This window comes from Mustelus asterias, chromosome 10 (assembly GCF_964213995.1).
Source record: "Mustelus asterias chromosome 10, sMusAst1.hap1.1, whole genome shotgun sequence".
NCBI classification, from domain to species: Eukaryota; Metazoa; Chordata; class Chondrichthyes; order Carcharhiniformes; family Triakidae; genus Mustelus; species Mustelus asterias.
Genome location: NC_135810.1, coordinates 104,911,581 through 104,981,535, shown reverse-complemented (window position 1 = coordinate 104,981,535; position 69,955 = coordinate 104,911,581). Strand labels below are relative to the sequence as shown.

Sequence of the window (69,955 nt, the reverse complement as noted above, 5' to 3'; positions counted from 1 at the left end):
CCTTCATCAGGCCAGTCACCTGATTTCTCTCTCCTGATTAACCTTTTTAGACATTCTCTGCCATTCTTTATATTATGATCAATCATCTGACCTGCCACACACATTTGCACAGTTACATTTTCTTTCCTTAAATTTGATACCTTGCTTAACTTCTTTAATTAACTACGATGGTGAGTCCACAGCTTAGAATTCTCCTTTATTGTAGGGATATATTTATTTTGAGTATTCTGAAGTATCTCCTTAAAAGTCTGCCACTGCTTCTCTATTCATCTGTCTTTTGGCCTTGTATTCCAGTTCACTACATCTAGTTCAGAGTTCATGCTCACATAGATGCCTTTATTTAATTTTAAAATACTAGTCGTAGACCCATTCTTATCCCTTTCAAACTGGATGTAAAATTCTATCGTATTGTGGTCGCTGCCAGCGAGGGGTACCTTTACTCTGAGGTCATTAATTAATCCTGTTACATTACACAACACCAAGTCTAATATAATCTGCTCTTTGGTTGGTTCCAGAACATGCTGCTCTGAGAAACTATCTTCAAAGTGTTCTGTGAATGCCTCATCCAGACTATTACAGCCAATCTGGTTTTTACAGTTTATGTATAGATTAAAATAATCCATGATTATTGCCACCACTTGATCACACATACCTTACATCTCTTCTTGTGCACTTTGTCCTACATTGTGGGGCCTGTAGCCCACTCCCACTCATGACTTCTATCCCCTACTATTCCTCACCTCCACCCAAACCAATTCCACATCCTAATCTCTGGAACCAAGGTCATCTCTAACTATTGCACCAATGCCATCTTTAATTAATGGTGCCACCCCTCCACCTTTACCCAACTTCCTATTCTTCTTGAATGTCATATTCCCCTCTACACAGAACGGTAGCACAGTGGTTAGCACTGCTGCTTCACAGCTCCAGGGTCCCAGGTTTGATTCCCGGCTCGGGTCACTGTCTGTGTGGAGTTTGCACATTCTCCTCGTGTCTGCGTGGGTTTCCTCCGGGTGCTCCGGTTTCCTCCCACAGTCCAAAGATGTGCGGGTTAGGTTGATTGGCCAGGTTAAAAAAATTGCCCCTTAGAGTCCTGGGATGCGTAGGTTAGAGGGATTAGTGGGTAAAATATGTGGGGGTGGGGCCTGGGTGGGATTGTGGTCGGTGCAGACTCGATGGGCCGAATGGCCTCCTTCTGCACTGTAGGGTTTCTATGATTCTATGATTTCTATGATCCCCTCAACATTCAGGACCCAATCCTTGTCATGCTGCAGCCATGTCTCCGTAATGGCTATCAGATCATATTTAGTTACTTCAATGTGCGCTATCAATTCATTTACTTTATTCTGTGTACATTCCGATACAGAGTCTTATGTTTTCTCTTCTTGTCAGCTTTGTAACATCTAATCTGGATCAGCTGGCTAGATGTATTTAGTGCAGAATGATGCCAACAGCACTGATTCAATCCCTGTACCAGCTAGGATAGCTCTTGGAGCCTTGCCTCCTCATCTTGCTGCACGTTTATTGGGGAGTGGTTCTCCAGGTTACACAAGAACATATCATTGTCTCTCTCTCTTTCTCTAATGAAACGAGATGTCCATAGTCTCTGGTGGTCATGTTCATCTGTCATTGATCCCACACTTGGACAGTATGTATTCAGTAAGCGCGACAGAGCACCTCAATTTATATTGATTCTCAGCATATTGGCATCACTGCTTAGTGTATCCCTGGTTACCCTGGAGAAGGTGATGATAAGTTGCCTTCTCACACCGCTGCAGTCTGTATGGTAAAGGTACTTCCGCAGTGCTGTTAAGTAGAGAGTTCCAAGGTTTTGACCTGGCAGTGATCTGCTGTTTGTGATTTATATAAATGACCTGGAAGAAGGAGTAACTGGGGTGATCAGTAAGTTTGCGGACGACACAAAACTGGCAGGACTTGCAGATAGTGAGGAACATTGTCAGAGGCTACAGAAGGATATAGATAGGCTGGAAATTTGGGCAAAGAAATGGCAGATGGAGTTCAATCCTGATAAATGCGAAGTGATGCATTTTGGTGGGAATAATGTAGGGAGGAGCTACACGATAAATGGAAGAACCATAAAGGGTGTAGAGACGCAGAGGGACCTGGGTGTGCAAGTCCACAGATCTTTGAAGGTGACGTCACAGGTGGAGAAGGTGGTGAAGAAGGCATATGGCATGCTTGCCTTTATAGGACGGGGCATAGAGTATAAAAGTTGGGGTCTGATGTTGCAGATGTATAGAACGTTGGTTCGGCCGCATTTGGAATACTGCGTCCAGTTCTGGTTGCCACACTACCAGAAGGACGTGGAGGCTTTGGAGAGAGTACAGAGGAGGTTTACCAGGATGTTGCCTGGTATGGAGGGGCTTGGTTATGAGGAGAGATTGGGGAAACTGGGGTTGTTCTCCTTGGAAAGACGGAGGATGAGGGGAGACTTAATAGAGGTGTATAAAATTATGAAAGGCATAGATAGGGTGAACGGTGGGAAGCTTTTCCCCGGGTCGGTGGTGACGTTCACGAGGTGTCATAGGTTCAAGGTGAAGGGGGGGAGGTTTAACACAGATATCAGAAGGACATATTTTACACAGAGGGTCGAGGGGGCCTGGAATGTGTTGCCGGGCAAGGTGGTGGAGGCGGACACACTGGGAACGTTTAAGACTTATCTAGACAGCTATATGAACGGAGTGGGAATGGAGGGATACAAAAGAGTGGTCTAGTTTGGACCAGGGAGCGGCGCGGGCTAATTGTTCTTTGTTTCTCGTTTCAAGGCTTCATTCTATGATCATCTTGCTGGTGCCAGTACAGAGCGAGACTGCGGATAGTTGGGAACCTGTCTCGGGGGCAGGGAATTCAGATGGTGTTCGTAAAGCAGAAGTGGAAATGAATAGGGTTGGGAAGCAGTTTCTGATCAGGGCCAGTGTGATCTCCTGGACTCGTTTCGATCGCCTCAGGGGGTCGGAGAGGAATTTCCCAGATTTTCTTTCCCCATATTGGCCCTGGGGTTTTCACTCTGGGTTTTTGCCTCTCCCTGGAGATCACATGGTCTGGAATGGGGGTGGGGGTGAGTTAATAGGTTGTGATGAACAAAGCATCGTAGCTGTGAGGGACAGCTCGGTGGATAGGATATTAGGATGTAGATAGGCTGGAAAATTGGGCGGGGATCCTGGATTCAGGTTTCAATCCTGGACCGGGGAGCGGCGCGGGCTTGGAGGGCCGAAGGGCCTGTTCCTGTGCAGTATTGTTCTTTGTTCTTTGTTCTTTGATGAGGGAACACTGATATTATTATTCGTCATTTATATAAATGACATAGATGACTGTGTGGAGGGTAAGATTAGTAAGTTTGCAGATGACACAGATTGGACAGATGGTTAACAATGAGGCGGAGTGTCTTGGGCTACAAGAAGATATAGATGAAATGGGCAGATAAGTGGCAGATGGAATTTAACCCTGAAAAGTGTGAGGTGATACAGTTTGGAAGGAGTAATTTGACAAGAAAGTATTCAATGAATGGTTGCACACTAGGAAGTTCTGTGGAACAGAGGGACCTTGGTGTGTTTGTCCACAGATCTCCGAAAGCAGGAGATCTTGTTAGCAGGGTGGTGAAAAAGGCTTTTTGGGACACTTGCCTTTATCAATCGAGGCATAGATTACAAAAGCAGAGGAGTCATGTTGGAGTTGTATAGAACTTTGGTGAGGCCACAGCTCACTGTGGCCTCACTGTGTGTTGTTCTGGTCACCACATAATTGGAAGGATGTGATTGCACTGGAGGAGGTGCAGAAGAGATTCACCAGGATGCTGCCTGAGATGGAATATTTAAGTTATGAAGAGAAGTTGGGTAGGTTTGGCATCATTGGAGCAGAGAAGACTGAGGGGCGACTTGATCGAGGTGTACAAGATTATGAGGGACACGGACAGAGTAGGTGGAGAACAGTTGTTCCTCTTAGTTAAAGGATCAGTCACGAGGGGACATAGGTTCAAGGTGGGGGGCAGGATGTTTAAGGGGCATGTAAGGAAAAATCCTTTACTCAGAGGGTGGTGACGGTCAGGAATGCGCTGCCTGGGAGGGTGGTAGAGGTGGGCTGCTTCACTTCCTTTAAAAAGTACCTGGATGAGCGCTTGGCACGTCATAACATTCAGGGCTACAGGCCAAGTGTTGGAAGATAGGATTAGGTTCAAGTGTTTCTAATGTGTCAGTGCAGACTCGATGGGCCGAAGGGTTCTTCTGTGCTCTATGATTCTATAAATATCTAAATTGGAATGGTGGTCTAAGTTGGTGATTTGGAAGGGAATTTGTAAGTGGCAGTGGGTTTTGGAGGTTCTATCAAAGAAGCCTTGGTGATTTGCTGTGGAATGTACACATCACAGCCACAGTGGTATGGGGAGTGAATGTTGAAGATGGTGGATGGGTTGCCAGTGGGGTCAACTGCTTTCTCCCCATAAGCTTTACAGCATAGGAAACCAATAATCCCACTGTGTCCCCTCTGCTCCAAATAGGAGTGAACACATCACCATGAAAGATTGTGCAGAAGTTTCTCGAAGAGCATGTGACTTGACAGATCTCAAAAAGGCCATTATTACAAGATATGTTGTGGACAATTAACAATGAGATGCTGAGGGTGGGCTGAAATGATTCTTTTGATGACCGACAAAGGCAGGAAATTGATTGGCAGAAACAATTCCCCAATTCAGTTTGAAAAATAATTAACATTGTGAGTATGGATACTGGGACAAAATCTTCTCTTGTTGTTTTAGCCATTGGCAATAATGAATTCCCCGATTTCCCCACACTTCATAGAATCACTACAGTACAGAAGGAGGCCATTCGGCCCATTGAGTCTGTACCGACCACAATCCCACCCAGGCCCTGTTCCCATAACCCCACACATTTACTCTGCTAATCCACCTGACACTAGGGTCAATTTAGCATGGCCAATCCACCTAACCTGCCCATCTTTGGGCTGTGGGAAGAAACTGGAGCACCCGGAGGAAACCCACGCAGACACGAGGAGAATGTGCAAGCTCCGCACAGATAGTGACCCGAGGCCGGAATTGAACCCGGGTCCCTGGTGTTGTGAGGCAGCAGTGCTAACCACTGTGTCACCGTGCCGCCCATACTTACATATCTTAACATTTAAACTATGTGACAGAGCAGTGGGCTGAATTGAGAAGGGGTGGTACCTCTCTATACACTTACTCTCGCTAGGACTACACAGCTGGAACAGGAAGCAGGGGTGGGTATAAAAAGAGGGCGCTTAGACAGAGGGCGAGAGCCTGCAGAGGCCTGGTGGAGTGCCTGCAGAGGAACATAAGTTGGGGCTGCCTGAGTGCCTGCAGAGGTAAACAACGTGGAGGAGGGGACTTGGTGAGCAACCCCAACACAAGACCGGAAAATCCTGCCCCAGATTAACAGAGCTTCCCATTGTTTGCCCCTCGCCCACTCCGATTCCAGTGGCGGCCGGGGCGGTAGAATTCCAGCAAATGTGTTTGATTACCTGGCTTTGAGCTATGTTTGGCGTGTGACCTCTGTCGTGAATCTACCTAGTAACAAGAATTCAACAAGGCACAATAGGATGCAACCTGCCCAGCAACAGGTGGAAATCTGCCTAGTGACAGCAGTGGGGCCAGCAATCAAAACATGTGATTTTTCCAGTAATGCGATTAGCAGGTGCCTGGACAGAACCCAGGTGTAAATCACCCTATTAGTAAGAAACAGCTTACCTAGCTGAGAGATCAGTGGAGCCATACAGATGCTAATTTCTTAGAGTGACGGAATTTGAGCAATGCAAACAGCCCAATACACAGAATGAAGAATCAAAGAGGAAAATTATATAGTTGCTAGCACCTTCAGAAGCAGGCAGGCCAGTTTACATCTAGCAGCCAAGAGGAGGGCTTAACTCTGAGCCTGAGAGGCCAGTCCATAACTCACAGACAGGAGGCTAGGCCCGCATCCAAGTCTTGGAGCCAAGGCAGTGTAGAAACCTTCGTAATGGCAGTTTAAATATCTTTGCTGGACTAGGAAATTACATTTCTCAGCCTGGATCCTCAGCTTTGTATTGTGTGGTAATTATAAACTGGATTTGACCCATAGATTTATTTAATTTGGTTGTTGTTTGGGAAAGGGGAAGTCTTAAGGAGTTCAGGGATTGTAGATATATTTGATTTGATTTGATTTATTATTGTCACATGTATTAGTATACAATGAAAAGTATTATTTCTTGCGCGCTATACAGACAAGCATACCGTTCATATATTTTGGAACAAGGGTAATTTCTGCATAAACTGTGTGTGCATTTAGTGATTCATATACTTAATTGTCTTAGAGTATTGTAGTCCTCCTGTGTGTGTGTGTGTATTTGTCTTTTCTTTAATTTAATAAATAGTCTTCAATAATTGTTACATGACGACTGGACTGACTATTCTCACTGAGGATTCATGCGAGTCATCACACCATTCCAAAAACAAAACTATACACCACCACAAACCGGTGTTTCAAGTTGGGACACCCTCATGGATAACATCAGGATGGTTTGTGATACCTCATATTGGAATACTAATGGAGGCTGGTTGAGAACTGGTAGGACCTGAATTTCCTGAACACAGACAAGAGAGTCTCTTTCTGTTTTGGTTTGATTGCTTTGGGAACTAGTATACGTGACTGGTTAAAGATATATAGGGAAAATAATTTGTGTCTGGATAGCGCTCAACAAGTGTATAGAGAGGTACCACCCCTTCTTTAGTCTTATTTACTTGTTATTTTGAAGAGCCTTGCTTATTATGAAACAGACTTTACAATAATAAAGATGCAAACATTGCGCTGTTTACCGGGCCGCCTGTGTTAAAGTGTGCACAGACTCCCCATTTACAAAGACCCCAGCACAATGCAACGGCCTTGCCTTTGTTATAACTGGGATTTGTCAAGGAGTTGATCAATACGGACAATACCAACAATGAATGTGGGCCACCCGTCATTGATCTGATAAATTATGTGTCAACCATTTCCAAATCACTTAGATCAACTGATTCTGCCAAAACAGTCCGAAGCTATTTTTCAAAATTATATTTACCTTGTCCAAAGTCAGATTTAAAAATATATCACCAAATTCACCTCAATTTGTGACACTAATACTGCTCTGAGTATGCCAACGACCTCTGCACTCTGGACCTGGTAATTCTGGAAGGACCAAAGGAAACTTCGTTAAAACGACAAGGAGAAAGTCCCAGATCACAAAATGAATTCCCTGGTTTAGCAAGTGAAAATCTACCCTGAATTTACCTGCTTTGGTTACTCAGCGGTGCCTGGCTGCGCTTGCCAGCCATGATATAAAGTAATGTTAAAGTTTATTTATAAGTGTCACAAGTAGGCTTACATTAACAATGCAGTGAAGTTACTGTGAAAAATCCCCTAGTCGCCACAGTCCGGCACCTGTTCGGGTACACTGAGGGAGAATTTAGCATGGCCAATGCACCTAACCAGCACGTCTTTCGGACTGTGGGAGGAAACCGGAGCACCCGGAGGAAACCCACGCAGATACGGGGAGAACGTGCAGACTCCGCACAGACAGTCACCCAAACTGGGAATCGAACCAGGGTCCCTGGCGCTGTGAGTGCTAGGCGCTGTGAGTGCTAGCCGCCGTGCTGCCATCTTACCAGTTTGCAGCTAGATAATTTGCCAGGAAGAGTCCAGAGTTCATCCCTGGTCTTTGCCGAGCTGATTAACACTAGGAGTTCTTCCATTGCTCTTGTTGCGCTCACAGGTTGGGTTCTTCATCAACATCCAGCTAGCTTCTCTAGAAAGTACATTTGAATTGGGTTGTTTTCTGATGTAATCTCAAGCACGCAGTGGTTAGGTCCGCAATATAATGAAATGATATATGAAGACTGATTCCAACCGTGAAACCAGGTTCTGGGATCATTCTCCATCTTTGAGGTAAGAGGAATAAAGTTTGGAAAATCAGTTTCGCTATTGTAGATTAAAAGAAAAGAAAGATTTCAAGGACTTTAAATAAAACATGACAAGATGGAATATTGTCAAGTAGAATGTATAAATTATAATTAGTTTAAAGTTTATTTATTATTGTCACAAGTGGACTTACATTAACACTGTAATGAAGTTACTGTGAAAATCCCCTAGTCGCCACACTCTGATGCCCGTTCAGGAGAATTTAACATGGCCAATGAACCTAACCAGCACGTCTTTCAGACTGTGGGAGGAAACTGGAGCACCCGGAGGAAACCCACGCAGACATGGGGAGAATGTGCAGACTCCACACAGACAGTGACCCAAGCTGGGAATCGAACCCAGGTCTCTGGCGCTGTGAGGCAGCAGCACTAATTGCTGTGCCACCCATAATATAATATAATTAATTAGAATTGTTTCACCATTGGAGACCATGCCTTCAGTTGCCTAGGGCTCAAACCCAAGAATTTCTTCCCTAAATCGCTTTCCCCTTTATGAACAACAAGAAACCCCGTTGACAGTGGCGGGACCAGAAGATCCAAGAGGAGGCCACTGCATCGCCACAAAAAAATGCCCAGGGTGAGGGTGGGTTGGGGGGGGGGGGGTGGGGGAGGGACGGAATATCCCACCCAGTATCTCTTTTTGCAGCTCAGTGTCATATTTTGTTCTATAACGTTCCTTGGGACAGTTTGTTACGTTAATGGTGCTATATAAATATAGATTGTTGTGGGTGTTGTAAATGTACATTTGAAAATTCTTTGCAAGAGAGACTCAAGGGAAGGGAATGTCCTCATGTTTTTCATAGAACAGAAGGTGCAGACTATTATATTGGGTGTTATCAGATATGACTAATGAGCAAAAATAGCACAAAAACAAAGCCTTAAAGTAATGCACAGCTATAAGACTTGAGGTGGAATGGTGGTGATTTTTCAGAGTATGTTTAAGGTTGGATATTTGAATCGTCGATAGTCACGGGTGAGGTGCCTGAAGATTGGAGAGTGGCAAATGTTGTGCCTTTGTTTAAAAAGGGCTGCAGGGAAAAGCCTGGGGACTACAGGCCAGTGAGCCTCACATCTGTGGTGGGTAAATTGTTGGAAGGTATTTTGAGAGACAGGATCTACAGGCATTTAGAGATGCAAGGACTGATTAGGGACAGTCAGCATGGCTTTGTGAGTGGAAAATCATGTCTCACAAATTTGATTGAGTTTTTTGAAGGGGTAACCAAGAAGGTAGATGAGGGCAGTGCAGTTGATGTTGTCTACATGGACTTTAGCAAGGTCTTTGACAAGGTATCGCATGGTAGGTTGTTGCATAAAGTTAAATCTCACGGGATCCAGGGTGAGGTATCTAAATGGATACAAAATTGGCTTCTTGACAGAAGCCAAAGGGTGGTTGTAGAGAATTGTTTTTCAAACTGGAGGCCTGTGACCAGCGGTGTGCCTCAGGGATCAGTGCTGGGCCCACTGTTATTTGTCATTTATGTTAATGATTTGGATGAGAATATAGGAGGCATGGTTAGTAAGTTTGCAGATGACACCAAGATTGGTGGCACAGTGAACAGTGAAGAAAGTTATCTCCAATTGCAACGGGATCTTGATCAATTGGGCCAGTGGGCTGACGAATGGCAGACGGAGTTTAATTTAGACAAATGCGAGGTGATGCATTTTGGTAGATTGAACCAGGGCAGGACTTACTCAGTTAATGGTAGGGCGTTGGGGAGAGTTACAGAACAAAGAGATCTAGGGGTACCTGTTCATAGCTCCTTGAAAGTGGAGTCACAGGTGGACAGAGTGGTGAAGAAGGCATTCGGCATGCTTGGTTTCATCAGTCAGAACATTGAATACAGGAGTTGGGACGTCTTGTTGAAGTTGTACAAGACATTGGTAAGGCCACACTTGGAATACTGTGTGCAATTCTGGTCACCCTATTATAGAAAGGATATTATTAAACTAGAAAGAGTGCAGAAAAGATTTACTGGGATGCTACCGGGACTTGATGGATTGAGTTATAAGGAGAGGCTGAATAGACTGAGACTTTTCTCTCTGGAGCGTAGGAGGCTGAGAGGTGACCTTATAGAGGTCTATAAAATAATGAGGGGCATAGACAAGGTAGATAGTCAATATCTTTTCCCAAAGGTAGGGGAGTCTAAAACTAGAGGTCATAGGTTTACGGTGAGAGGGGAGAAATACAAAAGTGTCCAGAGGGACAATTTTTTCACACAGAGGGTGGTGAGTGTCTGGAACAAGCTGCCAGAGGTAGCAGTAGAGGCGGGTACAATTTTATCTTTTAAAAATCATTTAGTTACATGGGTACGATGGGTATAGAGGGATATGGGCCAAATGCGGGCAATTGGGATTAGTTTAGGGATTTAAAAAAAGGCGGCATGGACAAGTTGGGCCGAAGGGCCTGTTTCCATGCTGTAAACCTCTGGATATGTGAAGAACACAGGTTGGTCTCATGCAAAGGGCTGAATACAATGGTCATTGTGAATTTCTAACTACGAATTTCTAACTGTGCTCTGAAAGGCCTGCAGATCTATGACCACTCCAACTAACTAGTGGTGATGTAGGTGTGGCTATACAACACTGCCAGAGGACAGCCTACGGGGTCTTTGCTATTTGTGTGATATCGTCAGGCTGCAGTTGGAGACAATAGTTTGTGTGTGTGTCATATTTTACCATGGTGATTCTGATAGCAGAGAACAACTTAGACACATTGGACCGAGGTTTCAACAGAAAACTTCACAGCAATTTCTGCTACATTCTAATAGCAAGTCAGTTCATAAAATCATGCAGCACAGGATTCCATTCTGCTTATTGCCTCTGTCCTGGTGCTTTGAAAGAAGTACCTGACTCACATCCAGCTGCTCCTTCCCTAAAAGGACCTGATGTGGAGGAATGAGCTGGTTCCCCTTTTTCCACGCCCCCCCCCCTCCCCCCTCCCCACCCCCCCCGCCCTCCCCTCCTGCCCGGTTGGTTGCAACAAAAGTCTGTTGAAGCTACCTTTTCCAGTCCAAATGTATCTGCTTTTTAACAAGGAGCCAATCAAACCAGGTGTTGTTTTTTAACTCATTCGTGGGACTGGTCACTGGCTGACCACAGTAAGAAGTCTCACAACACCAGGTTAAAGTCCAACAGGTTTATTTGGTAGCAAATACCATAAGCTTTCGGAGCGCTGCCCCTTCGTCAGCTGGAGTGGATATCTGTTCTCCAACAGTGCACAGAGACACAGAAATCAAGTTACAGAATACTAATTAGAATGCAAATCTCTACTGGCTGACCAGCATTTATTGCCTATCCCGAGTTGCCCTTGAGTCAAAGTTTGCTGGAGTCAAAGAAAGAGTAAGTTTATTAGTCACTAAAACCTGAGGAAAAATAATAAAAGACACAACACACGTTCACACAGATCAGGAAAGAAAGTTAAGAGTCTAAATAAAAGTTAAAAAGGAACATACAAATGAGTCCTCGGCTTGTCCGTAAGGCACAGGTGGCCATACGTTGTGGCTGTTCGGTAATTTTAGTAAAATTCTGGATCTGACTTTGGCAGCTTCGCTGTCTGTTAGAAACATTTGTTGGCTTGGTTCAGCTTTGCACTGTGCTGAGGAAAACACCCTTTCCATAGAGAGACAGAGAGAGGTGTCCTTCTTGCTTTTTTGTCATTGTTCTTTGGCTTTGTTCCAGAGCCCGTTATAAACTAAGTTTTCTGTGTATTCCCAGAAGGCAGTTGGCATTTTTTCCCAAAAATATACTTCATTCATAAGAAATCTGCAAGAACATTTCAAATATTCCAAAATAACCACCACAGAAAAAGCAGTAATATTCAGATTTTTTGCATACAGCAAGTAACATTCTGAGATGCTTCAATACAGTAAAAGAAACGTTTCGGACATTTTACAATGGTCTTACAAATATTGCAAAGTTATTTTAAAGGTTGTGTACACAGAACAAGTTGCACTCCAAGGTGCTTCAGTACAACTGAGATACATGTAATATTCACTGTATACATTCAGTGATGTGGAGATGCCGGCGTTGGACTGGGGTAAACACAGTTAAGAAGTTTAACAACAGATTCGGCCTCTGATATTCGGGTAAGCGTTCTCCAAGGCGGCCTTCGCGACACACGACAGCGCAGAGTCGCTGAGCAGAAACTGATAGCCAAGTTCCGCACACACGAGGACGGCCTCAACCGGGATATTGGGTTCATGTCACACTATTTGTAACCCCCACAGTTGCGTGGACCTGCAGAGTTTCACTGGCTGTCTTGTCTGGAGACAATACACATCTTTTTAGCCTGTCTTGATGCTCTCTCCACTCACATTGTTTCGTTTCTTAAAGACTTGATTAGTTGTAAGTATTCGCATTCCAACCATTATTCATGTAAATTGAGTCTGTGTCTTTATAAGCTCTGTTTGTGAACAGAATTCCCACTCACCTGAAGAAGGGGCTTAGAGCTCCGAAAGCTTGTGTGGCTTTTGCTACCAAATAAACCTGTTGGACTTTAACCTGGTGTTGTTAAACTTCTTACTACATTCAGTGAGTCATTCAGCCCGAGGGGGTTCTTCTCCCCTCAGTTCACTACAGTTGGAAGGTCTTAGACAGCGACCTCCCCCCATTGCGCCTCTGTGGCGGCTGCCCCAAGCTTTAGTGCATCCCTCAGCACGTAGTCCTGGGCTTTGGAATGCGCCAGTCTGCAACACTCAGTCAGGGACAACTCCTGATACTGGAAGACCAACAAGCGTCTTTCACCAAGTTGATGATCATAGAATCCTATAGTGCAGAAGGAGGCCATTTGGCCCATTGAGTCTGCACCGACAACAATCCCACCCAGGCCCTGTTCCCATAATCTCATGCATTTACCCTAGCTAAGGGGCAATTTCGCATGGGTAATCCACCTAACCCACACATCTTTGGACTGTGGGAGGAAACTGGAGCACCCGGAGGAAACCCACACAGACACGGGGAGAACGTGCAAACTCCACACAGACAGTGACCCAAGCCAGGAATCGAACCTGGGTTCCTGACGCTGTGAGGCAGCAGTGCTAACCACTGTGCTTGATCCTCCAGCAACATCTGATGTTTGTCTCGGAGTGCGTCCCTGGGAACAGGAACAGCCCGTAGAGCAGAGTCCTGTGTCATGGAGCAGCTCGGGATGAACCCCATCTCCTCATCTCTTTCCAGAGCTTTGCAAATTTAGGACTGCTAATATAAGAAGTAGTAGAGATTTTAGAGTTTGTAAAAGTGCCCTAAACATTAATTTAGTTAACAATTCATAATTATGATCTGACTTTGTTTAAATCTGCATTTATAATTGGATACTTGCAACTGAAGTCTGTAATTCTTATAACATAGAACATAGAACAATACAGCACAGAACAGGCCCTTCGGCCCATGATGTTGTGCCGAGCTTTATCTGAAACCAAGATCAAGCTATCCCACTCCCTATCATCCTGGTGTGCTCCATGTGCCTATCCAATAACAGCTTAAATGTTCCTAAAGTGTCTGACTCCACTATCACTGCAGGCAGTCCATTCCACACCCCAACCACTCTCTGCGTAAAGAATCTACCTCTGATATCCTTCCTATATCTCCCACCATGAACCCTATAGTTATGCCCCCTTGTAATAGCTCCATCCACCCGAGGAAATAGTCTTTGAATGTTCACTCTATCTATCCCCTTCATCATTTTATAAACCTCTATTAAGTCTCCCCTCAGCCTCCTCCGCTCCAGAGAGAACAGCCCTAGCTCCCTCAACCTTTCCTCATAAGACCTACCCTCCAAACCAGGCAGCATCCTGGTAAATCTCCTCTGCACTCTTTCCAGAGCTTCCACATCCTTCTTATAGTGAGGTGACCAGAACTGCACACAATATTCCAAATGTGGTCTCACCAAGGTCCTGTACAGTTGCAGCATAACCCCACGGCTCTTAAACTCCAACCCCCTGTTAATAAAAGCTAACACACTATAGGCCTTCTTCACAGCTCTATCCACTTGAGTGGCAACCTTTAGAGATCTGTGGATATGGATCCCAAGATCTCTCTGTTCCTCCACAGTCTTCAGAACCCTACCTTTGACCCTGTAATCCACATTTAAATTAGTCCTACCAAAATGAATCACCTCACATTTATCAGGGTTAAACTCCATTTGCCATTTTTCAGCCCAGCTTTGCATCCTATCTATGTCTCTTTGCAGCCTACAACAGCCCTCCACCTCATCCACTACTCCACCAATCTTGGTGTCATCAGCAAATTTACTGATCCACCCTTCAGCCCCCTCCTCTAAGTCATTAATAAAAATCACAAAGAGCAGAGGACCAAGCACTGATCCCTGTGGCACTCCGCTAGCAACCTGCCTCCAGTCTGAAAATTTTCCATCGACCACCACCCTCTGTCTTCGATCAGACAGCCAGTTACCTATCCAATCGGCCAACTTTCCCTCTATCCCACACCTCCTCACTTTCATCATAAGCCGACCATGGGGGCCCTTATCAAACGCCTTACTAAAATATTATAAGATATATAATAGCGTGTAGAAGTTCCAAAATGCTGTTTGCAAAATTATTGGCATCTGATCTGGAGAAGAGAAAATAATTGTGGATTAGCAATTTCATTTTTTTCAATTTCATTTTTTAAAAATTTGCAATAATTTAAACTTTACCTATTTCTGATTTAGAATTAAAATACACCGTGATCTTCAACAGAACCCCTCCTGCCAAGTTCTCACCACATTTCAGTTATTTTTTTTCTGTAAGGATTTATTTGATTTTCAGGAGTTCTGGAACATCATCACTTGTTGGAAATTCTCAGTATTTCTGAAATATTTAATCAAAAGGATGCAAAGGGGCCAAAATAGCAAGATCCAGCATTCCTTAAAGCTAGTTAAAAGCAGTAGAGATGTCCTGCATCCACAGGGGACTAGGAGACCCTCCAGACTCATAGTCGAAAGATGTGGTGGGAGCAGATAGCCGAGGAGTTTAATACCAGGTATCAACCCCGAGGGCTCGGATGCAGTTGTGCCAGAAGTTCCCTGTTTCCACTCTCCCTCCTTTCTTGAATAGCAGATTTTGGTTTGATGACTTCCAAACCATTGGAACCATCTAGATTCCAGGGAATTATGGAACATCATTACCAGTTCAGCTCTTCTCTCTGCAAATACCTCTTGGATGTTGGTCATCTGACCCTGGGGATTGGTCAGCTTTTTGGTCCCTTAAACTTTTCAAATATTTTTTCTCTGCTGCTATTAATTACTTTACAGAAACGCTTGGTCTATTTCTGGTATCTAATTGTGTCTTCTACTGTGAAGACAAATACAAACTATTAGTTCAACACCTCTACTATATTCTCATTCCACATGATAATTCAAAAGACGTGCTGGTTAGGTACATTGGCCTTGTTAATTTCTCCCTCAGTGTACCCGAACAGACGCCAGAGTGTGGCGCCTCGGGGATTTTCACAGTAACTTCATTGCAACGTTAATGTAAGCCCACTTGTGACACTAATAAATGAACTTAAAACTTTGCAAACTTTCTCTTGTCTCTGCCTCTAAGGAACTAATGTTTACCTTAAATATCCTTTTTGATATATGTCTACACGTTCTTACAGTCTATTTTTATAATTTTCTCACATTATGATTTTCCCCCTTTTATTAACATTTTGGTGGCCTTTTGCTGGTTTCTAAAACTCCCGGTCCTCAGATTAGCTATTGTTCTTTGCAATATTATAAGCCTCTTTTTGAATCTAATGCTACTTTTAACTTCCGTTGGGAGCCACGGATAATATTTCTTGCTGTTCTTGTTTTTTTCTCGACAGAATGCATTGGTGTCAAACACATTGAATTGAATCATAGAATCATAGAATCCCTACAGTACAGAAAGAGGCCATTCGGCCCATCGAGTCTGCACCGACCACAATCCCACCCAGGCCCTACCCCCATATCCCTACATATTTTACCCACTAATCCCTCTAACCTACACATCTCAGGACCCTAAGGGGCAATTTAATCATGGCCAATCAACCTAACCCGCACATCTTTGGAATTGTTTCCTTAAGACGCTCTCTCCGTGGCTTCTGATTATTTACCCAGACATGCTCAATGCTAAGAGGAAGCCATACACAGGCCATCGATATCTGAACGCAAACTGTGTATTGAAAAGAGGCCTCAAAGTCAGCAAAATGTTCTTTGGAATCTGCCGCACCATCTCTTCCTGTTGACTTCTGGAATGTGCATCAAAAGCCAAAGAAATCAACTAGCAACTAACCTGTGAATAATTGATGATACCTGTAAGCAGCATTGGCAGGGTGTCCTTCGCACTGCCTAACACACCTGGTTAGGAATGGGTGTTGATTGCAGCATAGAACTCCAAACTGGCAGCGCTGGCATCAATGAAGTATTGTGTCCTGATTGTCATTATAATCTGCCTGCTCTGCATAGTTCTGTCAGGCATTAGCTGATTGCACACAAACACCTATCCAATATCATATGCAGCACAATTCATGAGCCTGAATACCACAGAAACGCTATTAGTCCCTGAACACCACCCATTGCACCCAAACCGCCGGTGCTACCTACAACCATAGAAAAGCTACGGCACAGAAGTAGGCCATTCAGCCCATCTTGTCCATTCCAGCCCGAAGACACCCAGGTGTCATTTCTAATCCCATATTCCTGCATCTGGTCCATAACCCTTAGCTTACAACACTTTAGATGCAAATACAATCAGAGCATCCCTCCAGTGCAGAAGGAGGCTGTTGGTAATATATATAAATGATTTGGAGGAAAATGTAACTGGATTGATTAGTAAGTTTGCGGATGACACAAAGGTTGGTGGATTTGCGGGTAGCGATGAGGACCATCAGAGGATACAGCAGGATATAGATCAGTTGGAGACTTGGGCGGAGAGATGGCACATGGAGTTCTCTGCCTCTAGATGGAGTTTAATCCAGACAAATGTAAGGTAATGCATTTTGGAAGGTCTAATACAGATAGGAAATATATAGTAAATGGCAGAACCCTTAAGAGCATTGATAGGCAAAGGGATCTGGGTGTACAGGTACACAGGTCACTGAAAGTGGCAATGCAGGTGGAGAAGGTAATCAAGAAGGCATACGGCATGCTTGCCTTCATCGGCCGGGGTATTGAGTTTAAAAATTGGCAGGCCATGTTGCAGCTTTATAGAACCTTAGTTAGGCTGCACTTGGAATATAGTGTTCAATTCTGGTCACCACACTACCAGAAGGATGTGGAGAGGGTACAGAAAAGATTTACCAGGATGTTGCCTGGTATGAAGGGCATTAGCTATGAGGAGAGGTTGGAGAAACTTGGTTTGTTCTCCCTGGAGCAATGGAGTTGAGGGGAGATCTGATAGAAGTCTACAAGATTATGAGAGGCATGGACAGAGTGGATAGTCAGAAGCTTTTTCCCCAGGGTGGAAGAGTCAATTACTAGGGGGCATAGGTTTAAGGTGCAAGGTTTAAAGGAGATGTACGAGGCAGATTTTTTACACAGAGAGTAGTGGGTGCCTGGAACTTGTTGCCGGGGGAGGTAGTGGAAGTGAATACAGAAGTGGCTTTTAAGGAGCGTCTTGACAAGTACATGAATAGGATGGGAATAGAGGGATATGGTCCCCGGAAGGGTAGGGGGTTTTAGTTAAGTCAGGCAGCATGGTCAGTGCAGGCTTGGAGAGCCAAAGGGCCTGTTCCTGTGCTGTAATTTTCTTTGTTCTTTGAGGCCATTTGGCCCATCGGGTCTGCACCAAACACAATCCCACCCAGGCCCTATCCCCATAACTCCATGCATTAACTCGAGCTAGTCCCCCTGACACTAAGGGGCAATTTAACATGGTCAATCCACCCAACCCACACATCTTTGGACTGTGGGAGGAAACCGGAGCACTCGGGGGAAATCCACACAGACATTGGGAGAATGTGCGAATTCCACACAGACAGTGACCCAAGCCGAGAACCGAACCTGGGTCCCTGCGCTGTGAAGCAGCAGTGCGAACCACTGTGGCACCGGGCCACCCCTGATCTAGATATTTTTTAAAAGAGTTTACGGTCTCTGCCTCCACCGCCAATTTGGGCAACAAATTCCAGACACCCACCACCCTTTGTGTAAAAAAAAGTTCCTCCCCATGTATCCGTTACTCCTACTGCCACTTATCTTGAATCTGTGTCCCCATGTTCTAGAATTCTCCAGCAAGGGAAACAATTTGATCCTGTCCACTCTATCTCTTCCCCTCATAATTTTGTACAACACTATCACGTCATCCCTCAGCCTTCTTTGTTCCAAGAAAAATAACCCCCACCTATCCAATCTCTCCTCATAGCTACAGTTCTCCAGCCCTGGCAACATTCTTGTAAACCTCCTCTGCACTCTCGCCGAAGCAACTGCCTCCTTCCTGTAATGTGGTGACCAGAACTGCGCACAATACTCCAATTGTGGCCTCACCAGTGTTTTATACAATTCCAACATTATATCCTTTTCTATTCTATACCTCTGCCAATGAAGGAGAGGATTCCATATACCTTCTTTACAATCTTGTCTACTAGCCCAATTTTTTTACCCGGTATCTCCCATTTTCCTTTCCTGGTCCCCTATCCTAGCTGTCACACTGAATAGTTTCCTCTTTTTGAAAGTTGCTGTCATCACCCAAGTCTCAGATTCCCATGTTCAAACGCTCCGAATGAATGCCCATAGTTCAAGCTTCCTTCGATGTGCTGAATACACTTCACCATTTGCATTTCTTAGGATCCCTGCAGTGCAGAAGGAGGCCACTTGGCACATCGAGTCTGCACCGACTCTCCGACAGAATATCTTACTCAAGCCTGCTCCCCAGCCCTATCCTCGTAACCCCACACATTCACCATGGCCAATCCATCTAACCTAGACACCATGGGCCCAATTTTACCATCAAGTTGCCCCCGTTTTTGGGTGCGAAAACTTGGTAAAGTTGGGCGTGAGCTGAGTAGCGCGATCCACGACCGGCTCCGCGCCGGTTCCCCCTTTACCAAGTGCCTAAAATGGCCGCGATTGGGGCCACACCCGAAACGGACGTGACATCATGGGCTGATGGCCGACATCGGACGCAACTTAATGGGCTGGACACCAAAGCTTACCCCTTTGCCCCCTTTACCACCACGTTCGCCCGTCCAGATTCAGCGCAAAACAGACATGGTCCGCAAAGGTCTGATTCGGGCGTTCCAGCTTCTGAGGAGATAAGTTCAGAGCTTCCAGTGGCTCTCTGACTCTGATCGGTGGTGCAGGGGTGGGGGGAAGGGGGGCGGGTCAGATCGTTCTCTGGTGGTGGGGGGAGGGGGATCTGCTGCCACTCTGCGTGTGATCAGTGGGGGGCAGGGGGCCACGGCCGGTCTGGGTGGCGGGGGGTGGGGTGATAAGGGGGTCAGCAATGTTGTGGGGATGAGGCAATGTCTGTGGGGGCCAGGGGGAGGCATTATCCGGCCTGGGAGTGACGTGGCAGGGGAGCGTTTTTCTATCTTATTTTCTGTGCATGCGCAGTTGAAGGCTCCGATTGGAGCAGCAGCGTTTCGGGCGCGATAAGCCCCGCCCACAGGCTTGTGCAGCGCGATTCAAAATCGCTGCTATTTTTTCAGGCAGCGTGCGTATGGGGGCGCCTGAGAATGGGTCTAAAAGTCGGATCTGGAACACTCCTAGATTCAGCACTTAAGGCCCGATTGTGCCATTTTGATTCTAAGAGTCAATTTAACATGGCCGATCCACCTAACCCGCACATCTTTTGAGTGTGGGAGGAAACCAGAGCACCAGGAGGAAACCCACGCAGAGACGGGGAGGACGTGCAAACTCCACACAGACAGTCACCCAAGCCAGGATTCGAACCCTGGTCCCTGGCGCTGTGAGGCAGCGATGCAAACCACTGTGCCACCGTGCCGCTTCCTTCAGGAGCAGCAAAGTTCCAGTGCAGGTTAAACTTGTGGAAGATTATGAATGTTCCACAAAGGGGCTTCCTCTGGTCAGTGCACAAATCCGAGGACAAAGTTCTGAGAAGTTTGTGACCAAAAAAAGAGCAGAGATTACTGTAAAGAGAGTGGGTTCCAGGCTAAATCGACCAGTCACTGACAGGCCTGAGGGAAACCAGTCTCATAATGGCCTTGTGCTAATTTTTGATGGATTAAACAGTTCCTGAGTAAGTGTGACGTGCAGCGCTGGATTTAGATACTGAGACAATCAATGCAGCTGGTATGTGTCGGACAACCTCCCCCACCCCCCGTGTATGTCCTTCCATCATGCTGAAGGAAGAGATGTTGATTCGTTGATGGAACTTGGGACATTGAAGGCCAGTTGCTGATAGGAGGCACGGTTTGAGATGCCAAGATTGGAATATAGGCAAACAGCTGAGGCTCTCCAACTCCAGCTGATGGAAGTATTATTTAATGGAGTATAATCAATAGTTGGGTCAAGAGGAAGGTACAACTTCACTCACAGCTGCTGGTAAAATTAGCAAGGCTTGAATCCGCCTTGACCAATTGTCTAATTGGGAACAATTGGGGCGGCACTGTGGCACAGTGGTTAGCACTGCTGCCTCACAGCGCCAGGGATCCAGGTTCGATTCCCAGCTTGGGTCACTGTCTGTGTGGAGTTTGCATGTTCTCCCCGTGTTTGCATGGGTTTCCTCCGGGTGCTCCGGTTTCCTCTCACAGATGGAAAGACGCGCTGGTTAGGTGCATTGACCCGAACAGGTGCCGGAGTGTGGCGACTCGGGTATTTTCACAGTAACTTCATTGCAGTGTTAATGTAAGCTTTCTTGTTACACTAATAAATAAACTTTAAAGACCAACTATCTTTCTGTAGGTAGATCAGGAAGATGGCTGGAGTTTTCCGGCTGTTCACGCCAGCGGGATTCACTGGTCCCACTGCAGTGATCGGAGATTGAGCTGAGCGCCAAATTCTGGGTCCTCACCAGTGGGGCGTGAAAGGCCGGAGAATTCCAGTCCAGGTCTCCAGAACCTGCCTATCAAAGGAAGGTTAGGAAAGAAAGACTTACACTTATATAGCATCTTTTTAAACCTCAGAATGTGCCAAAGTACTTTACAGTCAACAAAGTACTTTTGAGGCATAGTCTCTGCAGTATGGGAAATGTTGCAGCCAATATACACGCAAGCAGTAAAGTTTAAAAGTTTATTAGTTTCACAATAGGTTTACATTAACACTGCAATGAAGTTACTGTGAAAATCCTCTAGTCGCCACACTGTGGCCCCTGTTCGGGTACACTGAGGGAGAATTTAGCATGGCCAATGCACCGAACCTATACATCTTTCAGACTGTGGGAGGAAACCGGAGCACCCGGAGGAAACCCACGCAGACACGGGTTCAATGTGCAGATTCCGCACAGACAGTGACCTGAGCGGGAATTGAACCCGGGCCTCTGGCTCTGTGAGGCAGCAGTGTTAACCACTGTGCCGCCTAGTTAAAATTCTAGGGAGAAAGTGTGCACTCTAACTTGGGCAAACAGGAATTCTATCTGAATTTGGTTTGATGATGGTTTTCTATGAATATTAAAACAACAATAGTTCTAATATTTAATGCACTTGTCATGTCTTCACTCTTCTCTATATTGGTCAGTCCTATAAAGAGGCTCCTCCTGCTTTCATTCCGGCTGAGGGGGCTGAGTTTTGAGTCAGGATCTCGACACCACACTGGGGAACAGTTCCCTGTCTGTGATCTCCCTGAATTGGCCAATTGATGTCCAGAGGGCAGACTTGCCCTCCAACAAGGACAGCAGGCCAGCTCCCAAAGCTGGAGAGCCAGCAGTCTGCAGTTCCGAGAAGAGAGAGAGAGGACGCCCTTCCTTGTGTATAAAATTATGAAAGGCATAGATAGGGTGAACGGTGGGAAGCTTTTCCCCGGGTCGGTGGTGACGTTCACGAGGGGTCATAGGTTCAAGGTGAAGGGGGGGAGGTTTAACACAGATATCAGAAGGACATATTTTACACAGAGGGTCGTGGGGGCCTGGAATGTGTTGCCGGGCAAGGTGGTGGAGGCGGACACACTGGGAACGTTTAAGACTTATCTAGACAGCTATATGAACGGAGTGGGAATGGAGGGATACAAAAGAGTGATCTAGTTTGGACCAGGGAGCGGCGCGGGCTAATTGTTCTTTGTTTCTCGTTTCAAGGCTTCATTCTATGATCATCTTGCTGGTGCCAGTACAGAGCGAGACTGCGGATAGTTGAGAACCTGTCTCGGGGGCAGGGAATTCAGATGGTGTTCGTAAAGCAGAAGTGGAAATGAATAGGGTTGGGAAGCATTTTCTGATCAGGGCCAGTGTGATCTCCTGGACTCGTTTCGATCGCCACAGGGGGTCGGAGAGGAATTTCCCAGATTTTTTTTTCCCCATATTGGCCCTGGGGTTTTCACTCTGGGTTTTCGCCTCTCCCTAGAGATCACATGGTCTGGAATGGGGGGGTGGGGGTGAGTTAATAGGTTGTGATAAACAAAGCATCGTAGCTGTGAGGGACAGCTCGGTGGATAGGATATTAGGATGTAGATAGGCTGGCAAATTGGGCGGGGATCCTGGATTCAGGTTTCAATCCTGGACCGGGGAGCGGCGCGGGCTTGGAGGGCCGAAGGGCCTGTTCCTGTGCTGTATTGTTCTTTGTTCTTGTTCTTTGTTCTCCATCTTTTACAAGATTTACATGTACAATTGTCTTCAGCAGCCAGGCCACCTTCGAAGAGGGGAAAGTCCTCCAAAGGGCAGCCTGTGGCTGCATCGACACAAGTCCAGGAGCGTAGGGAGGGCCTGTATGGAGCCCTGAGCCCCCAGGCGAATGCCTACTTCTTGATGCTTTAGGATGTCTGTAGGCTGACAGCAAAATTCCAATCAACCTGTCAGGCTGTCAGCAGACGTCCAACCACCAGAATTGGCTCCCCACAGTTTCCGGGTTGTGGTGATATAAACAGGGCCTAGTTTTAAGGCTGATAAAATTGGGTATCCTAAATTAAAGAATTGGGCATATTGAAATCAAACACAGTTAAACCTCAGGCAGGCCAGTTATACAAATACACAAACATGTCTGGGCCTGACCCATCAACCACCCATCAAAGGTCGTTACACTCTACTGATACTTAGCAGGAGATCATGGCACCTCATTGAAATGTATCGGCCTATTGTTAGAAGCGCAGATCGAGCCAGACTTTCTGTCACCAAGAGTTCCTGTAGATACCTTATCTGATAAGTTCAACAACATGGAGATGGACACCTGGGGGGCGGATCCTGGTGTCCTGTTAGGCAGACATCAAGAAACCCACTGGGTATTGGAATCCCCTCCTGGCCGGACGCCAGAGAAGTTTCTGGAAAGGCAAGCAGGCTGGGGGATAAAGGGACACATTTTCAGACAGACCAGCAGCGAAGACTTGATGAAGGAGGCAGCTTTGACCATCCGGAAGACTGACCAGAGAAGGAAGGAAGAAGTTGCCATCGAGACTCACCTTCGTGACGACAGACCAGAGGGACTTGAAGAATCGGGCCTGCAGTTTAACCAGACCATCCTTACGGGTAGTATACTTGAATCTGCTGGGGTATCCTCTTGTTTTATGTGGGTAATTTAAGGGTTAATAGTGTTATTATTAATAAACTTGTTGAACCTTTACTTGTGTTTGTCCTTTGTCCATCTTGCAAATAAGGGCACCGGGGTAAAACCTTGGAGTAAGTAAACTGGTCGAAAGTATCTGAGAATTTATAGGTACAACAGGGTGAGCTGCTGACCCCCATCCTATCACAGGGAAAGGGGCCTGAGGGAAGGATGGTGTCTCCATGCTCACTCACATCAGAGGGCCAAAATCTGCCCAGGGCTCTCTATTTGAAAACATTCATCTCGCATTTAAATTTCAGAGGTTGCTGTTTATATCAAACATTTTCCCCTTTTAACTTGTCACTTGTGGAGAAATCTAACATTGTGCATGTGTGAGGGGGAACTGGTTGTGTAGCAACAGTCAATGTTGTGAGCAATCAACATGCACCTCACTTCCCGTGCTCTTGCTTTACATGCGTATCACTTCAGCCATACTGGTAGAAAAAACAACACAGACTGAAATCAGTGGAATCTGGCAACCTCGGGTATGGGTAATAGAACATAGAACATTACAGCGCAGAACAGGCCCTTCGGCCCACGATGTTGCACCGACCAGTTAAAAAAAAAACTGTGACCCTCCAACCTAAACCAATTTCTTTTCGTCCATGAACCTATCTACGGATCTCTTAAACGCCCCCAAACTAGGCGCATTTACTACTGATGCTGGCAGGGCATTCCAATCCCTCACCACCCTCTGGGTAAAGAACCTACCCCTGACATCGGTTCTATAACTACCCCCCCTCAATTTAAAGCCATGCCCCCTCGTGCTGGATTTCTCCATCAGAGGAAAAAGGCTATCACTATCCACCCTATCTAAACCTCTAATCATCTTATATGTTTCAATAAGATCCCCTCTTAGCCGCCGCCTTTCCAGCGAAAACAATCCCAAATCCCTCAGCCTCTCCTCATAGGATCTCCCCTCCATACCAGGCAACATCCTGGCAAACCTCCTCTGCACCCTCTCCAAAGCCTCCACATCCTTCCTGTAATGTGGGGACCAGAACTGCACACAGTACTCCAAGTGCGGCCGCACCAGAGTTGTGTACAGTTGCAACATAACGCTACGACTCCTAAATTCAATCCCCCTACCAATAAACGCCAAGACACCATATGCCTTCTTAACAACCTTATCTACTTGATTCCCAACTTTCAGGGATCTATGCACACATACACCTAGATCCCTCTGCTCCTCCACACTATTCAAAGTCCTCCCGTTAGCCCTATACTCAACACATCTGTTATTCCTACCAAAGTGAATTACCTCACACTTCTCCGCATTAAACTCCATCCGCCACCTCTCGGCCCAACTTTGCAACCTGTCTAAGTCTTCCTGCAAACTACGACACCCTTCCTCACTGTCTACCACACCACCGACTTTGGTGTCATCAGCAAATTTGCTAATCCACCCAACTATACCCTCATCCAGATCATTAATAAATATTACAAACAGCAGTGGCCCCAAAACAGATCCCTGAGGTACACCACTTGTAACCGCACTCCATGATGAATATTTACTATCAACCACCACCCTCTGTTTCCTATCCGCTAGCCAATTCCTGATCCAATTTCCTAGATCACCCCCAATCCCATACATCTGCATTTTCTGCAGAAGCCTACCATGGTGAACCTTATCAAACGCCTTACTAAAATCCATATATACCACGTCCACTGCCTTGCCCCCATCCACCTCCTTGGTCACTTTCTCAAAAAACTCAATAAGGTTAGTAAGGCACGACCTACCTGCCACAAAACCATGCTGACTATCACCTATCAATTCATTACTCTCCAAATAACTATAAATCCTATCCCTTATAATTTTTTCCAACATCTTGCCGACAACAGAAGTGAGACTCACCGGTCTATAATTCCCGGGGAAGTCTCTGTTCCCCTTCTTAAACAATGGGACAACATTCGCTAACCTCCAATCTTCTGGTACTATACCAGAGGCCAACGACGACCTGAAGATCAGAGCCAGAGGCTCTGCAATCACTTCTCTTGCCTCCCAGAGAATCCTTGGATAAATCCCATCCGGACCAGGGGATTTATCTATTTTCAGACCCTCCAGAATATCCTGCACATCCTCCTTATCAACTGTAATACTGTCTATTCTACTCCCTTGCAACCCAGTGTCCTCCTCAGCTATATTCATGTCCCCTTGCGTGAACACCGAAGAGAAATATTGGTTCAATGCTTCACCAATCTCCTCCGGTTCCACACATAACTTCCCTCTGCCATCTATAACTGGCCCTAAACTTGCCCTAACCAACCTTCTGTTCTTGACATACCTATAGAACGCCTTAGGATTCTCTTTAACCCTATCCGCCAAAGTCTTCTCATGTCCCCTTTTAGCCCTTCTAAGCTCGCTCTTCAACTCCCTCTTAGCCAATCTAAAGCTTTCTAGTGCACTACCCGAGTGCTCACGTCTCATCCGAACATAAGCCTCCTTTTTCTTTTTAACCAACAAAGAAACTTTTTTGGTGCACCACGGTTCCCTAGCCCTACCAATTCCTCCTTGCCTGACAGGGACATACCTATCACAGACTCGCAGTAGCTGCTCCTTGAAAAAACTCCACATGTCGGACGTTCCCAGTCCCTGTAATCTCCTAGTCCAACCTATGTTTCCTAATTCTCTCCTAATAGCCTCATAATTACCCTTCCCCCAGCTAAAACCACTGGCCCGAGGTTCATGCCTATCCCTTTCCATCACTAAGGTGAACGTAACCGAATTGTGGTCACTATCACCAAAATGCACACCAACTTCCAAGTCTAGCACCTGGTCTGGCTCATTTCCCAGCACCAGATCCAATATAGCCTCACCTCTAGTTGGCCTGTCTACATACTGAGTCAAAAAACCTTCCTGCACGCTTTGAACAAAAACTGACCCCTCTAACGAGCTAGTCAACAAAATGTCTCATGGGCTGTGTTCAGAACCCTGATGGGCCACAGGTCTTGGAGGAAGAAACTGGGGTAGAGAACTGGAGAAGGTTTAGATCATAGAATCATAGTTTAGGAGGATATCACAGAGGTTTGGGCCTTGACAAGGTGCCACATCAAAGGTAACTTATTGTGGTAATATAAACAGGGCCTAGTTTTAAGGCTGATAAAATTGGATATCCTAAATTAAAGAATTGGGAACATTAAAATCAAACACAGTCAAATCTCGGGCAGGCCAATTGTACAAGTACACAAACATGTCTGGGCTTGACCCATCAAAGGTCGTTACACTCTACTGATACTTAGCAGGAGATCATCGCACCCCATTGAAATGCGCCGGCCTATTGTTAGAAGCCCAGATCAGGCCAGACTTTCTGTCACCAAGAGATCCTGTAGATACCTTATCTGATAACAGGTTCAACAGCATGGAGATGGACACCTGGGGGTGGACCCTGGTGTCTTGTCAGGCAGACATCAAGAAACCCACTGGGTATTGGAACCCCCTCCTGAGACCTCATTGGGAAGCCAGTAAAGTTTCTGGAAAGGTAAGCAGGCAGGGGGATAAAGGGACACATTTCAGACACACCAGCAGCGAAGACTCGACGAGGGAGACGACCTTGACCATCCGGAAGACTGACCAGAGAAGGAAGGAAGGAAGAAGCTGCCATCGAGACTCACCTTCGTGACGACGGACCAGAGGACTCAGAGAATCAGGCCTGCAGTTTAACCAAACCATCTTTGCGGGTAGTATACTTGAATCTGCTGGGGTATCCTCTTGTTTTATGTGGGTAATTTAAGGGTTAATAGTGTTGTTATTAATAAACTTGTTGAACCTTTACTTGTGTTTGTCCTTTGTCCATCTTGCAAATAAGGGCACCGGGGTAAAACCTTGTAGTAAGCAAACTGGTCGAAAGTATCTGAGAATTTACAGGTACAACATTATGATATTGGGGTGACATATTCGCATAGATAGCAGATTGGTTAGCTAACAAGAAGCAGAAGGTAGGGACAAATAGGTCATTTTCCGGTTGACAAAACGTGACGAGTGAAGTGCCACAGGGATCAGTGTTGGGCCTTCATCTATGTCCAACTTATATCAATGACTTGGATGAAGGGATCAAATGAATGGTTGCTAAATTTACTGATGATACAAAGGTATATAGGAAAGTAAGTTGTGAAGTAGACATAAGGAATCTGCAAAGGGATACAGATAGATTAAGTGAGTGGGCAAAGATTTGGCAGATATAGGGTGTGATTTTCCCCAAAATATTCTAAGTGTCCAACAGGCGGTAAAAATGGGAGGTTCTCCCACCTTTTTTTGGGTGAGCTCAGTAAAATGAATTTACAGCACTCTGTGCAACATGGAGACCAATTCACACCGGGTGGGGGAGGGCGGGGGGGGGGGGTGGAGGGGGGCAGGGCTTAAACCCGCTCAAGAGACCAGTATCAGACAGCTTAGAGGGCCATTGTGCATGCGCCGATCTCCCAGTATAGTTGGAGATCGGTTGACATGCCACCCCCCCCAATTACCGGCCTCCCGTTCGCCAGCCCCTCCCCCCCCCTCCCCCCCGGACATTGCTGGCCGCTTCCCTCCCCCCACCGCTCTAAGACCTGTGGCCCATCAGGAGTAAACCATATTATCAAAAAGTTCTGAATTGTGGTGAATACTCCAAACTGGTCCACAAACACTCCCATTCTTGACTTTTTAAGAGAGGAGAGGCTGTTGATAGTTAAAGTAAGACAAGGTGGCACAGTGGTTAGCACTGCTGCCTCACAGTGCCAGGAACCCGGGTTCGATTTGAGCCTTGGGTCACTGTCTGTGTGGAGTTTGCACGTTCTCCCCGTGTCTGCGTGGGTTTCCTCCGGTTTCCTCCAACAGTCCAAAGATGTGCAGGTTAGGTGGATCGGCAATGCTAAGTTGCCCGTTAGTGCCCGAAGATGTGTAGGTTAGATGGATTAACATCGCTAACCAGAAAACCACAAACCTTACGACTTCAACACGAGACCAAGCCCTAATGCAGACCCAAGCACAAAGACCCTAACTGTAACATTAACCATAATGTTACAACAATAGCACTTTAAGTCCTAACTGTTGCCCCGAACACTGAACCCAAAACTAACTCCCAGTTTAGGGTCAACCATCAAATTTAGGTGTCTGTGTCAGATAACTTGGTGAGGGAAATGTTGAGTATGTTTTTCTCGTTGGTTCTTTCACCACCTTCTGCATTGTCCATTCTGGCAGGGGTAGTTTGGTCAATAGTAGTGCGACCAGGCCACTCTGTGTGATGGTCCTCAAGGTTCCCTATCTTCAGCACCCTCCAAATGGTGTTCAATATGGAGAAGCATTGATTCATTGAGGAAGGGTGGCAGATTATAATCAGTGGCGAAAGTAGATAACAGGAGGCTTGTAACATACATAAAGGGAGGGGATAGAGAGACATGGAGAGTGGGTTGGACAGTGAGGGGAGGCTTCTCTTAAACATTTGCATAAAGCTGTTTATATCTGTGTTTGTGCTGTGAGTTCCATTGATTTAATTTGATTTTATTATTGTCACATGTGTTATGATGCGGAGGTTGTCCCCCTTTTGAGATGTAACGCAGAATCCCCAAAAGAGGAATCCTTCGCCTTGTAATGTGTTAAAAGTGTGTGGGAAGGTGAACTGTCCTTCAGGAGTGTTTCGTGGTTAACTAAATACCTGACACTCACTTCACAAATGAACACTTAACAATTCATTTATTTAACTAACAGGGAACTTTAACTAATTTAATTTTTCTGTCTGTAAGTTCCTCCTGATTTGGTACCTTTCGCTGGTTAGATGGTGCATTCTCTTAAGAGATATAGAATCATAGAATCATAGAAACCCTACAGTCTACATTCTCTACATCCCCAACCCCCCCCGCCCTCCTCTACGTCCCCACCCCTCTACGTCCCCACCCCCCCTCTACGGCCGCACCCCCCGCCCCCCCTCTACGTCCCCACCCCCGCCCCCTCTACGTCCCCACCCCCCTCTTCGTCCCCACCCCCCGCCCCACTCTACGTCCCCACCCCCCCGCCCCACTCTACGTCCCCACCCCCCAGCCCCACTCTACGTCCCCACCCCCCCGCCCCACTCTACGTCCCCACCCCCTCACCCAGCTCTACCGTCCGCTCCCCACCCTCTCACCCTGCTCTACCTCCTCCTCCCCACCCCCTGCTCTACCTCCCCCTCCCCACCCCCTCGCCCTGCTCTACCTCCCCCTCCCCACCCCCTCGCCCTGCTCTACCTCCCCCTCCCCACCCCCTCACCCTGCTCTACCTCCCCCTCCCCCCTCCCCCAGCTCTACCCGGTCCAAAGATGTGCAGGTTAGGTTGATTGGCCATCCTAAAAATTGCCCTTATCATCCTGAGATGTGTAGGTTAGAGGGATTAGTGGGTAAATATGTAGGGATATGGGGGTAGGGCCTGGGTGGGATTGTGGTCAGTGCAGACTCGATGGGCCGAATGGCCTCTTTCTGTACTGTAGGGTTTCTATGATTCATGATTCTATGATTCTATATCCGAAGCTGGCAGGATGGAGAGCCGCTCTCTCCCTCTCAAGATTTGAGAGGTGGAAGTTGCTATCTGCTGTTTCTCCCCCCTGCAATCTCTTTTATACCTCTGGTGACCTATCAATTTTCCTACCATGGGATTGGTCTGATTTTGTCAACACTATCAAATTCAAATGTTATAGGTTCCTGGTAGCTGAGTGCCTGCTTTAAATTGATTGGGCAAAATTTTTTTAAAAAACAAGTTGTCTTGTCAAGACTGCTGCTTGACTTTTTGATACAAATGTTTCAGCTTGGATTCTGGATGTGCTTTGCATTTTAAACCTCCAATCACTGAAACAAAACACCAGCTTTTAAATGGACGTCACAATGCTTTTTTTCCCCTCTAGCATTTTTACAATTTTTTAATCAACATCAAATTCCAACTTCACAAACTCAACTTTGCAGCACATGTATCGGGATACAGTGAAAAGTATTGGTTCTTGTGCGCTATACAGACAAAACATACCGTTCATTGAGTACATAGGGAAGAAGGAAAGGAGAGGGTGCAGAATGTAGTGTTACAGTCATAATTAGGCTGGAGAGAAAGATTGGCTTAACATATGGTAGGTCCATTCAAAAGTCTGATAGCAGCAGGGAAGAAGCTGTTATTGAGTCGTTTGGTACGTGACCTCAGATTTTTGTATCTTTTTCCCTACAGAAGAAGGTGGAAGAGAGAAGGTCCGGGGTGCATGGGGTCCTTGATTATACTGGCTGCTTTGCCGAGGCAGCGGGAAGTGTAGACGGAGTCAATGGATGGGAGGCTGGTTTGGTGATGGACTGGGCTACATTCACAACCCTTTGTAATTTCTTGCGGTTTTGGTCAGAGCAGGAGCCACATATTGAGGTATTGTCTCAATGTCCAACAATAACTGTGTTAAAATGCTCATACTGGTTTTCAAATCTTTCCAAAGCCGTAACCCTGTAACTTCAACCAATCTTATAACCCACTAAAACTGGGCTCTAACCCTGACTTCTTATAGATCCTCAACTTTAATCATTCCACCTCTGATTGCCCTGCCTTCAGCTCCCTTGTGCCCAAGCTTTGCAATTCTCTCCCTAAACCTCTCTATCCCTCTCCCCTACATCGTAACACTCCTTAAAACCCACATTCTGATCAAGCTTTTGGTCACCTGGCCCCAACATTACCTCCTGTGACTTGGTGTCAAACCTTATTTGGTAACACCCCCCTGAAGCACCTTGTAATGTGTTATTCTGTCAACGGCACTTCATAAATGCAAGTTGCTATAGATTCTATATGATGTAATATTTGTTGTTGATTTCCATTTAAATAGGTGATGATTTCATTGCAACAATTTCAGACAATTCCATATTGTTCATTTACCAAATTTCCCACCAGAATTCTAATAACTCTGTATCCCACCTATTTGTAATAGTCCATTAGATTTTTTGTGGAAAGCAATGAATGTTCCTCGCTCCAGGATCTTGTTCCTCATTGTTGACGATGTTAGCCAATTCCAGTAACTCGGTTTCTACATGTGTCCAAACTTAAATCTGGATAGCTATAGCAATAAACAAAAACAGAAAATGCTGGAAAATCTCAGCAGGTCTGACAGCATCTGTGGAGAGAGAATAGAGCCCATGTTTCGAGTCTGGATGACCCTTTGCCCAGCTCTGACGAAGGATCATCCAGACTCAAAACATTGGCTCTGTTTTCGCTCCACAGATGCTGTCAGACCTGCTGAGATTTTCCAGCATTTTCTGTTTTTGTTTCAGATTTCAGCATCTGCAGTGTTTCGCTTTTAGCCACATGGGGAACCGTGGGAATTGCTGCAAGATGCCAATTTTCTGAACCAAACCCTCCCCGGGTTTAGAAAGAGAGAACTTTGATTTTGGGTTCGAGGACAGAGTGTATTTAAAGTTGGGGTTGGAGTGCGGTCAACGGCCAAGGCAAGATTTGGATTTGGGCAATGCTGACAATTTAATGAAGGGTTTAGGGTCTGGAAAAGATTTGGGTGTCAGTTGGGGTGGGATCATTTGTCCTTTTGCCCCCAGCTGACATTTAACCTCCAACCAACGCCAGAAAATAATCTTGCTGTGTGCATAATGTTGTGTCTTCTGACAGAACAGTGACAATACTTTCAATATCTTTAACTGACTATTAAGCACATTTACCATGAAAGACACAAAATCAATGTGTCTGTTCTTTCTCCCCTTCCAGCCATATGATCTCTCAGGCCAGCACCAGTCTGGCTGAGTTTAGGTGTCAGCGTTCAGCCTCTCAATTCTCAACCTTTGGACCTTTAACATTGATTGGCATCTAATATTCCCCATCCCCAGCTCTAACTACCCCTCCCCACCCTCTTCTACCTCCCCCTGCTCTACCTTCCACTCCCCAACTCCCTCACCCACCTCCCCACCCCCTCCTATATCCCCATCTCCCCACCCCCCTCTACGCCCCCACCCCCCCGCCCCCTCTACGTCCCCACCCCCCCGCCCCACTCTACGTTCCCACCCCCTCGCCCTGCTCTACCTCCCCCTCCCCACCCCCTCACACAGCTCTACCACCCCCCTGCCCCCTCACCCTGCTGTACATCCCCTCCCTATCCCCTCACCTTACTCTACTCCTCCTCCCCATCCCTTCACCCTACTCTACCTCCTCCTCCCCACCCCCTCATCCTGCTCTACCAAACATCCTCTCCCACTTTCTAGACCTGTATTACCTCTGCACTGCCCTCTAACCCCATCTGAGCCCCACTCTGATCCTGCACTCCCACCCACAATCCCCCTATCATTCCCACCCCCTCCACTCTGCACCCTCAGCCCCTCGCTCTGCATCCCCTATTGCCAGCTCTGCAACCCACTCACCCCCATTTCATCTCCTCCCCTTCTAAGCACCCTCACCCTCTATTCCCTCTGCTACATCCCCTCTGCCCCCACTACACCCCCCTCCCCCTCTGCCCCACTACACCCCACTCCCCCTCTGCCCCACTACACCCCCTCCCCCTCTGCCCCCACTACACCCCCTCCCCCTCTGCCCCCACTACACCCCCTCCCCCTCTGCCCCCACTACACCCCCTCTGCCCCCACTACACCCACTACACCCCCTCTGCCCCCACTACACCCCCTCCCCCTCTGTCCCCACTACACCCCCTCCCCCTCTGCCCCCACTACACCCCCTCCCCCTCTGCCCCCACTACACCCCCTCCCCCTCTGCCCCCACTACACTCCCTCCCCCTCTGCCCCCACTACACCCCCTCCCCCTCTGCCCCCACTACACCCCCTCCCCCTCTGCCCCCACTACACCCCCTCCCCCTCTGCCCCCACTACACCCCCTCCCCCTCTGCCCCCACTACACCCCCTCCCCCTCTGCCCCCACTACACCCCCTCCCCCTCTGCCCCCTCCCCCCACTACGTCCCCTCCCCCCACTACGTCCCCTCCCCCCACTACGTCCCCTCCCCCCACTACGTCCCCTCCCCCACTACGCCCCCTCCCCCACTACGCCCCCTCCCCCACTACGCCCCCTCCCCCCACTACGCCCCCTCCCCCCACTACGCCCCCTCCCCCCACTACGCCCCCTCCCCCCACTACGCCCCCTCCCCCCACTACGCCCCCTCCCCCCACTACGCCCCCTCCCCCCACTACGCCCCCTCCCCCTACACTACTCAATGCCCAACTTCCCCATGGTAACCCCCCTCCCCCTGCTTCTCTACACCCTCCCCATTGATGCCCCACCCCTCAAAACCCCTTTCCCTCTATGCCCCATTCTACGCCCTCTCCCCCTCTGCACCCCACCATCCCCCTCTGCAACCCCTCCTCCCTACTCACCCCTTCCCTTCCCCCACCTTTTCCCCCTTGTTTACGCCTCCTTGTCCCTCCATCTGCTCCCACTTAACCACGTCCCCAATCTCTTTCTTCCATTGCTGCCCCAAGAATATTCCTCACACAAAGACTTGCAGCTGCTCACAAGACTGCTCCTGTATGAGGGAGCCATGAGCTTGGGTTGCTGGTGTGAAGCAGCTTGAGCACAACAGACAAGCCTTTATTTGGTAATAACCTCTGATGTGACACTTGGGCAAACAAGTAACAAGGTGCAACTTAGAAACACAACCTCTGGTGCCGAGATAGCGGCTGGGATGGGCAGGAGGAGGAGGAGGAAGGGGGAATTAGAAACAGGCTTTAGTTAGTGTGTCTTTACACAAGCGCCGCAGCGTGGAAAGCCCCGCCTTTATTGTTGTACATCAGTGAGGTTGGCTGTGATGCTGAGTATTTAAGAGGCTGTGCGGGGGGGAAGGCTGGAGCCGGTAGCCGAGTCCATAGATCGAAGTTGGGGGCCACATTTACAGCGGTGTAAAGCCTCCAGCTCATACACACAGCGGCAAAAAGAACCATACAATATTAATCTCGTAGGAAAAGGATTCACTTAGTTACCAGGTAATGTTTCAATTCTATGATTCCAGGAAACATCAGTATGCATCGTTTGTTTCAACTTGGTTAAAGACTTTGTAAAGTTATCTTTTAAACAATCGCTGGTAACGCAATTCCTGTCTTGTGCGTTTTTAATTTGTAAATTTAAGTTAACTCGAAATCAAAATAGATGGGGTTATATTTATCTTTTAACTGTTTCCATATGAATTGTTGAAACAAGTTAAATTTTAACCAATAAGCTCATGCATTCTGTTTAATTAACTGATGGAATGTTCAAGTTAATTAGTAATAACTAGCCTGTCTACTATGTTACACTGAAGATTAACTGTTAAAGTTAGTTAGTAATAACCTGTTCAATGTTACATTGATGTGGATGTACCTGGTGTCGTGAGACTTGCTGTGTTACACTGAAGATGGAGTGTTAGTAATAATTAGCCTGTCTGTATTGTGTTACACTGTTAAAGTTAGTTGGTAATAACCTGTACTGTTACACTGAAGATGGACTGTTAAATTCAGACACTGATGGTTAGCAGTAACCTGTCTGTCCTGTGTAGCACTGAGTAACGGCAGTGAGTTTAAACTGTTTTATCCTCCCTCTTGTTACAGAACCTGTATTATGATCATTCGGCGTTTCATTTCTGAACTTTCTATGGAACAGCGGCAGAGCCGAAGCTTAGTTAAGGAGAACTTCAACGCGCGGGACACTTTTAGAGAATCCTGATTCTCTCCATCCTGAGCTGCCCTGGCACACTGGCTCTGACACCAGGTACCTTTCCTAAGACCACTTACTGCCTGGGGCTTCCAGACCTTTTTCCAGTTTCAGTGGCTGTTCCGTGTGTGAAGGTGTGATTGCGTCATTCACTCTCTCTCCTCCTGCTTCCTGCCTGATGTTTCATCGGGTTTTCTGCTCTGACTCGTTGCAAACCGCTCCCCTGCTTTGAGCAGCCGGGTATTGCCTCACCTATTCCTGGAAAGTGGGAACAAAATGTACAGATAGCAGGACGCCATCCGGCATGTCAGCTCGTTAGTAATGTAGCAAGGAGATAATGTGGCTAAAGGTGGAAACTGTTGCTAAGCAATCTAACCCAGAGTCTCTCCATCATTACAATCCACTGCCCATCTGAATCACCCTAGAATTAACCTCTTACACGGTACCAAATATTCCTCATTGCTTCAGGCCTGACTCTCACTTTTCTTTTTTTAAAAAAAAACTAACTTTTACATGTGTCCTATTTCCCTGTAGTTGTGCTTAGTTTGAAATTTGTGCTTAGTTTGAAATTTGTGCTGTAAACTTTCAAAAATTCATCTCTAGATGTGGACTTCGCTGGCCAGGCCAGCATTTATCGCCTGTCTCTCATTGCCCTTCAGAAGGTGGTGGTGAGCTGCCTTCTTGAACCCCTGCAGGTGTAGGTACACCCACAGTGCTGTTCAGGAGGGAGTTCCAGGATTTTACCTAGTGACAGCGAAGGAACAGTGACATATTTCCAAGTCAGGGTAGTAAATGGCTCAGAGGGGAACCTCCAGGTGGTGGTGTTCCCAGGTATCTGCTGCTCATAAAATCATTGAATCCTACAATGCAGAAGGAGGCCATTCGGCCCATCGAGTCTGCACCAACTAAAATCCCACCCAGGCCCTATCCCCATGCATTTACCCTAGCTAGTCCCCCTGACTCTAACGGGCAATTTAGCATGGCCAATCCACCTAACCTGCACATCTTTGGACTATGGGAGGAAACCGGAGCACCTGGAGGAAACAGACACAGGGAAAATGTGCAAATTCCACACGGACAGTGACCCAAGCTGGGATTCGAACCCGGGCCCCTGGCGCTGTGGGGCAGCAGTGCTAACCAATGCCACCGTGCCACCCGTGCTTTTATCTTTATAGATGGTAGTTGTCATGGTTTTGAAAGGTGCTGTTTAAGGAACCTTGGTGAGTTCCTGCAGTGCATCTTGTAAATGGTACACACTGCTGTCACTGTTCATTGGTGGTGGAGGGATTGAATGTTTGTGGAAGAGGTAGCAATCGAGTGGGCTACTTTGTTCTGGATGGTGTCGAGCTTCTCGAGTGTTTTTGGAGCTGCACTCTTCCAGACAAGTGGAGAGTATTCCATCACACTCCTGACTTGCACCTCTGTAGATGGTGGACAAGCTTTGGGGAGTCAGGAGGCGAGTCACTTGCCGCAGGATTCCTAGCCTCTGATCTGCTGTGGTAGCCACAGTATTCGAACGTCTAGTCCAATACAGTTTCTGGTTAATGGTAACCCCAGAATGTTGGGGAAATGACTGGGGAAGCTGATTCAGTGGTCACAGTACTGGACTCCTCTTGAGTTCAAATCTGGCAATAGCACACAAGTGAGTGTCAGCTGTGTCTCAGTTGACGGCATTCTTGTCTCTCATTCGGGCTCCGGGTTCAAGTCCCACTCCAGGATTTGTGCGCAAACATTTGTGAGGGTGACACTCCCGTGCCGTATACTAAGGGAGTGCTGCATTGTCGAGGTACTGTCTTTTGGAAGAGATGTAGCCCCTGTCTGCCTGCTCAGGTGGATGTAAAACATCCCGCCGCACTTTTTTTTTTCAAGAAGGGCAGGGGAGTTACCCCTGGTATCGTGGCTAACAGTTATCCCTCCAGCAACATCACAGAACCAGATTGTCCAGCCATCGTCATTTGCTGTTTGTGGTACCTTACCAAATGCGTTTCCTACATTGCAATCCTGACTCTGCTGCATTGACTGTAAAGTGCTTTGGTATATTGTGGCAGATAGTATATAAATGCAAGGACAGGATTTTATGGACCCACCAGTGTGTTTTCCTCTGGTGGCACCTCCCTGCCCCCTGGGATGTGGTGGACCATTTAAATTGCTGTTTAGTTTGGCAGGATCGAAATATCCCACTGGGTGGAAAGGGCCAGATTCTAAGTCTTGGTGCCATGCTGGGTCACATAAGCAACCAAAGCCTTCCAGATTTTTCTTATGAGGAGAGGTTAAGTAGTTTGGACTTGAACTCATTGGAGTTTAGGAGAATGAGAGGCAACCTTATTGAGACATGTCAGATTCTCAGGGGCTTGACTGGCTAGATGCTGAGAGGTTGTTTTCCCCTTGTGGGAGAGTCTGAGACCAGAAGGCATAATCTCCGAGTAAGGAGGCCGCCCATTTAAAACCGAGATGAGGGATTTCTTGAGGGTAGTGAATCTGTGGAATTCTTTACAATCTTGGTCGTTAAGTATGTTCAAGGCTGAGATAGATTTTTAATCTAAGGGAATTGAGGGTTATGGGGATAAGGTGGGAAAGTGGAGTTGATGAATGTATCAGATAAGTCATGATCTCATTTTGAATGGCAGAGCAGACTCAATGGGCTGAATGACCTACTTCTGCTCCTATGTCGTGTTATGATCTTCATCATAGTAACAGGTAGAAGGGAACAGAAAATGGCCCTTTGGCCCATCCAATCCGTGCTGGTCAAAAGGCAAAACTATTCTGCAGATCTAAAACAGATGACAAGAAATTACTTCTCCCTAAGGGTCCCGAGTCTGTAGAATTCACTACCCCAGAGTGTGGTGGATTCCGGGACTTAAGAGTAATTTAAGGAAGAGGTGGACAGATTTTTAATTAGTAAGGGTTCTGGTGAACGGGTAGGAAAGTGGAGTTGAGGCCGAGATGAGATCAGCCGTGATGGTATTAAATGGTGGAGCAGGCCCAAGGGGCTGAATGGCCTAATCCTGATTCTTATGATTCAGTTAGATAATGGCTGATCATCTATCACAATTCCACTCCCCTCATCTATGTTCTGCACCTCATGGGCATCCCTAGGTATGTGGAAGGTATTGATATGTGTGGTGCCAATGTCATTCATATTGTTGTCTTGATCAGAATAGTCTGTACTGACCGTATTTGACTCGGGTAAAGGGAAGGATGAACTGCTTTCCTCTTAATTCCGTTCACTAAATCTCACAACAAAAATTTAAAAAAATACTGGAACTACTCAGCAAGCCAGACCGCATCTGTGGAGAGGAAAATAATGTTTCAGGTTATTTCAGCACTGGAAAAGATTAGGGGTGGATCGGCCATACTAAATTGCCCCTTGGTGTCCCAGGATGTGTAGGTTAGATGGGATTAGCCATGGTAAATGTGTGGGGTTACAGGGATAGGGTGGGGGAAGAGGGCCTGGGTAAGATATTCTGTCGGAGTCGGTGAAGTCTAGATGGGCCGAATGGTCTCTTGTGCACTGTAGGGATTTTATGTAAATGGATATTTTGTCAAGTGTGTGGAAGGAAAGAAACTGGTTGATAATGTGGGAGGCAGGAGTGAGTCAGTGACATCATGCAAAGCTAAAGTGGGTGATAATGGGACATGTAAGGCAACAAGGTGACGGAAAAAGTCCCAATATCTTGCTGTCTAAAGGGAGTATAAAATGAGTGTTGTAGTTATCATTCAGATTGTTGAACTTAGTGCAAATGTCCAGAAGGTTATAAAGTGCTTGATCAAACGTGGAGGTGCTGGGTTAAGGATTAGAATGATGAGCAACAGGAAGCAGGGCACAATAACAGGTTTCAGAAAAGCAGCCAGTTGGTGTGGTGTCACCCATGTAGAAAAGACTATCTAGTTTGCAGCGACTAGCAGTATACTAAATTTTTTTTAAATGGAGCAGAATCATGGAATCCCTACAGTGCAGGAGGAGGCCATTTGGCCCATTGAGTCTGTACCGACCACAATCCCACCCAGGCCCTATTCCCGTAATCCCACACATTTATCCTACTAATACCCTAACACTAGGGTCAATTTGGCATGGCAAATCAACCTAACCTGCATATCATTGGATTGTGGGAGGAAACCAGAGTAACCGGAGGAAACCCACACAGATACGGGGAGAATGTGCAGATTCCACACGCACAGTGACCCAAGGCTGGAATTGAACCCGGGTCCCTAGTGCTGTGAGGTAGCAGTGCTAACCACTGTGCCACCAGGGATTTTTGGGGCCCTGGATGAAAGAACGGAGATAGTGAAAGGGGCAGGTGTGGCCTCTCCTGGGAAGGGGACTTGGTGTTGCGGGCCGGAAGGGGTGGTGGTGGAAATAGCTGAGGATGAGCTGTTCCATGTAGAAGGTGAGAAGATGGAGAACCTCACGTGGTCCAGGGAAGGGAGGAAGTTCAGCAAATGGGACAGACATGATCCAAGGTCAACCAAAGTAAAGGGGAATCCTGAATTGAAGAAAATGGATGACCAATCGGCCTACTCCACTTGTACTGTAACCTCCATTAACTTGAGGTTATCCAAAACCTTGCTACTCGTACTAAAACTGTTCACTCTTTCACCCCTGTAAAGTGACATTGGCTCCTAGTTAAATGATGCCTTGATTTAAAAAAATATATATATATATAGTTTTCATCCTTGTTTTGAAATCCCCTCCCTATCATCTCATTTCTCTCTCTTCCCCTTCCCTCCCTATCTCTGTATTCTCCTCCAGCCCCACCACTTTCTAAAATCTAATTCTAATCTTTTGAGTACCTCCAAATTTAATCGTTCCACCATTGGTAGCTGTGCATCCAACTGCCAAGACTTTTGAGATCAATAATTTCCTCTCTAGCCCTCTTTCCTCTTTTTTTTCAAAAGACGCTTATCAAAACCTAGCTCTTTGACCTAGCGTTTGGTCATCCCAATTGCCCCTTTTATATGGCTCAGTATGGAATGTTGTGCAGTGCTCCTGTGGACTCTCTTGGGAAGATTCTGTTGTGCCAAATGTGCGATTTTTATAAAGTTGTTTGGCAGTGCTGATGTGGAAGGTGACCTCATCAGGGCAGATGCAATGGGGAGATTGAGAGAATGGAATAGTTGCTTTTCCGGAACCTGGGTGGGAGGTAGTGTAATCCAAGTAGCTGAGGGAATCGGCTGGTTTTTAGTAACTAAATCTAGTAACTTGTAGGCTCACAGGGAGACATTAAGGAGGGAAAAATGGCCACATGATGACTTGCATTGTTGTTTAAAACTTGGTCACAACAGGGATTGTATTGTAAACAACTAATCTCTGCCCGGGGGAAGTGAACTTGACACTTCTATTTGTCTTGAGATTCACTGCTAATACCATCTGAAGTGGTCTAGTTAGATACTTGGCTGAAAATGCTGTTGATTAATATATGGGCAATTGAGTGCTGTCTTAGCAATACTGTCCCCACCCTGAAAACAAATATATTAAAATGATGCTGAAACCAGGGCCGTGAGGAATTTAGAGTTTCCCGGGGCTGGATTTGCTGTGGTCAATTAATGTGACTACTGTTGGTCTTTGAACTTTTAATCTACAGTTTCTTTTAGCCAGGCTTGCCACGTAACCCTACTTGAATGACGGCAAAGGAAACCAAAATGCTGTTGAATTTTATTGAAACAAGCATAACCAGTGTTTGGTGGGGTTCCTGTTTGGTTTTCTTTCTTTTTATTGTTTCCTGCTGCTGAAATGACTCCTGGGGCTAGGGTTTGGCACCTAGGCAACTGAAGGCATGGCCTCCAATGGTGAAACAATTCTAATTAATTATAACATATTATGGGTGGCACAGTGGTTTGCACTGCTGCCTCACAGCGGCAGGGACCCGGGTTTGATAGTTTGGGTCATTCTGTGTGGAGTCTGCATGTTCTCCCTGTGTCTGCGTGGGTATCCTCTGGGTACTCAGGTTTCCTCCCATAGTCCGAAAGACGTGCTGGTTAGGTGCATTGGCCATGCTAAATTCTCCCTCCATGTACCCGAACAGGTGCCACAGTGTGGCGACTAGGGGATTTTCACAGTAACTTCATTGCAGTGTTAATGTAACCCTACTTGTGACACTAATAAATAAATTCCAGTGGTATCTATCTCTCTCTCTCTCGTTTCTCCCCTCATGCCCACCTTGCCCTTGAGACCTCCAACTGCTCCCTCAATCCTATTCCCAGTAAACTTGTGTGTTAGTTAATGTCAAGCCTGTAGGCAGGTTTGCTAACAAAGTTGCAATGTATTACTGGAGCAAAGGGGAGAATAGCCACTCGATCATATTTCCACCTAGATTTAATGTTGCGTTATTTTCCTCTTGTACATACAACCACCATGCAATTTTAAAAAATTATTCCATAACCTGCCCTGGCTATAGTTACAAGCTCGGCTGCTGTTATTAACAGGACTTGCTACCTTGAAATGCTCCTGGCCCTTTTCTCTCCCTCATTGTGAATTTTAGCATATAAACAAAGTATTGAATGTCCTGTTTTGCAAGACATTTTATCGTGGCTTCAGGTTGTTTTGTTCCTTTTATCTGCAGCTATAAATGTTCGATGACACAGTGGAGGCGGTTGTTTGTCTTGCTGTATTGGTTTCGCAGGATGAAGCAGATGTTACTTTATATTTCAGTCCAGCCCTAGCAACAGAATCGACCAATTGTGTTCCAGCCCTTCCATTATTCATCAGCTTTGCGCTCTCCCCGGAGCAATCAGATGGTGTTTAACACTATCTATCTGGTGGTGGCAGATTACCTTTCATCTTCCCGGCAGCAATACTGAGGCCTTGAATGTGGTTTTAGAACGAGGTCTGTTTTTCACGAAAAAAAACCAAGTGAAGGAAACCAAAAACAAATGTTTGGCAATCCACAGTAGGTTGATCAGTGCCTATAGTGTTAATGCTACAGAGAACACCAACACCTTCAGGACCATAACCTGAATAATAAATTTATGCTTTAGTAAAATAGGGGAGGAGGGGGGGGGCAAATGAAGGTACATTTTTAAAATGCTCAGGTAAACAGCTAAGATGTTAAGTTCATCGCAGCATGGTGGCACAGTGGTTAGCACTGCTGCCTCACAGTGCCAGGGACCGGAGTTCAATTCTGGCCTCGGGTTACTATCTGTGGCGTTTGCACTTTCTCCCCATGTCTGCGTGGGTTTCCTCCAGGTGCTCCGGTTTCAGAGAACAAAGAAAATTTGCAGCACGGGAACAGGCCCTTCGGCCCTCTTAAGCCTGCACCGACCATGCTGTCCGACTGAAGTAAAAAACCCCTACCCTGCCAGGAACCACATCCCTCTATTCCCATCCTATTCATGTATTTGTCCAGACGCCCCTTAAAAGTCACTATCGTATCTGCTTCCACTACCTCCCCCAGCAGTAAGTTCCAGGCACCCAACACCCTCTGTAAAAACCTTGCCCCACGCAGCTTAAACCTATGCCCCCTAGTAATTGACTCTTCCACCCTGGGGAAAAAGCTTCTGACTATCCACTCTGTTCATGCTCCTGATAATCTTGTTGACTTCTATCAGGTTGCCCCTCAACCTCCGTCGCTCCAGTGAGAACAAACCAAGTTTCTCCAACCTCTCCTCCTAGCTAATGCTCTTCATACCAGGCAACATCCTGGTAAATCTTTTCTGTACCCTCTCCACATCCTTCTGGTAATGTGGCGACCAGAATTGAACACTATATTCCAAGTGCGGCCTAACTAAAGTTCTATAAAGCTGCAACATGACTTGCCAATTTTTAAACTCGATACCCCGGCTGATGAAGGCAAGCATGCCATATGCCTTCTTGACTACCTTCTCCACCTCCGTTGCCACTTTTCAGTGACCTTTGTACCTGTACACCCAGACCCCTTTGCATATCAATACTCTTAAGGGTTTTGCCATTTACTGTATATTTCCTATCTGCATTAGATCTTCCAAAATGCATTACTTCACATTTCTCCAGATTAAACTCCATCTGTCACTTCTCCACCCGATCTATATCCTGCTGTATCCTCTGATGGTCCACATCGCTATCCACAATTCCACTAACCTTTGTCATCCACAAGCTTACTAATCAAGCCAGTTACATTTTGCTTGTATTACAAACAGCAAAGGTCCCAGCGCTGATCCCTGAGGAACACCACTTGTCACAGTCCTCCATTCAGAAATGCACCCTTCCACTGCTACCCTCTGTCTTCTTTGACCAAGCCAGTTCTGTATCCACCTTGCCAGCTTACCCCTGATCCCGTGCGACTTCATCTTCTGCACCAGTCTGCCATGGGGGACCTTGTCAGCGGTCTTACTGAAGTCCACGTGGACAACATCCACTGCCCTACCCTCATCAATCCTCTTTGTCGCTGCCTTGAAAAACTCAATCAAGTTAGTGAGATACGATCTCCCCTTCACAAAACCATGTTGCCTCTCGCTAACATGCCCACTTATTTCCAAGTGGGAGTAAATCCTGTCTTGAAGAATCCTCTCCAATAATTTCCCTACCACCTGACGTAAGGCTCACCGGCCTGTAATTACCTGGATTATCCTTGCTATCATTCTTAAACAAAGGAACAACATTGGCTATTCTATAATCCTCTGGGACTTTCCCTGTCTCCACATCATGACTTCCCTTGTAGCCAGTGAGAATACCTCCCACAGTCCAAAGATGGGTTAGGTTGATTGGCCATGCTAAATTGCCCCTTAGTGTCAGGGGAACTGGCTAGGGTACATGTGTGGCATTACAGGAATAGGGCCTAGGTGGGATTGTGGTTGGTATGGACTCAATGGCCTCTTTCTGTACTGTAGAGATTCTATGACCACATTTGGAAGGTAGATAGTGTGTTGAGGTGAGGGGTTGGGCAATCAAAAACCTGGGACATTAGTACACTGAAATGCTTGAAAAAGAGGAAGGTGGGTTAGTTTTGGCAGAGAATGACGGGTTCAATATCCTTTCCTTTCTACTTCTATCTCTCCACCCCCGCAGTAGAACTTTGTGCAGATGAAGGATCTGGATCCAAAACATTGCATACCTTCCTGAGGTTTAAATTATAGATTTAAGGCACGAAGTTACAAAAGTCAAACTGAAGACTGCAGAGTACCCGAGAGAAAGATGTGTTAATGTTCCTAAAGGTTGGTCGCAATGCTGTGTTAGGGAGGCCAAAAATGAAGTAGGCCGCGTGACAATGGGAGTTCAAATAGCAAGCTGCAAGACGGTCATGGATTGTACTTCTTTCCATCCTTTCATTCCAGCAGTTTCTGCATTTGATGGGTAATCTTCAGCCATATCTGTCCCGATCCATTCTGCCATCTCTCCTGTCTGTATTCATGAGTCCATGCTCCCTCCCTTCATCAGGCAACTTTATAAATCTCCCCAACCCAGAGCATTTCTGATTCAGCTTCCACATTTTGTGTGATGAACACTTCATGAACTGTATTCTTTTACTTTGCCTTTCTGTCTGATATTTATCTTTTCTGGGCTGTAATAACCTTCCATTCCTACACTGAAATTATCTTGTGTCAATTGTTAATCTGCCCTTCGTTCAAGCAGGAAACTGATCACTCAACTCTTTTTGTGATTGGAGTATCTGTTTATGTTTCTGTCTTCCCAACTTTCCAGTTCTACTTTCTGAAGGGACTGCCTCATTCAGGGGAACAGATTCACGGACATTGGTCACCTCCATTAATTCACCCATAACCCATTCTTCCAGCATCTTCGATCATTGAAAGTGTTGGCAAACTATTCCGCTGTGGAGGCAATCGGAGCCGGTGCTGCCTTTGAACCAAAGCCCACATTCCAGTTTTCAACCAGTGCCATGATAGTGTAATAACGTTTATTGATTAGTATCACATTGGCTATGCTAAATTCTCCTTCAGTGTACCCAAACAGGCGCTGGAGTGTGGTGACTAGGGGATTTTTACAGTAACTTCATTGCAGTGTTAATGTAAGCCTACTTGTGACACTTAAACTATTAAATAGGCTTACATTCACACTGCAATGAGGTTACTGTGAAAATCCCCAAGTCGCCACACTCTGGCATCTGTTCAGGTACACTGGCCATGCTAAATTCTCCTTCAATGTACCTAACCAGCACGTCTTTCAGACTGGGGGAGGAAACCGGAGCACCCAGAGGAAACCCACACAGACGTGGGGCGAATGTACAGGGTCTGCACAGACCCAAGCTGGGAATCAAACCTGTGTCCCTGGCACTGTGAAGCAGCAATGCTAACCACTGTGCCACCCAAATAAATCATGATTCCAAATAAACCTGTTGGACTTTAACCTGGTGTTGTGAGACTTCTTACTGTGCTTACCCTGTCGGAGGACAGGGAGAACCTGGCTAAAGGTTTTTAATTGCCATATCCCTCTGGCCAATCATTGGAGACCGACTACTCCCGGTCGGTCTTGCATGGGTAAAATGTGAATCGAGTTCTATGACTGTCCAGTACTGACATAGATCAAATATAAAAGCGAATACTGTCGCTCTTAACAGCTTCATATTGTGTATTCTGATCAGAAATTTTGCATGTATCTGGTATCCGACAGCATGTTGTCATACTGATTATTACAACAAACAGGTGGCCTGTCCGATTTTATATTTAAAAAAAACAACCAATGATGGACTCACCTGACTTTGCATGTAAATATTTTTTTGCTACCAACCGGATTCCTTGTGAAGTGCACATTAATGAGCCTCGTGGGGTGGAGTTGCTTACACTGGCTCTCACACAGCTGATGGCAACACCTAAAGTCAATTTGCTGAATTTGTTAATCTGAGGAAAACTTCTTTAAACCAAATAACCCAGTGACTGGCATCAGCAAATGCCACCAGTGATGGGGAGGGAATCTATTTTTTTTAACTTTTTAATGAAAGTTTATTTATTAGTGTCACAAGTAGGCTTACATTAACACTGTAATGAAATTACTGTGAAAATCCCCGAGTCGCGCCACACTGGCGCCTGTTCGGGTACACTGAGGGAGAATTTAGCATGGTCAATACACCTTTTGAACTGGAAATCTAAAATGAAATGGCTGTTTTGAGGTTGGTTAATTAAATCTAACTTCCTGCACTGGATGCTGAGCATTTTGCTTCTAAACCTGTGGGTTTTTTTAGTACATGTTTTTTTTGAAAACCCGAGTGTGAGTAACACTTTATCTACAGCATTTTGCTCTGCAGGTGTTTGTTAGTGATAGACTTGAGACAGGCTGGTGGACAAGTCACAGACTAAATTTAACAGCGACAACGGGAAAGTGATACGTAGGCAGAAGGAGACAATATAAAATCGGCACAGTGGTTAGCACTGCTGCCTCACAACACCACGGGCCTGGATTCAATTCCTGGCTTGGATCACTGTCTGTGTGGAGTTTGCACGTTCTCCCTGTATCTGCGTGGGTTTCCTCCGGGTGCTCCAGTTTCCTCCCACAGCCCAAAGATGTGCAGGTTAGGTGGATTGGCCATGCTAAATTGACCCTTAGTGTCCCAAGATGCATAGGTTAGGTGAATTAGCAGGGTAAATATGCTGGATCACAGGGATAGGGCCTTATAAGGTGCTCTGTCAGAGTCAGTGCAGACTCGATGGGCTGAATGGCCCCCTTCTGCACTGTAGGGACTCTATATGAAAATAAATAGTACAGTTCTAAATAGAATGCAGGAACAGAGAAATCTGGGGTATATGTCCAAGTTTTTGAAAGTGGCAGTTGGTTGAGAAAGTGGTTAAAAGGGCACATGGGATTCTAGAATCCAGAAATGAGAGCTTTACAGTGTGAAAGGAGACCATTTAGCCCATTATGTCCCTGAGTAATTTAATACCATTCTCCCCACGACCCTGCACATTCTTCCCTTTTCAAATAACAGTTTAGCTCCCTCTTTTGAGTGCGTTATTTGAATCTGCCTCCACCACTCTCTCTCTCTCTCTCTCAGGTAGTGCATTCCACACCTCAACCACTCGAGGAGAAAAGATTTTCACACATTATCACAAATTGCTTTAAATCTGGGCCTCCCTTCTTGACCCTTGCACGAGTAGGAATGCACTCTCCCTATCAACTCTGTCCAGACCCCTCAATTTTGCATATCTCTATTTCATGTCCTGCCAGCCACCTTTTCTCCAAGGAAAACCGTCCTTAACTTCTCCAATCTATTCCCATGAACCTTTTTTTTCTGAAGAACCTTTTACAAAACGCTGGTTTGTCTTCAATTCTGGGCAGAACACTTTAAGAAGGATGTAGAGGCTTTAGCAAGGGTGCAGAAACACTTGCAAGGATAGTTTCAGGCTTCCATTATGAGGATAGATTGATTAAGCTGGGGCCACTCTTCTATTCAGTAAAGGTTGAGGAGATTTGTAATCATGATGAGGAGAAACTGTTCCCGTTGGAAGGATTGGGGAATCGACTACACCAATTTAATGTGAGCGGCAAAAATGAGGATAAACACTTTTAGCAGTAAGTGGTTGGGATCTGCAACTTGCCATGGTGGCACAGTGGTTAGCACTGCTGCCTCAGTGCCAGGGACCCAGGTTCGATTCCTTGCTTGGGTCACTGTCTGTATGGAATTTGCATGTTCTCTGTGTCTGTGTGGGTTTCCTCCAGGTGCTCCAGTTTCCTTCCACACTCCAAAGATGTGCGAATTAGGTGGATTGGCCAAGCTGAAACAGTATGTAGATAGTCCAACTAGGGAAGGGGCCATACTGGACCTGGTATTGGGGAATGAACCTGGCCAGGTAGTCGATGTTTCAGTAGGGGAGCAGTTTGGGAACAGTGACCACAATTCAGTAAACTTTAAGATACTGATGGATAAAAGATGAGTGTAGTCCTCATGTTAAGGTGCTAAATTGGGGGAAGGCTAATTACAACAATATTAGGCAGGAACTGAAGAATGTAGATTGGGGGCAAATCAACATCTGGCATGTGGGAGGCTTTCAAGTATAAGTTGATGGGGATCCAGGACCAGCACGTTCCTGTAAGGATGAAGGATAAGTATGGCAAGTTTTGGGAACCTTGGATAACGAGAGATATTGTGAGCCTAGTCAGGAAAAAAAAGTATTTGTCAAAGCTAGGAGGCTGGGAACACACGAAGCAAGTGCGGAATACAAGGAAAGTAGAAAGAAACTTGAGCAAGGGGTCATGAAAAAGCACTAGCCAGCAGGATTAAGGAAAATCCCAAGGCTTTTTATACATATATGGAGAGGGTTGGTCAACTCGAGGACAAGGGAGGGTATCTATGCATGGAGCCAGAGAAAATGGGTGAGGTATTAAATGAGTATTTGCGTCAGTATTCACCAAAGAGAAGGACTTGGTGGATGCTGAGTCTGGGAAAGGATGTGTAGATAGTTTGAGTCATTTTGAGATCAAAAAGGTGGTATTGGGGTTCTTGAGAAACATTAAGGTAGACAAGTCCCCAGGGCCTGATGGGATATACCCCAGAATACTGAGAGAGGCAAGGGAGGAAATTGCTGGGGCCTTGAGAGAAATCTTTCTATTCTCACTGGCTACAGGGGAGGTCCCAGAGGATTGGAGAATAGCCAATGTTGTTCCTTTAAGAGGGATAGCAAGAATAATCCAGGTAATTACAGGCCGGTGAGCCTTACATCAGTGGTAGGGAAATTATTGGAGAGGATTCTTCGAGACAGGATTTATTCCCACTTGGAAATAAGTGGACGTATTAGTGAGAGGCAACATGGTTTTGTGAAGGGGAGGTTGTGTCTCATGAACTTGATCGAGTTTTTCGAGGAAGTGACAAAGATGATTGAGGGTAGGGCAGTGGATGTTGTCTACATGGACTTCAGTAAGGCCTTTGACAAGGTCCCTCATGGCAGACTGGTGCAGAAGGTGAAGTCACATGGAATCAAAGGTGAGCTAGCAAGGTGGATACAAAACTGGCTCTGTCAAAGAATACCGAGGGTAGCAGTGGAAGGGTGTGTTTCTGAATGGAGGGCTGTGACAAGTGGTGTTCCTTAGGGATCAGTGCTGGAACCTTTGCTGTTTGTAATATATATAAATGATTTGGAGGAAAATGTAACTGGATTGATTAGTAAGTTTGCGGACGACAAAGGTTGGTGGATTTGGGGATAGTGATGAGGACCATCAGAGGATACAGCAGGATATAGATCAGTTGGAGACTTGGGCGGAGAGATGGCAGATGGCGTTTAATCCAGACAAATGTGAGGTAATGCATTTTGGAAGGTCTAATACAGATGGGAAATATACAGTAAATGGCAGAACCCTGAAGAGTATTGATGGGCAAAGGGGATCTGGGTGTACAGGTTACTGGAAGTGGCAATGCAGGTGGAGAAGGTAGTCAAGAAGTCATACGGCATGCTTGCCTTCATCAGCTGGGGTATTGAGTTTAAAAATTGGCAAGTCATGTTGCAGCTTTATAGAACCTTAGTTAGGCCGCACTTGGAATATAGTGTTCAATTCTGGTCGCCACACTACCAGAAGGATGTGGAGGCTTTGAAGAGGGTACAGAAAAGATTTACAGGATGTTGCCTGGTACGGAGGGCATTATCTATGAGGAGAGGTTGGAGAAATTTGGTTTGTTCTCACTGGAGCAATGGAGGTTGAGGGGCGACCTGATAGAAGTCTACAAGATTGAGAGGCATGGACAGAGTGGAGAGTCAGAAGCTTTTTCCCAGGGTGGAAGAGTCAATTACTAGGGGGCATAGGTTTAAGGGGCAAGGTTTAAAGGAGATGTACGAGGCAGATTTTTTACAGAGTAGTGGGTGCCTGGAACTCGTTGCCAGGGGAGGTAGTGGAAGCAGATATGATAGTGACTTTTAAGAGGTGTCTTGACAAATACATGAATAGAGGGATATGGTCCCTGGAAGGGTAGGGGTTTTTAGTTAATTCGGGCAGCATGGTTGGTGCAGGCTTGGAGGGCCGAAGGGCCTGTTCCTGTGCTGTAATTTTCTTTGCTCTTTGTAAATTGCCCCTTAGTGTTAGGGGGACTAGCTAGAGTAAATGAATGGGGCTACAGGGGTAGTGGATGGGTGGGATTGTGGTTGGTACAGACTCGATGGCTGAATAGCTGCCTTCTGCACTGTTAGGGTTTCTATGGAACATGTTGTCCAAGAGTGTAGTAGAGGCAGATTCGATCGTGGTTTTGAAAAAGGGAATTGGTATCATGACGTGAAGAGAAAATTTGCTTGGTTGTGTGAAACAGTGAGGTAATGGGACTAGTTGAAGTTCTTTCAGAAAGTCAGCATGAATATAATGGGCTGAGTGGTTACAGCACAGAAAGAGCCCACTCCTGATTCTACACTGCATGACGCCAACTTTCCAAACTTTTTTTTTCTGATTCCAAATCCAATCAATTGTGAGCACAAAGTTAGCTAAAAACACAATGCAAATGGTATCCTGCTCTCCTGCTGAAGGTTGGGCCTCCTACACTGATTCTCAAATATTCCCTTCTTGCCCTCTCCCAGAAATTACAAATCCCATTACTAATCATAGAATCCCTATAGTACAGAATGAGGCCATTTGGCCCATCGAGCCTGTACTGACCACAATCTTACCCAGGCCCTACTTGGGAAAAGAATTTTAGGCCCTCATGTGCACAAACTATTTCAGATCTGTTCTTTGCCTCTTCCCTTCACTTCCTGCTGGGGTGTTAGTGCGGATAAATGTTTCCAATGACACTGGACTTCAGAAGTGCATCAAAGGAACTAGGAGACCCCGTGATAAAGCCCCACCAAGGAGTTGGTTCCCTTTCTGCAGTTGTGTTTTTATTAATGTGTACATGCTTGTGACTCATAACCGACGTTCCCAGCATGACACCCATTACATCAACTTGACCAAACCATTACCTCAGCTGAATTTCACTTAACAGTCAGTGGCAGGTCTGAAAATAAGCTTAGCAACCACTTTGTTAAAAAAGGGAAGTGTTTCACTACCTCTTTGGTATTTCAACTGCAAAGGAACTGATGAAAAATAAAGTCAGCAGATGGTAAATTTAAATTTGGTTATCAATTTAGGGATTGCGTGGTGGGAGATTTTAACTTTAAAAATGAGATTCGAGGTATCAACTTAGTTATTGTGATCCTTGCACTTATTTTTTCTCTTCCTCCTCCTCCCCAATAATTAAGATGACCTCTTGTGCTGAGAGGTTGTTTTTCCTTGTGGGAGAACCTAGAACCAGAGGACGTTAATCTCGGAGTAAGCAGTCACCCATTTAAGATAGAGGAGGAATTTCTTCTCTGAAGATAGTGAATCTGGAATTCTTTGCTGTAGCGGCTGGGTCATTAATAATGTTCAAGGCTGAGATAGACAGATTTTTAATCAGTAAGGGAATCGAGGGTTATGGGGATAAGGCGAGAAAGTGGAGTTGAGGATTAGATCAGTTCAGCCATGGTTTCATTGAACGGCAGAGCAGACTCTGGGCCGAATGGCCTACTTTTGTTCCTACAGTTATGGTCTTATGACCTGAAAAGTGTTGGAAAATCGGATTATCCTACTTTCTTGTCATCAGTGAAATCCTGGCCCAAGTTCCTTACCTGCACAAACAAGTTGTATACTTCGCGGCATATCCCTTGTTAGTCAAAATACCCTGTTTGTTTTTTGTGCACCTTTTGGAAGCAGAGGAAGATGCAACCATCTTGTAGACAACAGGTACTCGGCCTCTGAGATGAGACCTTTTTTGACCTTCCACATAGAAGTCCACTATAGGATATCTAACATTCCAGATTTTAGAAAATCCTCTGTTATAATTTATTTCCCCACCACCATTATCTGGAAGACCTTTGTAAAAATGATGGAAACATAATTTGATGGTTTTTTTTGGACTGAAGTGAAGTATTCCCTGGTGTTACCCAAGGTTCAGTTACAGGACCATTGCTGTTTTTGATTTAATTGATGGCTTGGGAGTGGAGGGTACAGTTCTGAGATTTGTAACTGATGTGAGACTTGGGAGTGGTGGGCACAGTGAGCAGGATGGGAATATACAGGCTGGCAGAACGGACAGAGACACGACTGATAAAATACAGCACGAAAGAATGTGAGGTGATGCACTTTGACAGACTATGCACTTTGGTACAATTGTAAAGTAATTTCAGGGACAGAGAAACCTGTGATTGTTTTTGTGCAAATCCTGGCAGGACGCATTACCAAAGCATGTAGATCCTAAGCTTTATAAATATGGGCAACATGGTGGCACAGTGGTTAGCACTGCTGCTTCACAGTGCCAGGAACCTGGATTTGATTCCCATCTTGGGTCACTGTTTGTGTGGAGTTTGCACATTCTCCTCGTGTCTGCGTGGGTTTCCTAGCATCCTGGTTAGGTGCATTGACCCAAACAGACGTCGAAGTGTGGTGACTAGGGGAATTCCCCAGTAACTTCATTGCAGTGTTAATGTAAGCCTTACTTGTGACTAATAAATAAACTTTGAGTCAAAGACAAAAGCTACAAAGGTTTTTAATTGAATTTATCGCAAAGTAACCGTTTGGCCCTTGTTGGACCATTGTGTCTCATTTTAGGCATGATGCTTCAGGGAGGATGCGAAGGCTTTGGAGAAGAGATTTACTAGAATAGGAACATAGTAATTAGGAGTGGGAGTAGGCCATTCAGCCCTTCGAGCTCGCTCCACTATTTAACATCATGGTTGATCTTATCCTGGTCTCAACTCTGTTCTCCTGCCTGCTCCCCATAGCCCTTTATCCTGCTTTGCATCAGAAACATATCTATCTCTCTTGAATCGGAGTGATTTTCCCTCCACTGCATTCTGGGGCAGAGTGTTCCACAGATTCGCAACACTGAGGGAAGTAGTTTCTCCATCTTAGTACTGAACCTACCTCTTCTCTCTCTATATTTATGACCTCTTGTTCTAGACTGTCCCATAAGGGAGAACATCTGTTCAACGTCCACCTTATTAACACCCTTTAGCATTTTATATACCTCAATTAGACTTCTACCCCCCCCCCCCCATCCCCCACCATTCTTCTGAACTCCAGCGAATACAAGCCCAGGCTATTCAATTGCTCCTCGTGCAACAGCCCCTTCATCCAGGGTTGAGGGATTACAGGTACATTGAATGACTGGAGAAGCTGGTGTTCTGCTTGGGTACCATGCTCTCAGAAGATTGACAACCATGGACTTCCAGATGGATTGGTCCATGATTATGCTTGGCAAAGTGCTGCAGTGCTTTAAAGTTGCTGTCTGTAGTGTGGATGACCAGGGAACTCTCCCACTCTTACCGTCTGCTATCAGGCAAATTGGAAGGATTGACTACTGATAATGAACCTGTTTGGCCAAATTATGAATGCACCTTCCTTGGCCATCAAGCTCTGAAGTGGGACTTGAACCTGGAGCTTCTGATGTATGGATGCTGCTCTTGCACCACCGGACCTACCGTGATATAACAAAAGCTGTTTAAAGTCTTAAACCATTAAATAAACAGTTTCCAAAGGCTGACAGTTTCATAACCAAAGGACCCTGTTTTAAAGTGACTGGCAACAGCACTAAGCATGAGGCAAAGCTTCACGATGCAATGAGTGGTTAGCACTTGGACAGTACTATCTGAGGGTGCCGAAAATGAATTCAGTCGTATCTTTCGAAAGGGAATTGGATAAGCACAAAAGGGGGAAAAATGATGCAGGAATTTGAGTAAGAGTCAGGAAGTGAACTAGGCAAAGAGATAATGCACAGGTTAGGCTCAATGGCTTCCTTTTTATATTGCATTATTCCAAGATGAATTTGATTTATTATTGTCACATGTATTAACATAGTGAAAAGTATTGTTTCTTGCGTGCTGTACAGACAAAACATACTCTTCATAGAGAAGGAAAGGAGAGAGTGCAGAATGTAGTGTTACAGCCATGGCAGGGTGTAGAGAAAGATCAACTTGATGCAAATTAGGTTCATTCAAAAGTCTGACAGCAGCAGGGAAGAAGCTGTTTTTGAGTCGGTTTGTACGTGACCTCAGACCTTTGTACCTTTTTCCAAAGAAAGGTGGAAGAGAATGTTCGGGGTGCATGGGGTCCTGAATGACGCTGGCTGCTTTGCCGAGGCAGCGGGAAGTGTAACAGTCAATGGATGGGAGGCTGGTTTGCGTGATGGACTGGGCTACATTCACGACCATGAATGTTTGTTAGTCATTTGGATTCAAAATGTTGCTGGTGTCCCAGTAGATCAATGGTTTTAACTTTACAGCAAAGTTATTGCAAAGTTGCTTTGCTCTAAATATTTGCTAATTCACTTAAAATTGTCTTATTAAAACTTCTCAATTTAAACAACTGGGTTTGTTGGTCATTTTCACTCAAATTCTAACAAACCAGAGTTTGTTACGGGTAGGATCCTGGCATGGATAGAGGATTGGCTGACTGGCAGAAGGCAGAGAGTGGGGATAAAGGGGTCTTTTTCAGGTTGGCAGCTGATGACTAGTGGTTTGCCTCAGGGATCAACGCTGGGACCATAACCATTTCACAATATCTATTAACGGTTTGGAAGAAGGAACAGAAGGCACTGTTGCTAAGTTTGCAGATGATACAAAGATATGTAGAGGGACAGGTAGCATTGAGGAAGCAGGAGGGCTGCAGAAGGACTTGGACAGGTTAGGAGAGTGGGCAAAGAAGTGGCAGATGGAATACAATGTGGAAAAGTGTAAGGTTATGCACTTTGGAAGGAGGAATGGAGGCATAGACTATTTTCTGAATGGGAAAATGCTTAGGGAAACACAAAGGGACTTGGGAGTCCTTGTTCAAGATTCTCTTAAGGTTAACGTGCAGGTTCAGTCAGCAGTTAGGAAGGCAACTGCAATGTTAGCATTCATGTTGAGAGAGCCAGAATACAAGAGCAGGAGTGTACTTCTGAGGCTGTATAAGGCTCTGGTCAGACCCTTGTGGATTACAGGGTCAAAGGTAGGGTTCTGAAGACTGTGGAGGAACAGAGAGATCTTGGGGTCCATATCCACAGATCTCTAAAGGTTGCCACTCAAGTGGATAGAGCTGTGAAGAAGGCCTATAGTGTGTTAGCTTTTATTAACGGGGTTGGAGTTTAAGAGCCGTGGGGTTATGCTGCAACTGTACAGGACCTTGGTGAGACCACATTTGGAATATTGTGTGCAGTTCTGGTCACCTCACTATAAGAAGGATGTGGAAGCGCTGGAAAGAGTGCAGAGGAGATTTACCAGGATGCTGCCTGGTTTGGAGGGTAGGTCATATGAGGAAAGGTTGAGGGAGCTAGGGCTGTTCTCTCTGGAGCGGAGGAGGCTGAGGGGAGACTTAATAGAGGTGTATAAAATGATGAAGGGGATAGATAGAGTGAACGTTCAAAGACTATTTCCTCGGGTGGATGGAGCTATTACAAGGGGGCATAACTATAGGGTTCGTGGTGGGAGATACAGGACGGATATCAGAGGTAGGTTCTTTACGCAGAGAGTGGTTGGGGTGTGGAATGGACTGCCTGCAGTGATAGTGGAGTCAGACACTTTAGAAACATTTAAGCGGTTATTGGATAGGCACATGGAGCACACCAGGATGATAGGGAGTGGGATAGCTTGATCTTGGTTTCAGATAAAGCTCGGCACAACATCGTGGGCCGAAGGGCCTGTTCTGTGCTGTACTGTTCTATGTTCTAGACCCCATTTGGAGTACTGTGAGCAGTTTTGGGCCCCATATCTAAGGAAGGATGTGCTGGCCTTGAAAAGGGTCCAGAGGAGGTTAACAAGAATGATCCCTGGAATGAAGAGCTTGTCATATGAGGAATGGTTGAGGACTGGGTCTGTATTTTTTGTAGGTTAGAAGGATGAGGGGGGGATCTTATTGAAACTCGCAGGATACTGCGAGGCCTGGATAGAGTGGACATGGAGAGGGTGTTTCCACTAGTGGGGAAAAACTAGAACCAGAGGACATAACCTCAGGCTAAAGGAAAGATCCTTTAAAACAGATGAGGAATTTCTACAGCCAGAGAGTAGTGAATCTGTGGAACTCTTTGCCACAGTAGGTTGTGGAGGCCAGGTCATTGAGTGTCTTTAAGACAGAGATAGGTTCTTGTTATGGGGGAAAAGGCAGGAGAATGGGGTTGAGAAGAATATCAGCCATAATTGAGTCTTCTCTGCCATTCAATGGGCGGAGTGGCCTAATTCTGCTCCTATGTCTTATGGTCTTACAGTAGTGTGTTTATTTGTCAGCTAAGATTGATTTCTCAAAGGCAAAAATGAATTGGGGGGGGGGGGGGGGGGTGGAATCCTAATGAGAAATGAAACTTCCAAATATTGCAGCTCTGTTTTCTAATAATCTTGAAGGAAAATCATACAATTATGCATCCAAATTTGGAGTTGGGAGCTTCAGTTGCTGGGATTGTCGAGAGTAGAGTTCAAAACTTGCTCAGATGCTCTTGTTAAGATGCAATGCAGATGTAGGGTGCCAGCTTAGTTTAAATGTATTTTTTACTTGCCATCCTTCATGTTGTGTATCTCTATTGATATGTGCCAGGAAAGAGTGAGTTGGTTCATAAGACTCCAACAGGTAACCAATCTTTCCCAGAATTGAAGAGAATAAGTTTGACTGGAATTGACTTGCAACAATTTGTATTTCTATTGCACCAAAAGTGGTGCGAGCCAAGTATTTTTTAAAAATTCATTTTGTGGGACATGGGTGTGACTGGCTGGGCCAGCATTTATTGCTCATCCCTAGTAGCCCAAGGGCAGTTGAGAGTCAACCACATTGCTGTGGCTCTGGCGTCAAATGTAGGCCAGACCAGGAAAGGATGGCAGATTTCCTTTCCCAAAGGACACGAGTGAACCAGATGGGTTTTTTCCAACAGTCAACAATGGCTTCATGGTCATCAGCAGATTCTTAATTCCAGGTTTTCAATTAAATTCCAATTCCACTATCTGCTGTGATGGGATTCGAACCCAGGTTCCCAGAACATTGGCTGAGTTTCTGGATTAATAGTCTAGCGGTAATACCACTAGGCCATCGATCCTTCGTTGATATTGAGCCTAAACCAAATTTGCTGTGAATTGTAACCTAATATTCCTTTGACCCTAGCTGAGGAGTTAATCTTGGTCTTGCCTCTCCCATCATATTGTGCAGCCATTAGTACGCAAAGCATAGAAGCTAAATTATTGCTTTGTTTTTTCTCTCCCCTGCAGGCTCGGGCAGAGTCCATTTGTCTTGTTGATCACAATATTGCAATCCTGCAAGGCACAGCAAGAATTTTTTTCATCGCCCTTTGCTAATCATCACTTTGCTGAAAATGGTTGGATTCAAGCCCACAGACATTCCTCCAACCGCTGCAGTGAAATTCATTGGCGCTGGGACAGCTGCTTGCATAGCTGACCTGTTCACCTTCCCTTTGGACACTGCTAAAGTCAGATTACAGGTAAGATCGCCAGCCATGTTCTCATGTGCGTGTATAGATAAGCAGATGGCTTGGACTAGCATAGACATTGGCATACCATCTGATTTCGTCTGATACATTGTGAATTCTTCACTTTCAACCTTCACAGTAACATTTTCTAGCTGGTCTCGTTTAATTGTGCCAAAAGCACTGAACACTTCCTGGCAATTTAAAAAAAATTAATTTGTGGAACATTGGCATTGCTGGCTGGCCAGCATTTATTGCCCATCCCTAGTCATCCTTGAATTGAATGGCTTGCTAGGCCATTTCAGAGGACAGTTGAGAGTCAACCACATTGCTGTGACTCTGGAGTCACATGTAAGCCAGACCGGGTAAGGATGGCAGATTTCCTTCCCTGAAGGGCTTTCGTGAACCAGACGCTCGATAGACTTTTGATTTATTATTGTCACATGTATTAGTATACAGTGAAAAGTATTGTTTCTTGCGCACTATACAGACAAAGCATCTTGTAGATGGGGAAGGAGAGGGTGCAGAATGTAGTGTTGCAGTCATTGCTAGGGTGTAGAGAAAGATTAACTTAATGCAAGGTAGGTCCATTCAAAGATCTGATGGCAGCAGGGAAGAAGCTGTTCTTCAGTCTATGTGACCTCAGACATCTGTATCTTTTTCCCGACGGAAGAAGTTGGAAGAGTATGTACGGGGTGTGTAGGGTCCTTGATTATGCTGGCTGCATTTCTGAGGCAGAGGTGCTCGATAGACTTGCATGTTCTCATTGTCTTTAAGCATGCATGAGGTTTATTTCATCCAGACTGAGGAGCAGTTTTATCACTAGTTCATTTGCATTTACACTGCTTAAACCATTATCTCCCATTCTGCCATTATAACGGACCCAATATTAGCTGTGTAAATATAGGGAGTAGACAGAGGACACCTGTTCTTCCACCAGCTAAACTAAAACTTCAGTGTAAACTCCTTGTGTAGTAGAACTCATTGTCATTCTCATAGCTGCCAATCTTGTCCTGGCTTGGTGTTTAGTGCTTGTGTTACATTGTCCACTTTGGCCTTTTATCAACAGTAAGAAATAGCAAATGATGAATCTTCCTGCTCCTCAAATCTCTACTTACAATATTTCTATATATGTAATTTTTTTACAAATAACAGTTTACAAGCCCCGAGCTGGAATTACCCTGTGATGACCAAGTGCTGGATCTGGGATGCCTAAGTATTAGACTAGTCTACATGTGAGTTGGGCTGAGCCCAAATCACAAGTGCCTGTTCATCCGATTTTTGTCCTGCACAGATTCAAGGAGAAGTGAAGTCTGCTGCAGAATCGGCCACCGTAAAGTATAGAGGTGTCTTTGGCACTATGGCTACAATGGTTAAGACTGAGGGAGCGAGAAGTCTCTACAGTGGCTTGGTAGCCGGTCTCCAACGTCAGATGAGCTTTGCTTCGGTGCGCATTGGACTTTATGATTCTGTGAAGCAATTCTATACCAAAGGATCTGAACGTGAGTATAGCTTGTTGTAACCAACACCTCAAAATATCGTGGCTGGGATTCTCCAACCTCACTCTCTCCCTGCCAGCGAGAACGGAGAATTTGGCACTCAGCCAAAACCCCATTCACTACAGCGGGACTGGAGAATCCCAGCTGCGAGTGAAATCGGAGAATTCTGGCCCATGTCTTGAGTTGCTTATGCCACTTAATGATGGTTAGAATGAAAGATGCTTGACTTCTCCCTATAGGCAGTCTTCTGGATACTTTACAGTCCAATTTAATTCATTTCTTTATGCCACTAGATGCAGGGCGAGGCTGCTAATTAGACTTGAGGGTGAAGAAAAATCAAAAGGCAGATGCATTTTTGATTGGCAGGTTCCATTAGTCTGGGGAAAGACTAGCTACTGAGCAGTGTACTTTTTCCTAGATTGCTCAATGCTTATTAATTTAGTCCCTCTTTATTTTAATACGTTGTGCCAATTTTCCTGAAGTAACTTTTTATTTTGGGTGATGTCAGTCATGCGTTAAACCTGGCCAGATTTTCAATATCCAGTCACTTGGGACTTTTTGTTTTGGGAAGGTAGACCTTGCGAATGTGTTTGATTTACCTTGGTTGCTGATGTTCAAAAGGTGGTGGAAATGAAAGCTGAGGAGCGGCTGCCAAAGAGATCCAGACAGGTTAAGTGAGTGGGCGACAAGATTCCAAGTGGAATGTAATGTTGGTGGAGTTGAGGTTATTCACTTTGGTTGTAAGAATAAGAGCAGAATATTTTTTTTAAAGGTGTGAAAGTTATAGACGCGGGTGTGCTCATACAGTTAGCATGCAGGTGCAGCATTTGTCAAATGACGCATGGGGTGCGATCTTACCAGCCATTCACGCCACGCTTCTGCTGCAGTGAGGTCGGAGAATTTGGCGGCCAGCCAAATCTCCGTTCACTGCGGTGGGATGGGAAAATTCAGCCGGCCTGATCGGTGGTAAGATTCCAGCTATAGTATGTTGGCCTTTATTGCAAAGAGAATGGAGTACAAGAGTGAAGATGTTTTGCTACAACTGGACAGGGCTTTGAGACCACACCTGGAATACTGTGCAATCCTGGTCTCCATATTTAAGAAGGATATACTGGCATTCGAGGCTGAACTGCAAAGGTTCACTTGATTGGTCCTTGATGAGGAGGTTGTCCTTTGTTGAGAGGCTCACCAAATTGGGCCTCTGCTCTCTGGAGTTTAGAAGGTTGAGAGATGGTCTCACTGAAGCACACAAGATTCTGAAGGGGTTTGATTGTGTGGACAGATTTTGTTCTTTCCCTGGCTGGCAAATCTGGCAGAGTCTCCAGGTAAGGAGGTCGATCATATAGGACTGGGAGGAGAAATTATTTCACTGAGTTTTGAATCTTTTGGCATTCTCTATCCCAGAAGGTTGTAGGTGCTCCATCGTTTTAATACATTTAAGACTATAGTGCCTTGAATCGAGGGACATGATGAGTGGACGGGAAAGTGGAGTTGTGGAACAGACTACTGTTGACACACACTTCTCCTCTGTTTTGACTCGTCTTTAATTTGAGGAAAATTCCTAAACGCATTGTTCACTAATTGTTCTAGTTGGCAAAAATAATGTGATCAATTTTTCATACGTGGTTTAATTCTTTAGATGTTGGCGTTGGCAGTCGCCTACTTGCTGGTTGCACCACAGGAGCCATGGCTGTGGCCTTTGCCCAACCAACTGACGTGGTGAAAGTGAGGTTTCAAGCACAAGCAAATGTGTCTAGTCCAAACAGAAGATATAATGGCACCATTGAAGCCTACAAAACCATTGCCAAGGAAGAAGGTATCCGAGGGTTATGGAAAGGTATGTGTCCTGTCGATCCTCAATTTTATTTGGAATGGCGTATTGCAATAGCTGATGCCTTTTTAACTTTTTCTGTTATCCGACAGGCTGTCGGTCATTTCTTTCAGCTGTCTGCAAGGACAGAAAATTCTTAATGGGTCTAACGAGGAGCTGAAATTTTGTCCCCGAGTCCTGAATCTGCTGGGTTGGGGAACACAAATACTGGCAGCGGGACCCTAAGGGAGGCTTTGTAGTGGGGGGTGATGGGGATGATTAACAGGCCGCCTCCAGGGGGCCCCATCCAATTAAGGATGACCACCAAGTATCACAACTAGAAGGACGCTCTAAAAAATTTTAGTAGGTCAATATTTAATAAAGGGGAGGGGGATAGAATTAAATGAGGCTTTACTGGCTGTTCAGTCTGCTTCATCAGCCTTGCTCTGGCCTCGCGGGGTGGGATCCTGCATATCGCCTGAGAAATGCCACTGAGTGCTGTTATAAGCAGGAGGGGGGATTAATTTAGATAGCTCTGATTTCTCCTCTCATCACTCGTCTGTTTTTAAAAAAAAAGAAAGGTATTTTTGATTTTCTTCAAAAATCCTTCCGTTTTGGAACGATCCAATTCTCTCAATCACCCCACAGCAAACTTGAGATAAGGTAACATAAGAGTTGGCTTACTTTACACACAATGTTGGAAAGGGTTTCGCAACGTCCACCCCTTTTTGCACTCATCCAATAAAAGAGGAATAAGGGATACAGGGCAGACTGCGATAAAGTAATAATTATGGTTTCATGCGAGTCCAGTAAGTCAATGTCCAATGAAGATGCTTTTGGTAGAATTCCTGGTCTTGGTCCTAGGAACTCAGTTACAGTTTGAGTCTGTTGAAGATCCAACAAAGTATTCTTGTAATTAGATCAAAATAAAGGGCCCTTTCTGGAGTTCAAGATGGAAGTCACAGGCAGGCTGCTAGCCTAATTTTCTCTTTGGCGGGTTAAACCGCAACTGAAGATAAAACCCAAAAGCTGTACAATTAGGGCAATTCAAACAGCTCCAATCTCAGTTGAGACAGGGTTGTTTCAGCCAGTGAGGCTCCTGATTAAAACCCATTGTGTTTTGAGCAGGTAACTGTCGAAGCATAAACGCAATGTGGACGATGAGTCACAAATAGCTCTGCCTTTGCTGCCTGGTGCAGACATCTTGTCCATTATCCTTTTTGTATCGGCTCAGCTGAAATGTTTATACAATGCAGGGAGAGTGTTGCATTCCAGGGGTTTGACCTGTTATCCTTTGTCCATTTTTAAACTGTTCAGAAACTTCCCAAAAGATCATGTGGTATCTTGGTGCACAATTTGCAGGTTGGAGGAAGCTGACATTTACCATGCTATCGGTTCATCCATTTGTTTATTTAAATTAAAATATTTTTATAAATTAGCCAGAGTGACCTAAAATGATTTTCCTCCTTGTCTTCTGATCATAGAATATAGAACATTATAGCGCAGTACAAGCCCATCGGCCCTCTGTTGTGCTGACCTGTGAAACCAATCTAAAGCCCATCTAACCTACACTATTCCAATATCCATATGTTTATCCAATGACCATTTAAAGCCCTTTAATGTTAGCGGGTCCACTACTGTTGCAGGCAGGGCATTCCACCCCCTTACTGCTCTGAGTGAAGAACCTACCTCTGACATCTGTCCTATATCTATCACCCCTCAATTTAAAGCTATGTCCCCTCATGCTAGCCATCACCATCCGAGGGGGGAAACCCCTATCTAATCATCTTATATGCCTCTATTAAGTCACCTCTTGACCTTCTCTCTAGCGAAAACAGCCTCAAGTCCCTCAGCCTTTCCTCATAAGGCCTTCCCACCATACCAGGCAACATCCTGGTAAATCTCCTCTGCACCCTTTCCAATGCTTCCACATCCTTCCTATAATGCGGTGACCAGAACTGTACGCAATATTCCAAGTGTGGCCGCACCAGAGTTTTGTACAGCTGCAACATGACCTCCTGGCTCCGAAACTCAATCCCTCTACCAATAAAAGCTAACACTCCGTATACCTTCTTAACAACCCTATCAACCTGGGTGCCAACTTTCAGGGATCTATGCACATGGACACCGAGATCTCTCTGCTCATCCACACTACCAAGTATCTTACCATTAGCCCAGTACTTTGTAATCCTGTTACTCCTTCCAAAGTGAATCACCTCACACTTTTTTGTGCATTAAACTCCATTTGCCACCCCTCGGCCCAGCTCTGCAGCTTATCTATGTCCCTCTGTAACCTGCAACATCCTTCTGCACTGTCCACAACTCCACCAACTTTAGTGTCATCCGCAAATTTACTAATCCATCCTTCTACACCCTCATCCAGGTCATTTATAAAAATGACAAACAGCAGTGGCCCCAAAACAGATCCTTGTGGTACATCACTAGTAACTGAACTCCAGGATGAACATTTCCCATCAACCACCACCCTCTGTCGTCTTACAGCGAGCCAATTCCTGATCCAAACCACTAAATCACCCTCAATCCCATGCCTCCGTATCTTCTGCAATAGCTTACCGTGGGGAACCTTATCAAACGCTTTACTGAAATCCATATACACCACATCAACTGCTTTACCCTCATCCACCTCTTTGGTCACCTTCTCAAAGAACTCAATAGGGTTTGTGAGGCACGACCTACCCTTCACAAAACCGTGTTGACTATCCCTAATCAAATTATTTCTTTCTAGATGATTATAAATCCTATCTCTCTTATAATCCTTTCCAAAACTTTGCCCACAATAGAAGTAAGGCTCACTGAACAAGGGGACAACATTTGCTATCCTCCAGACTTCTGGCACTATTCCTGTAGACAATGATGACATAAAGATCAAAGCCAAAGGCTCTGCAATCTCCTCCCTAGCCTCCCAGAGAATCCTAGGATAAATCCCATCTGGCCCAGGGGACTTAGCAATTCTGGAAAGTGTGAAAATAGATAACACCTCCTTATGAACCTCAATCCCGTCTAGTCTAATAGCCTGTATCTCAGTATTTTCCTCGACAACATTCTTTTTCCTGTGTGAATACTGACAAAAAATATTCATTTAGTGCCTCTCCTATCTCTTCGGACTCTACACACAACTTCCCACTACTGTCCTTGACTGGCCCTAATCTTACCCTAGTCATTCTTTTATTCCTGACATACCTATAGAAAGCTTTAGGGTTTTCCTTGATCCTACCTGCCAAAGACTTCTCATGTCCCCTCCTGGCTCTTCTTAGCTCCCTCTTTAGGTCTTTCCTGGCTAGCTTGTAACACTCAAGCACCCTAACTGAGCCTTCACGTCTCATCTTTATATAAGTCTCCTTCTTTCTCTTCACAAGAGATTCAACTTCTTTAGTAAACCATAGTTCCCCTGCTCGACCACTTCCTCCCTGATCATGAGTGTCCTTACTAGGCACTTTAGTTGGCCACCTTCCTATGGGCGGGTAAGTTGCTGTCAGCATCCTCCCCTCACTCCTTCAAAACACTTAACAAACATGAAAATGCACAGGAGGCAGGAACTGGCATGCTGGCCTGGCGTGACGCCTGATTCCAGTCCTGCATCCACTGCCGAAAGAGAATTCTAGGTGGTTCAACTTGGAAATCTGCCAACTTTCTCGAGCTGGAATTCAATTAAATGTTTTGCTCAATTAGATTGGAAGGTTCATGTTAGCAATCTTCAAAAGAAGCTTGATTATCTTGTCCTGTCTTGTCCTATCACAGCCTGTCCTGTCAGCTGTGTTAAATCTTTAAAACTCTTGCAGCCATTGGAGACTTAACATTCAGCTAATATCCAAGGGCCTTCTACCTTTCTTAATTTTTGTGCATATTTGTTGAAATAAGGTAGCTTTGTTGTGTTTTGAGAGGGAGGGTAAGAGGCAGGATCTAAGTATAAATAAACATGTAGATTTTAGTTTCTAGATTGGTATAGATATTGTTAAAATCAAGATGTAACTTGTTTCCCCAGGGACCATGCCAAATATTGCCCGTAATGCTATTGTGAACTGCACAGAACTCGTTACCTATGATCTGATCAAGGATCTGTTGATGAAGAATGGTCTCCTAAGTGGTAAGTGTTAACAAATGTTCTCTAACATTGGAATGTTAGACACTCTGAACTGACTGTAGTTGAAATGTGGAATTTTCCAGTTTGGATTGAGCTAGTTTAAGGAATCTATTCCATTTATCAATTCAAGGAGAAATTAAACTGGGAAACAGTTTTGACTACGTTCTAAAGTGTCAATCGCATTGACATTGCCTTCTGAAATTGAAGGTGACTTTTGCTTAAAAGGAACTAAATACTCTTCAAAATGTACTTCTGCTGCTAGGAATAAGCAGTTGGTTTGATAGCAGTCTTGAGTTGTACCAGTTGCAGGTGGGTGGCACAGTGTTTAGCACTGCTGCCTCACAGCTCCAGTGACCAGGGTTCAATTGCAGCCTTGGGTGACTGTGTGGAGTCTGCACATTCTCGTGTCTGCATGGGTTTCCTCCCACAGACCAAAGATGTGTGGGTTAGGTGGATTGGCCTTGCTAAATTGTTCCTTTAATGTTCAAAGATGTGGAGGTTAGCTGGATTAGCCATGGGAAATGTGTGGGTTTACAGGGATAGGGTGGGCGAGAGAGCTTGGATAAAATGCTCTGAGTCAGTGCAGACTCAATGGGCTGAATGGCCTCTTCTGCACTGTAGGGATTCTATGATTCTAGATATTTTGTACATGGTTCCTGTATCTAGTTGTAGTTTCAAAATGCATGAGCAAACCAGCTGACCCACTGCTTACACTCGCTCCTAATAGACATTCTGTACATATTGGGTGTGATTTTCCGGTTGTGTCTGCCTCAACTCCAGAAATTCCCACCCGATGTCAGTGGACCATTAAATGGTCTGCCAAATTTTCCACACTACCTGTGACAATTCCCACAGCGGGGGGAGGGGCTGGAAAGTTTACCCTAATGTAATGATTAGCATTACCAGTGAAGTGGAAATATGGTTATAAAGAAACCAATTTGTGCAAGACTCATTTTTGTCTTTCAATAGTTTCTTTAGGAACCAATAAAATGGCTAACTAAGGAAATTAAAGACAGTTTCAAACTGAAAGAAAAGGCATATTAATGCTGCAAAGATTAGTGGTAGGCCAGATGACTCGGAATTTTAGGAACCAACAAAGGAAGCTTTGAAGGAGGGAATAGAATGGGTAAACTAGTGGGAATATAAAAATAGATAGTAGGAGCTTCTACAAATACATTATAAAGGAAGAGTGGCTAATTAAATATTGGTCCTTTAGAAGATGAGACTGGGAAACAAGGAAATGTCAAAGACTTCAAATAAGTATTTTGTATCTGTCTTCATGATAGAAGCATCCTGAGAACAGTAGAAGGGGTCAGGAATGTCTTGTCACTAGAGGGGGGGGGGGGGGGGGAATACTAGGAATGCTAATGGGACTTGAGGCTGTCATTCCCTTAGACCATATGGTCTGCATCCTAGGGCCTGAAAGGAAGTGGCTGCAGAGCTGGTGGATGCATAGGCTGTAATCTTCCAAACTTCCCCAGATTCAGGAAAGATCACAGGGATTGGAAAGACTTGTTCATATAGTTTTTTAAAATATTATCTAATATACTTTTTTATATGTGACCATTTCTGGTTTAAGATTTGCATCCAATTTAATTAAATATGGAAAGAGGTGAATGATAGGAAGTTGCTTTATTTGACCCATCCTTGCAGAATGGGAGCATGGGTGAGAAGCCCCAAATGGCCCCGTCTGGCCATTGTACCGGGGAGAGCGAACAGGAATAAATGCCTTCCTACAGCTGGACATGTTGGATCACTTGGAGTGCTGTGAGATGCACTTGGGCCACACCAGATCTGTTTTTGATTCGTAGCTAATCTGTTTAATGGGAAATGCTCAGATGTTATAGCCATATATTGATGGGGTTTTACGAGGTCATCAAAGTCTGCAAATTGAGTTCAAGATGCCCATTTTCTCAGTTGCTTGGAATAGAATCATAGAATCTCCACAGTGCAGAAGGAGGCCATTCAGCCCATGGAGCCTGCACCAAGAATCCCACGCAAGCCCTATTCCCACAACCCCACATATTTACCCTGCTAATCCCCCAACATGAAGGAAGAATTTAGCATGACTAATCAACTTAACCCGTACATCTTTGGACTGTGGGAGAAAACCGGAGTACCCAGAGGAAACCCATGCAGACACTGGGAGAACGTGCAAACTCCACACAGACAGTGACCCAAGGCTGGAATTAAATCTGGGTCCCTGGTGCTATGAGGCAGCAGTGCTAACCACTGCCACTCATATTTCTGATTTTTAAATGGTTCAAAAACTAAGAGGAATGTTCACATGACTCTAATCACACCAATTCAAATTAAAATGTATTGTTAATATCTTCCCAACCAGTGTTTTGGTGCTTTCTCTACAGATAACCTTCCATGCCATTTCTCTTCTGCTATTGGTGCTGGATTCTGCACAACCATTATTGCTTCGCCTGTTGATGTAGTGAAGACAAGATACATGAACTCTGCCCCTGGTCAATATAGCTGTGCCTTAAACTGTGCAGTGACCATGTTTACAAAGGAGGGTCTTACAGCCTTCTATAAAGGGTAAGTTCTTAACACTAATGTTTCTAACCTGTTAGAAATGCAAATATTGGCTCATGTTTGCATTTGGTAGTGGGTATCTGCACCTTAATTTGGGGGGGATACTTGTTGGTGAAATGAGGGTTGAATCTCCGTATTCAGGTTGCAAATAGAACACTGGATCTTGAGGGTATGGAGGACAAAAGCAAGGAATCTATTTAATAGAATATCAGCAATTAGGATGTTGAAAGAAGTTGGGGCTTATTTTTGATTTCGCTAAATTAATTTAATGCAAAGCTGGTTTATGTTTGAGCTGCTTCCTGTTTAAGCATGGAATATTGCATGACTTCAACAGCTCCGCTTAAAATGAATTCCACTTCTAGAATAATAAGGGGTTGCAAGCGTATGAACATAGAAAACTACAGCACAAAGCAGGCCCTTCGGCCCCACAAGTTGTGCCGAACATATCCCTACCTTTTTTTAGGCCTACCTATAAACCTCCATCCTATTGCGTCCCATGTACTCATCCAGGAGTCTCTTAAAAGACCCTATTGAGTTTGCCTCCACCACCACTGACAGCAGCCGATTCCACTCGCCCACCACCCTCTGTGAAAAACTTCCCCCTAACATCTCCCCTCTACCTACCCCCCAGCACCTTAAACCTGTGTCCTCTTGTAGCAGCCATTTCCACCCTGGGAAAAAGCCTGAGTCCACCCAATCTATGCCTCTCAACATCTTATGTACCTCTATTAGGTCTCCTCTCAGCCTATGTCTCTCCAAGGAGAAAAGACTGAGCTCCCTCAGCCTATCCTCATAAGGCATGCCACTCAATCCAGGCAACATCCTTATAAATCGCCTCTGTACCCTTTCAATCTTTTCCACATACTTCCTGTAATGAGCTGACCAGAACTGAGCACAGTAGTCCAAGTGGGGTCTGACGAGGGTCTTATATAGCTGCATCATTATCCCTGAACTCCTAAACTCAATCCCTCGATTGATAAAGGCCAGCACACCATATGCCCTCTTAACCACCACCTCCATCTGCGGGGCTGATTTTAGAGTTCTATGGACCTGGACCCCAAGGTCCTTCTGATCCTCCACAGTACTAAGAGTCTTTCCCTTTTATATTGTACTCCTTCATCCCATTTGACCTGCCAAAATGGACCACTACACATTTATCTGGGTTGAAGTCCATCTGCCACTTCTCCGCCCAGTCTTGCATCCTATCTATGTCCCTCTGTAACTTCTGACATCCCTCCAGACTATCCACAACCCCACCAACCTTCGTGTCGTCGGCAAACTTACCAACCCATCCCTCCACTTCCTCATCCAGGTCATTTATGAAAATGACAAACAGCAAGGGTCCCAGAACAGTATGGTACAGCTTCCAAATCTAATTAATTTGCTGTGTGCAGTCTGTAGTAAATATGTTTTGAATGTATATCCATGCATGTTTGTACAATCATCTAAGTGCAATTATTATTTCATTTCAGGTTTATGCCATCATTTCTGCGTCTGGGGTCATGGAACATAGTGATGTTTATTACATATGAACAGCTGAAACGAGCTATGATGGTGGCCAGGCTTTAAGAACCTTCTCCGTAAACAAAAATAATGCTTCGTTTTAGCTGCTGAGTTTGCACAACTTGTACACCAATAACAACTCTTTACTTCCTCCTACCTCTTTCTTTAGAATTTTGCATATTTGCTCCAAAATAGGTTGTGCAAGACCTTGAATGACTTCAGGATTTAAATCTTAAATGTTCTGTTGTTTTGTCTGATATTTAATTTCTTTACTGATTTTGATATCTTTCATTGGCACAATGTATCCATTGTTTTTAGACAGTCATGACATTTGTTTTACCATGGACCTTGTCTCTGACAAATTTTCTTTCTCTTCCCCCCCCCCCCCCCCCTCCAAATAAATGTGATACACCAGCAGCAAACAGCTACTGTAAATTTGTGTTGGAAAATCTATTAGCAGTTGGAAAATTTCACTGTGGGATTAAAATACCACGCAGGAAGAACCTTGATTCCAGTTTGGAGTAACGTGCTTGACTTTATAACCCTTTTTAATAATACTGTTGCTGTTCTATTTGAAATAAAACATTCTTTTTTTAATATGTCTCATTGCTGTCTCAAATAATAAAACCTGATTCTTATGGTAAACAATATATACTTTTTTTAACCAGGTTTGTGCTTGTAGCTAGTGCATTTCATTGCAGACCATTTTAAGAATTTTTAAACTGACTCTATAATTTAATTATTTTGGTCTGTTTAGTCATGACCCCTGATGATAGAAATTGTAGAAAATTGCAGCACAGGAGGAGACTATGCAGCCCATGTCCACACTGGCTGATGAGAAGCCATCCATCTGAATGCCACTTTCCAGCTCTTGGTCTGTAGTTGTATAGGTTCTAGCACCACAAGAGGCAGAGCATTTTAACCTCCCAAAAGAATTATCCATCAAATGTCCCTGAGACCTCCAACCACTGTTGCCCTGTTTATACACCTCTCAACCAAGGGCCTTCCTCTCCACTCCATCCAGACCCCT

At 45.4% G+C, this 69,955-nt stretch overlaps 1 protein-coding gene across 1 annotated transcript; it reads left to right on the top strand.

Moving 5' to 3' along the window:
* Positions 1-34,153: 34,153 nt before the first annotated feature.
* ucp2 (uncoupling protein 2) lies at positions 34,154-69,522 on the top strand. The gene is made up of 8 exons (XM_078222360.1): positions 34,154-34,472; positions 35,073-35,232; positions 57,253-57,482; positions 58,762-58,969; positions 60,606-60,803; positions 64,780-64,881; positions 67,245-67,425; positions 68,895-69,522. The coding sequence occupies exons 3-8, from the start codon at positions 57,357-57,359 to the stop codon at positions 68,989-68,991; spliced, it is 912 nt and encodes a 303-aa protein (XP_078078486.1). The 5' UTR covers positions 34,154-34,472; positions 35,073-35,232; positions 57,253-57,356; the 3' UTR covers positions 68,992-69,522.
* Positions 69,523-69,955: the final 433 nt, after the last annotated feature.

Excerpts from the sequence above, each read along its gene's own strand:
- ucp2 (XM_078222360.1), top strand. The coding sequence starts at position 57,357 with ATGGTTGGATTCAAGCCCACAGACATTCCTCCAACCGCTGCAGTGAAA. Across the intron at positions 60,804-64,779 it reads TATCCGAGGGTTATGGAAAG|GGACCATGCCAAATATTGCC; the intron begins GTATGTGTCCTG and ends TTGTTTCCCCAG. Across the intron at positions 64,882-67,244 it reads GAAGAATGGTCTCCTAAGTG|ATAACCTTCCATGCCATTTC; the intron begins GTAAGTGTTAAC and ends CTTTCTCTACAG.